This window comes from Salmo salar, chromosome ssa23 (genome assembly GCF_905237065.1).
Source record: "Salmo salar chromosome ssa23, Ssal_v3.1, whole genome shotgun sequence".
NCBI lineage: Eukaryota > Metazoa > Chordata > Actinopteri > Salmoniformes > Salmonidae > Salmo > Salmo salar.
In genome coordinates this window covers 22,102,486-22,171,888 of record NC_059464.1, presented here as the reverse complement: position 1 = coordinate 22,171,888, position 69,403 = coordinate 22,102,486, and the positions used below count along the sequence as shown (strand labels likewise).

Below are 69,403 nucleotides of genomic sequence, written 5' to 3'. Positions count from 1 at the left end.
TTTGGACCATATAGATTAATGAGCCAAATCTCTTTTTCGTCCACTTTCATATTCAAAAGGATCCAACTTCCTTGCGAATCATTCCTGACTATTTGCACATTCAGATCAACATTTTGGTTAATTAATATCATCACACCTTTTGAGTTCCTTTGCCCATGACAGAAAATTATTTCACCACCCCATTCCTTTTTCCACATAACTTCGTCTAAGGATGGAGAGTTAGTTTCCTGTTAACAGTATATGTTATATTCCTTTTCTTTTAGCCATGTAAAGACTGATCTTCTTTTCTTATAATCTGCGAAATTGTTACAATTATAACTGGTTATACTTATTTCACCCCTTGCCATAACTAGATACTATTCTCAGTCTAAATTGACCATAATTAGTACTTGTAAAGTTACTGCCATCAGAGGTATTATGACGGTCAAAATTAGAGCTTTCAAATATTTAGAATTCAAGAAATAGGTTCTGGCTATATTTGTTTTATTCCCTTGCCTGTTTGCCTGTGAGTCAATGCCACAGATGTTAGAAAATTGAGACAAGATATTATGTGTGTAGTAAATCTGAGTAGGTTGATGTGTATGATATTGGATGTGATTTAGTGAGAGTGTGTACGATGTCTGTATAAGAGTAAGACTCTAATGTGTGATGTCGAAATAAATAATAACTCCACCAATTTGCATGGTTGAGTGTCTATGTATGTAACCTGTAGTGCGTAGAGCCTTCATTTTCATGATGATAATTGTAATCCATGTCGTATCACCATCATAGTTGCATTCGATTTGATTAGTGTAGTGTTAGCTAGCTACATAGTTGTCTTTGCATCTAAGATAATTGTGTAGTTTAGAGTAATTATCGAGGTTAGCTAGCCAGCTATTTTCGTCCTCCGTGACGCCGTTCTCCAAAACTTAGTCAACACTGCTAGCTAGCAAACTTCTACCAACTAGCAGCACTGTAGAAACTAATACATTACAACGGAACGATTTGATTGGAGTAGTGTTAGCTAGCTAAATAGTTGTCTTTGCTGTCTTTGTATCTAAGATAATTGTGTAGTTTAGAGTAATTATCGAGGTTAGCTAGCCAGCTATTTTCGTCCTCCATGACGCCGTTCTCCAAAACTTAGTCAACACTGCTAGCTAGCCAACTTCTACCTACTAGCAGAACTGTAGAAACTAATACATTACAACGGAACAATTTGATTAGTGTAGTGTTAGCTAGCTACATGGTTGCCTTTGTACCATGATAAAGGTGTAGTACTGAAACTATCGAGGTTACCTAGCCAGCTACACTTTCAAACAAAGTCTGTTGGCATGTGGACTAATATGTTGTTGAGTTGTGTTGTTACACTGGTACAGTCATGCCCTATGAGAGATGTAGGACTGCACATGTGCGAAAATAAATAAAGTGCATTTTTCCCCCGTTCTGGTTAAAACACCAATGATGAACATGTGTGTTTATTCCTCCGTTAAGTAAACCGGTATTCCTGTCCTGAAGATGTCAGCACCAACAAAGTCAACAACGCAGCCACTGCTAGCTAGCCTACTTCACCAGCCAGCAGTACTGTATCATTTTAGTCATTTTAGTCTAAGGTTTTTGCAACGTAAGCTTAGCTTTCTGAACATTCGAGACGTGTAGTCCACTTGTCATTCCAATCTCCTTTGCATTAGCGTAGCCTCTTCTGTAGCCTGTCAACTATGTGTCTGTCTATCCCTGTTCTCTCCCCTCTGCACAGGCCATACAAACGCTTCACACCGCGTGGCCGCTGCCACTCTAACCTGGTGGTCCCAGCGCGCACGACCCACGTGGAGTTCCAAGGCAGAGTTGGTCTGCGGCCAACAAGGCAGAGTTCATCTCAGCCTATGCTACCCTCCAGTCCCTCGACTTCTTGGCGCTGACGGAAACATGGATTACCACAGATAACACTGCTACTCCTACTGCTCTCTCCTCGTCTGCCCACGTGTTCTCGCATACCCCGAGAGCATCTGGCCAGCGGGGTGGTGGCACTGGAATCCTCATCTCTCCCAAGTGGACTTTCTCTCTTTCTCCCCTGACCCATCTGTCTATCGCCTCCTTTGAATTCCATGCTGTCACAGTTACCAGCCCTTTCAAGCTTAACATCCTTATCATTTATCGCCCTCCAGGTTCCCTTGGAGAGTTCATCAATGAGCTTGACGCCTTGATAAGTTCCTTTCCTGAGGATGGCTCACCTCTCACAGTTCTGGGTGACTTCAACCTCCCCACGTCTACCTTTGACTCATTCCTCTCTGCCTCCTTCTTTCCACTCCTCTCCTCTTTTGACCTCACCCTCTCACCTTCCCCCCCTACTCACAAGGCAGGCAATACGCTTGACCTCATCTTTACTAGATGCTGTTCTTCCACTAATCTCATTGCAACTCCCCTCCATGTCTCCGACCACTACCTTGTATCCTTTTCCCTCTCGCTCTCCTCCAACACTTCTCACTCTGCCCCTACTCGGATGGTATTGCGCCGTCGCAACCTTCGCTCTCTCTCTCCCGCTACTCTCTCCTCTTCCATCCTATCATCTCTTCCCTCTGCTCAAACCTTCTCCAACCTATCTCCTGATTCTGCCTCCTCCTCCCTTTCTGCATCCTTTGAATCTCTATGTCCCATATCCTCCAGGCTGTCTCGGTCCTCCCCTCCTGCTCCGTGGCTCGACGACTCATTGCGAGCTCACAGAACAGGGCTCCGGGCAGCCGAGCGGAAATGGAGGAAAACTCGCCTCCCTGCGGACCTGGCATCCTTTCACTCCCTCCTCTCTACATGTTCCTCTTCTGTTTCTGCTGCTAAAACCACTTTCTACCACTCTAAATTCCAAGCATCTGCCTCTAACCCTAGGAAGCTCTTTGCCACCTTCTCCTCCCTCCTGAATCCTCCCCCCCCCTCCCTCTCTGCGGATGACTTCGTCAACCATTTTGAAAAGAAGGTCGACGACATCCGATCCTCGTTTGTTAAGTCAAACGACACCGCTGGTCCTGCTCACACTGCCCTACCCTGTGCTTTGACCTCTTTCTCCCCTCTCTCTCCAGATGAAATCTCGCGTCTTGTGACGGCCGGCCGCCCAACAACCTGCCCGCTTGACCCTATCCCCTCCTCTCTTCTCCAGACCATTTCCGGAGACCTTCTCCCTTACCTCACCTCGCTCATCAACTCATCCTTGACCGCTGGCTACGTCCCTTCCGTCTTCAAGAGAGCGAGAGTTGCACCCCTTCTGAAAAAACCTACACTCGATCCCTCCGATGTCAACAACTACAGACCAGTATCCCTTCTTTCTTTTCTCTCCAAAACTCTTGAACGTGCCGTCCTTGGCCAGCTCTCTTGCTATCTCTCTCAGAATGACCTTCTTGATCCAAATCAGTCAGGTTTCAAGACTGGTCACTCAACTGAGACTGCTCTTCTCTGTGTCACGGAGGCTCTCCGCACTGCTAAAGCTAACTCTCTCTCCTCTGCTCTCATCCTTCTAGACCTATCTGCTGCCTTTGATACTGTGAACCACCAGATCCTCCTCTCCACCCTCTCCGAGTTGGGCATCTCCGGCGCGGCCCACGCTTGGATTGCGTCCTACCTGACAGGTCGCTCCTACCAGGTGGCGTGGCGAGAATCTGTCTCCGCACCACGTGCTCTCACCACTGGTGTCCCCCAGGGCTCTGTTCTAGGCCCTCTCCTATTCTCGCTATACACCAAGTCACTTGGCTCTGTCATATCCTCACATGGTCTCTCCTATCATTGCTATGCAGACGACACACTATTAATCTTCTCCTTTCCCCCTTCTGATAACCAGGTGGTGAATCGCATCTCTGCATGTCTGGCAGACATATCAGTGTGGATGACGGATCACCACCTCAAGCTGAACCTCGGCAAGACAGAGCTGCTTTTCCTCCCGGGGAAGGACTGCCCGTTCCTTGATCTCGCCATCACGGTTGACAACTCCATTGTGTCCTCCTCCCAGAGTGCTAAGAACCTTGGCGTGACCCTGGACAACACCCTGTCGTTCTCCACTAACATCAAGGCGGTGACCCGATCGTGTAGGTTCATGCTCTACAACATTCGCAGAGTACGACCCTGCCTCACACAGGAAGCGGCGCAGGTCCTAATCCAGGCACTTGTCATCTCCCGTCTGGATTACTGCAACTCGCTGTTGGCTGGGCTCCCTGCCTGTGCCATTAAACCCCTACAACTCATCCAGAACGCCGCAGCCCGTCTGGTGTTCAACCTTCCCAAGTTCTCTCACGTCACCCCGCTCCTCCGCTCTCTCCACTGGCTTCCAGTTGAAGCTTGCATCCGCTACAAGACCATGGTGCTTGCCTACGGAGCCGTGAGGGGAACGGCACCTCCGTACCTTCAGGCTCTGATCAGTCCCTACACCCAAACGAGGGCACTGCGCTCATCCACCGCTGGCCTGCTGGCCCCCCTACCTCTGAGGAAGCACAGTTCCCGCTCAGCCCAGTCAAAACTGTTCGCTGCTCTGGCACCCCTATGGTGGAACAAGCTCCCTCATGATGCCAGGACAGCGGAATCAATCACCACCTTCCGGAGACACCTGAAACCCCACCTCTTTAAGGAATACCTAGGATAGGATAAAGTAATCCTTCTAATCCCCCCCCCCCCCCCCTAAAAGATTTAGATGCACTATTGTAAAGTGGGTGTTCCACTGGATATCATAAGGTGAATGCACCAATTTGTAAGTCGCTCTGGATAAGAGCGTCTGCTAAATGACTTAAATGTAAATGTAAATCATAATTACCTTTAACGTCATTGAAAAACACATCCCTGCATTTCCATAGCAATTGACGTTTCACATGATCATGAAAGAAACCTTGCATTACTCAAGAGACTGCTTCACTACAGTACAAATATATCCGTACAATATGTTATTATTCAGCAAATCCTCCAATTCTGCTATCTTTCCCTTGCTTGTTGTAAACATATATCAACTTGTAGACAAATACATAAAAAAGGTAAACAAACAATAAACATATTAAATTATAAAACAGTTCTCGACAATAGAGAGAGAGGGAGGAGAAGAGAAGAGAAAAGAGAGAAAGAGAGAGAGAGAGAGAGAGAGAGAGAGAAGAGAGCAAGAACAGGTGTGTGTGTGTGTGTGTGTTATGTATACGTCTGTATGTGTAAGCGAGCATGTAATTGAGTACGTGTGTGTTCATATCCACTTCCTAGTGTTCAGATATTTTTACAGTTCCCATACTTTCTTTTTTTCGTAACCTGAAGTCCCTGTAGAATTTAGTACAGCCATGGTGTTATGGAGCTGTCTCGGAATAGCTGTCCATCTATAAAGAGTTTGTCCAGAATGAGAAAGGCACGCTTACCCTCCTCCCTTTGTTGCCTTTGTACCGGATACAGTCTCTTATGACGTTCGTTTATCTCCCTTTGAAATTTGTAATTGAGGCCGAATTTGGTCCCTTTAAGCTCCCTTCCCTTGCTTTTGATCAGCTCCTTTTGTTGGTAGTGTTCAAATTTTGCGATGATCAGTCGGGGACCCTTGGTCTTGTCGCTCTGAGCTCCAAGTCTGTGTACTCGGTGGAAAGCCACCTTGTTTACAGTCTCTATAGGAAGTTTCAAGGCGGATTGCATGAATTCTCTGATTGCGCCCTCTGGATTATTGGATGCGTCCTCAGGAATCCCAGAAAAAAATATATTTTCACACATGCTACGACTTTGTATGTCTAGTAGCGACTCCTTCATCACCCTGTTTTCCCTGAGTAGACAATCCATGTTGGAATCGTGGATTTTTACTTTGGCTGTGAGTGCCTTGCTTCTTAACTCCCGCCTGCTTAACCCGGAAGCCAGCTGCACCAATGTGTCGGAGGAAACACCGTTCACCTGACGACTGAGGTCAGCCTGCAGGTGCCTGGCCTGCCATAAGGAGTCGCTAGAGTGCACTGAGACAAATAAAGCACCCCCAGCCAAACCCTCGCCCTACCTGGACGACGCTGGGCAGATTACGGCCGGTTGTTATACAGCTCAGGATCGAGCCTGGGTCTGTAGTGACGCCTCTAGCACTGCGATGTAGTGCCTTAGACAGCTGCGCCACTCGGGAGTCCCCCAAAGGTGAGCTCTGTTCTAATACTAGAACAGAGCTCTCCTTTGGGGGCCCCTCCTAAACATCTGTCTGTCCAAGGCCGATCATATGGACTGGCTTATGCTTGTTAATTTACAGTGGTGGAAAATGTACTCAATTGTCATACTTGAGTAAAAGTAAAAAGTAAATGCTATACATCAAATTCATTAAGCAAACCAGAAGGCACAATTTTTTTTAAATGATTATTTTATGGACAACCAGAGGCACACTTCAACACTCAAGACTTATTTTACAAATGCAGCATTTCTGTTTAGTGAGTCCACCAGATCAGAGACAGTAGAGATGACAACGTGTTATATTAATAGGTGCGTGAATTGGACCATATTGCTGTCCTGCCTGAGCATTCGAAATGTAACGAGTACTTGTATGGGAGTAAAAAGTACATATTTTCTTTAGGAATGTAGTGGAGTAAAAGTTGTCAGAAATATAAATAGTCAAGTAAAGTGCAGATACCCCCAAAATCTACATAAGTAGTGCTTCAAAGTATTTTTGCTTAGTTACTTTACAGCACTGTTAACTCACTAGAGATTTTGTCTGAGTAGCTGTCCAGAATCTTGCTTGATTTATTAGTAAGGGTTAGTATCAATCCTATCCATAACATTATCCAGAGTAAATATGATGGGTTAGCAACAGTATGAGTGTGTGTAGCACTCCTAAACTCATGCCCAAGGTTTACTGTAAGTTTCTCACAGTTCAATGTCTGTTCTCCGTGTACACTATATATACAAAAGTATGTGGACACCCCTTCAAATGAGTGGATTCGGCTATTTCAGCCACACCGGTTGCTGATAGGTGTAGAAAATCGAGCACACAGCTATGCAATATCCATAGACAAACATTGGCAGTAGAATGGCCTTACTGAAGAGCTCTGTGACTTTCAATGTGGCATCGTCATAGGATGCCACCTTTCCAACAAGTCAGTTTGTCAAATTTCTTCCCTGCTAGAGCTACCTCGGTAAACGTTAAGTGCTTTTATTGTGAAGTGGAAATGTCTTGGAGGCTCAGCCCCAGAAGATGGTACGTTACACAAGCTCACAGAACGGGACCGCCGAGTGCTGAAGCGCGTAGTGCGTAAAAATGGTCTGTTCTCGAATGCAACACTCATCACGAGTTCCAAATTACCTCTGGAAGCAACATCAGCACAATAACTATTCATCTGGAGCTTCATGAAATAGGTTTCCGTGGCTAAGCAGCCACACACAAGGCTAAGTATCGCAATGCCAAGCTTTGGCTGGAGTTGTGTTAAGCTCGCCGCAATTGGACTCTGGAGCAGTGGAAACGTGTTCTCTGGAGTGATGAATCACGCTTCACCATCTGGCAGTCCAACGCATGAATCTGGGTTTGGCAGATGCCAGGAGAACGCTACCTGCCACAATGTATAGTGTCAACTGTAAAGTTTGGTGGAGGAGGAATATTGGTCTGCAACTTCTTTTCATGGTTCGTGCTAGGCCCCTTAGTTCCAATGATGGGAAATCTTAGAGCTACAGCATACAATGACATACTAGACGATTTTGTGCTTCCAACTTTGTGGCTACAGTTTGGGGAAGGCCCTTTCCTGTTTCAGCATGACTATGCCCCTGTGCATAAAGCAAGGTCCATACAGAAATTGTTTGTCGAGATCGGTGTGGAAGAACTTGACTGGTCTGCGCAGATCCCTTACCTCAACCCTATTGAACACCTTTGGGATGAATTGAATTGGAACACCGACTGCGAGCCAGGCCTAATCGCCCAACATCAGTGATCGACTTCACTAATGCTCTTGCGGCTGTCCACGCAACAATGTTCCAACATCTAGTGGAAAGCCTTCCCAGAAAGGTGGAGGCTGTTATAGCAGCAAAGGGGGGACCAACTCCATATTAATTCCCATGATTTTGGAATGAGATTATCAAATAGCAGGTGTACACATACCTTTGGTCATGTAGTGTATGTGTGTCAATGAGGCAGATATGATTGTGTTCTGTGAAACAAACTAATGCCCCACCGTACTGTGATGAACATGTAGATACAGTACTTCACTGTTGCTGTCGTGTTATGGTGATGTTAGAGCTGGTACTATGTTGGGTAATTTATAGAACTAAACAGCAGTTTAATTTCTAGTATTTCTCCCCTCCCCCCAAAATGAAGATTGATATGACATTGAATCTTGGTACTTCATTGCCAACAAGCACTGTGACCAGAGTAATAAATGTGACATTTTGAATTGTTCTCAACCCTACACTTTGTAATAATATTTTGTTTAGTCAAACCCTCTTAATATTCCCACGGGCAACCATTGTAACCAGAGATTGAGTTGATGCGTGGTCTAAGCCATGCATTAAACCATAGTCTGTAAACTGCCCTTTAAAAAAAAAGAGAGTTCAATTAAATGTGATAGCCAAATTATTTCAAGATTATTGCTATTATTTGAAACAGCTGAGTATTTAACTCTTTATCCAATGTTATCACCAGTGCCAGAACTCTCAGAAATAAAAGTGTCAAAGAGCTCTATTCAGTCCCTATCAGTGTACAGCGTGATTGAAATTTAAAGGCAATGTTCCCACATTCGCGGAGACTGCATTCACGGTATACGCTGGATATATCCTCAATGGGAAATTACCTTTACATTTCTATCACACAATTTGTAACGCTTAAGCGATTGAATAAAGCCCCAAGTCTCTGTTATCAACTCATTAGATACAGTATCAGCTACCCATTATAACACATTTCCAATTCTGCAATGTGGTCTCAGAGCATTTCATATTATTCTGTAAGTAAATCCGAGACACTCCATTAAATATGATATGTTATGTTTCGTATGGTATGTATACATTTTTTGGTCTATGAGACCAGTATGGATTATTATGCATCAATATCTACCCCAAACTAGAAGGCAAAAGCCCACCTGACCTGTTTTTAGCGATAAACACATACAGTCTGAAATTATAGATTGAATTGGTAACGTGCAAATGGCATATTTGAGAAAACATAACAATGATAACCTTGTATTTGGTTTTGTAATCTGCTGCCATTTGTACCAATTGATTTAGTAGTTAACTATAAAGTGCTATCACCATGAGTTACTCATGAAGTGCACCTTGCCTTGAGCACCATAATCAGGACTGGTCTCCCAGGTGAAATATCTATGGGTCAAAGGATGCAGGGCAAAGTCCTGCCCAGGTGGCTACTGTCCAAAAGCACATCAGATACATTTCACATATTACTATCAGTAGTACAGTACCAGTCAAATGTTTGGACACACCTAATCATTCAGTGGTTTTTCTTTATTATGACTATTTTCTACATTGTAGAATAATAATGAAAACACCAAACTATGAAATAACACATATGGAATCATGTAGTAACTAAAAAAGTCTTAAAAGTAGCCTTCTTCAAAGTAGCCACCCTTTGCCTTGATGACAGCTTTGCACACTCTTGGCATTCTCTCAACCAGCTTCACCTGGAATACTTTTCCAACAGGCTTGAAGGAGTTCCCACATATGCTGAGCACTTGTTGGCTGCTTTTCTTTCACTTTGTGGTCCAACTCATCCCAAATCATCTCAATTGGGCTGATGTCAGGTGATTGTGGAGGACAGGTCATCTGATGCAGCACTCTGTTACTCTCCTTCTTGGTCAAATAGCCCTTACACAGCCTGGAGGTGTGTTGGGTCATTGTCCTGTTGAAAAACAAATGATAGTCCCATTAAGCGCAAACCTGATGGGATGGCGTATTGCTGCCGAATGCTGTGGTAGCCATGCTGGTTAAGTGTGCCTTGAATTCTAAATAAATCACTGACAGTGTCACCAGCAAAGCACCCCCACACCATCACACCTCTTCCCTCATGCTTCACGGTGGCAACCTCACATCAAAGTAAGTGAACAGAGATCATCTGTTCACTTACTCTGCGTCTCACAAAGAACCAAAAATCTCACATTTGGACTCATCAGACCAAAGGACAGATTTCCACTGGTCTAAGTCCATTGCTTGTGTTTTTTGGCCCAAGAAAGTCTCTTCTTCTTATTGGTGTCCTTTAGTAGTGGTTTCTTTGCAGCAATTAGACCATGAAGCCCTGATTCATGCAGTCTCCTCTGAACAATTGATGTTGAGATGTGTCTGTTGCTTGAACTCCATGGAGCATTTATTTGGGCTGCAATTTCCGAGGCTGGTAACTCTAATGAACTTATCCTCTGCAGCAGAGGTAACTCTGGATCTTCCTTTCCTGTGGCGGTCCTCACGAGAGCCAGTTTCATCACAGTGCTTGATGGTTTTTGCAAACGCACTTGAAGAAATGTTAAAAGTTCTTGAAATGTTCCTTATTGATTGACCTTCATGTCTCAAAGTAATCATGTCTTAAAGTATTAGGGCCATCTTCTGTACACCACCCCACCTTGTCACAACACAACCGATTGGCTCAAACACATTAAGAAGGAAATAAATTCCACAAAATAACTTTTAACAAGGTACACCTGTTAATTGAAATTCATTCCAGGTGACTACCTCATGAAGCTGGTTGAGAGAAGTGTGCAAAGCTGTCATCAAGGTAAAGGGTGGCTACTTTGAAGAATCTCAAATATAAAGTATATTTTGATTTGTTTAACGCTTTTTTGGTTACTATGTGAATCCATATTTGTTATTTAATAGTTTTGATGTCTTCATTATCATTGTACAATGTGGAAAATAGTAAAAATAAAGAAAAACCTTTGATTGAGTAGGTGTGTCCAAACGTTTGACTGGTACTGTATATATTTATACAACCTCCCATAAACTAGCTACAGCATTAGAGCACAACCCTCCAGGGGTGAGCAATCTACTGTACCCTTTAGCTTACATTTATGCGTTATCAATCCCAGGGAGGCAGGTAACCTAGTGGTTAAAAACATTGGGCCAGACACCGAAAGTTCTCTGGTTTGAATCCCCGAGCCAACTATAGAAACATCTGTTGATGTGCCCTTGAGTAAGGTACCTAACCGTAATTGCTCTTGTAAGTTGCTCTGGATAAGACCAGCTGCTAAACGTAATGACTAGGTATTGAGTTGCACCCACCCCTTTTGCCCTCGGAACAACCTCAATTTGTCGGGGCATGGACTCTACAAGATGTCGAAAGCGTTCCATAGGGATGCTGGCCCATGTTGACTCCAATGCTTCCCACAGTTGTGCCAAGTTTGCTGGGTGTTCTTTGGGTGGTGGACCATTCTTGATACCCACGGCAAACTGTTGAGTGTGACAAACACAGTAGCGTTGCAGTTCTTGACACAAACCGTTGTGCCTGGCACCTACTAGCATACCCCGTTCAAAGGCATTTGAATATTTTGTCTTTCCCATTCACCCTCTGAATGACACACATACACAATCCATGTCTCAATTGTCTCAAGGCTTCAAAATCCTTCTTTAACCTGTCGACCTCCCCTTCATCTACACTGATTCTAGTGGACTTAACAAGTGACATTAATAAGAGATCATAACTTTCACCTGGATTCACCTGGTCAGTCTATGTCATGAAGAGCATGGGGGTAGGGGGTGCAACTCAATATTAGGAAGGTGTTCCTGTTGTTTAGTATACTCAGTGTATATACAGTGGACACTCACTTTTTGGTGATGTTTTCCTACAAGATGTGCAGTTTCCCTGTTCAGGCTTACACCACATGATACAATATCACCGAAACAGAGACTGGTTAACTCCATAAAGCCAAAGCAAACTTGGAGAATTACAAACATGTTACAAATAGGTTATATGTGTCTTATAGATAAATATGTTAACTGTGTTAGAGCTGTGTAGCTTTCATAGTTTCCTTGGAGGTCTCTTGCGGCTCATCGTCTCTGGTTAGGACTGGGTTATCATATATCTCCAGACTCTTCTTCCTCTCCTGCAAACCCTTCTCTTCATCCTCAGAACTCTGGCAGCCCTTGCAGCAGCAGCAGCAGTGAGCGCCGCAGAAGGCCATGCCTGATGTCACCACATGGTCCCAGGGGGCCATGGAGTGCAGGGGGCGGGGCAGGAAGTCCCAGTCACGCAGCCCGCTGGGCAGGTACTGAGGACAACGTGCCTGCATCAGGTTAACAACGATGATGAAGATGGCGAGGACAACGATGGGTACGGCCACCCCAACCAGGGTTTGCCAGCCGGCCAGGGAGAGCCCCAGGATGGTCAGGGGCATGAGGAAGAAGCAGAGTAAGAGGTAGAGCGCTGCGAACCAACGGTACTTGGCTGTGTGGTTCCCCAGGGCTCTGGCCAAGCGGATGGGGATCCGAGTGAAGGGGATGGGGTACCACAGCAGAATCCCCGCTATGTTGAAGAAGAAATGGCACAGTGCAATCTGGAGAGGAGGAGATGCAAACAGGGTGAGTAAGACTTCAATAGCACTGATGCATACGGAGAGAGTGGACAGAGAGCAATATGAAACTGCCATGAAAATGAATGATTACTACAACAAACCTGCAGAGAGTTGGCCAGTGTTTCTCCAGGAGCAGCCATAGCAGCAAGAATAGCAGTGGTAGTTGTGCCGATATTTGAGCCCAATGTCAGGGGATAAGCTCTCTCAAGGCTAATAACACCAATACCTGTTGGGTAATTGAGAGAACGATTACATTATACTGAAATCATACTTGAGTATATGCTCTCTACATTAGTCAGTAGGTTTGGATGCAATTGGAGACAGCTAAAGGTAAGTGGATAGATAGAAGCTAAAAAACTACTCACCAACAAGGGGAGTGATTGCAGAGGTGAAGACAGAGCTGCTCTGGACAATGAAGGTCATTCCTGCTCCGACCATGATGGCAATGTAACCAGTGACCCAGCCAAAGGGGAAAGGGAAGTCTGAACAGACAAGACACAGCAGGTTAAGCATTTGCTTGGCGACCACAGTGAACGTTAGGATTACTTTCAACATCAACATCAAAGTGACTGTATGGATCACAGCATAGTTGTACCTGATCTTGGTCCAGAGCACCTGAGGTGACCTTCAAGCTGCAGCGTGGCTTTACCATTGTTGCTCATCAAACATCAAGATGTACCACTGCTGACTATCAAACAGGATGTATGTTCTACCAGCATTCTGAGTAGATTGAGAAGACTGAGTAGATTGAAATGTCTGCTCACCTGTGTTGAGCACCTTCTTGATGACCACAGCCACCTGTCCCTTAAGCATGGAGTTGAGCAGCTTGACAATGAGGATGAGGCAGGTACAGAGGATGAGAAGGGACAGGGCCAGCAGAATGATGCCCACAGCCAGGTCAGGCAGGTTAACATAAACAAAGATATGGTTGCCTGCATGGGAAGATGCCAAATATTATTGAAGATTTAAATGGGACAAAAGGGCGATAACAATGAAAGATTAGAGAGAAGGTAATTAAACTTTTGTGAGATTAGAAAGAAGGTAATAAATGTAGTGATCTTAGAGAGAAGGTAATACGATTAGTGAGAAGGTAATTTTTCAGTCCTGACATGACTTCCACAGATTTTATGGAATAGATAGAAAGAATGGTAATCACACTCCACACTGCCCTTTCTCACCTGGACAAAAGGAACACCTATGTGAGAATGCTGTTCATTGACTACAGCTCAGCGTTCAACACCATAGTGCCCTCGAAGCTCATCACTAAGCTAAGGACTCTGGGACTAAACACCTCCCTCTGCAACTGGATCCTGGACTTCCTGATGGGCCGCCCCCAGGTGCTAAGAGTAAACAACAACACATCTGCCACGCTGATCCTTAACACTGGGGCCCCTCAGGGGTGTGCACTTAGTCCCCTCCTGTACTCCCTGTTCACCCACGACTGCGTGGCCAAACACAACTCCAACACCATCATTAAGTTTGTTGACGACACAACAATGGTAGGCCTGATCACCGACAACGATGAGACAGCCTATAGGGAGGAGGACAGAGAACTGGAAGTGTGGTGTCATGGACAACAACCTCTCCCTCAATGTGAGCAAGACTAAGGAGCTGATCATGGACTACAGGAAAAGGTGGGCCGAACAGGCCCCCATTAACATCGACAGGGCTGTAGTGGAGCGGGTCGAGAGTTTCAAGTTCCTTTGTTTCCACATCACCAACAAACTATCATGGTCCAAACATACCAAGACATTCTTGAAGAGGGCACGACAAAAACTTTTCCCCCTCAGGAGAATGAAAAGATTTGGCATGGGTCCCCAGATCCTCAAAAGGTTCTACAGCTGCACCATCGAGAGCATCCTGACCGATTGCATCACCGCCTGGTATGGCAACTGCTCTGCATCTACAGAAGGTAGTGCAAACAGCCCAATACATCATGGGGGCCAAGGTTCCTGTCATCCAGAACCTATATAATAGGCAGTGTCAGAGGAAAGCCCATAAAATTGTCAGAGACTCCAGTCACCCAAGTTATAGACTTTTTCTCTGCTACCTCACGGCAGTGGTACCAGAGCGCCATGTCTAGGACCAAAAGGCTCCTCAACAGCTTCTACGCCCAAGCCATAAGACTGCTGAACAATTCATAAAATCGCCACTGGACAATTTACATTGACACCCCCGCCCCTCCTTTTTGTACACTGCTGCTACTCACTGTTTGGTTGTTACCTATGCATAGTCACTTCGCCTCCACCTACATGTACAGATTACCTCAACTAGCCTGTAACCCCGCACACTGACTCATTACCGGTGTCCACTGTATATAGCCTCGTTATTGTTATACTTATATTGTTACTTTTTATTATTATTTTTTATTTTAGTCTACTTGGTAAATATTTCTTCTTCTTGAACTGCACTGTTGGTTAAGGGCTTGTAAGTAAGCATTTCACGGTAAAGACTACAGTTGTTTTCGGCGCATGTGAAAAATAAAGTTTGATTTGATTTGATTAGTCGACATTGTTTTTTTTCCCCCATAGCTTCTACACTTAGCTCTGACGTGTGGTGACCCAATGTAGGGGGTTACATTACAACAGGATTTGATTTCAGATCCAAGCGTACAGGTATTCATTTTGATTGGCTGTGTCAGACTTGGGAGCACTGGCCCGTCATTTGGCCTTGGGCCACTCAGGTGCTTCAGCTGGTCAGGATGAATGGGCCTTTTGAGCAGGTGGAGAGGGTGGGGGAGGGTATTTGAGCAGGCAGAGGGGGTGAAATGAGGATATGTGCCGAGTCACTTTATAGACTGAATGGAAGTCATTGTCCTTGTATCATGTGGCCTTGTCTGGCAGTGGGGGGGGAGGGGGGGTTCTCAGGTTTCACAGAATTTTGGTTTAGCGTATCTGGCAATTCAAATTGCTCTGTAAAGACCTTTGTAGGGTCAAGGGCTGTTCAGTGATTGTGCTGTACTTACATCTCTCTAGATTGATTGTTTCAGTGACATTTATCTGGGTCAATGTCTTGTTGCCTTCCACCCAACAGAGGGCACCGGTCGTGCAATTGGCAGCTGAGGGAACTGTTATATTCACAAGAGTCTAAAACAGAAGAGAATAAAAACAAAGATGATCTATTATATTTACCAGATAGTCCAGTGACCGCTCTAACAATGAAAATACATCTCCTCAAAGAGGGAGGCAGGCAGGAGGAGGCGCGATCTTGTGAGAGACCATTCTAGCCTATGAGAGGGCAGATACGCATGTGAACAACAGGCACAACTCCGGTATAAAGTTGGTTTTTTCAAGGTTGCTGAAATGGTGCAGGTGTCCACTTATATCAGTGTATTCGTAACAACCTAACCATTACGAAACGTGTATTTGATCAAATAAGCCTCACGTAGCAAATTAGCAATGATTTTTTTCAACCCTCTCTCATTTATCTCCATACAAAAATTCCTTATTTTCATGGACAGATTTTGGACCGAGTAAACCCTCTCGCTTCGCCTCTTCCTCACTGATAAAACACAGGCCAATACAGATAAAAGGCACAGTAACTTTGGCTATCACTAAGTAATCAAAACCTATGGAAACAATGACCTTAATGACGTTATGACTAGTAAAGAAGCATCATTTTATTAAGAAAATACCACCTTCATGATGACATGATATAGTATCAGTAAGGCACTGGAACTTATAAGTAGAATCACTCTGGCCAAACTACAAGATCTATCAAACATTAACCCTGAGAAGAGAGCTTAAGAGATAGCACTCTCACAACGTTATCTTGTTTTTACTGTCGGAAAACTCGTAAATCATCAATCAAACATCAAACTTATAAAAATAGCTCATTGCTTGACTATCTGATTAGTAATTGCTGGTCATTGGAGGCTGCAGAGGGGAGGACGACTCATAATAATGGCTGGAACCGAGCTAATGGAATGGCATGTATTTGATACCATTCCACTCCAGCCATTACCACGAGCCCGTCCTCCCCAATTAAGGTGCCACCAACCTCCTGTGTAGCTGGTGTGACAGGCAGTGTTGGGGAGTAGTGAACTACGTGTAGTTCAACAAGTAATTTAATTACATTTTGCAGTAGCTTGGCGGTAGTTGAACTATATTCAAATCTAGGTAGTGTTTTCTGTAGTTAATTACTTTATTGCCATGTAACTGTGTAACTAGCTACTGGAACTACATACTACTTTTTTTGCTAAAAGAAAAGAAAATATGGGTGAAGTACGCAATCATTTCCTTTCTTGTTCAGCATCAGACCTCTCTAATTCTCTCATGAAGCATATCTTTGTGTTCAATAGGCTAAATTACACATTCTGTTATTATGACCCCAAAGTGATCTGTCTTGCAATTTGTAGAGATTTACATATAATAATTTGTCAATAAGTCATTTTCAAAGTACATTTAGCAAACTATATTTTTCTTAAGGGTAGCTTTAATGTAGCTTAACTTCTCCCAGTGTGAAGTAATTGGCAGCTTGGTAAACTATATTTTCAGAGTACCTTTCCCAACACTGGTGACAGGGTCATCGTTAATCTAAAAATCTTACCGTGATTTTCTCTGTTTTGCACCAGATTTTAATCAAACTCTTGTTTCTGGCTGCTGGGTCACCGGTGGCAATGTCACGGATTACATTTTTGTCCAGCTAGAGGAAAATAAAGGTTTCAGACTAGTTAAAGATGATTTAAAACCTACTAAACTTCTTCATCAACTCAAATGTAATATTAAGCAGATGTTTCATAAATGTTTCGGACATGTTTCAGGGTTGTATAGGTACTGTATCTTGCTAGCTATATAAATACATTCTAATAACTTTCACTTCTCATATTGCGTATTTTGCTTTATAAGGTGAATTAATCAAGCTAATGTGATCCACCTCACATTTCATATAGGGATTAATCAGATGAATTGCGATGGTAAAATGCTGATCCTACCTCTATGATGGCATCGGTGAGAGGGTCGGTGATGACGTTGAGCAGGTCAGGGGCGTTGTTTCCCCCCTGGATGTTGAAGGAGTCGATGACGATCTTGGTGAGTTTGTACAGGACACCAGTAGCTGCCTCCAGAGGCAGCAGGATTACCACAGACAGCCAGTTGAAGAAGTCATGCACTGTGGCACCAGCAAACGCCCTGGAAGAAATAACACACAGCTCACAATTTACCAAGCTTGATATTTTATTTCCCAGAAATGTTGCTCATTACCAATCAGCAAATTACAATGGCTTTTTTACAGTCCAAAATTGTGAAGTATACTTCTATCAATTGAGGCTGTTTAGAAACGTCTTGAGCTGACTGACAGCCGTTTTGCTATGGCTATATTCATCAATCGAGCAAGAAGGCAATATTTTGAACAATGTAGTCATGTCCATATACAAATTTGATGATATCATAGTGAATTGACCTTCTTTATTACTTTACCCAAAATATCATGACATTAGTGATAGTCAAAATGTGTAAAATTTGTGAATGTATAAATCAACATTTTGGCCATTTAAACAGCCTGTGTCCAATCTGCTGTGAAAATTGTGCTTTTTCTTGCTTCTCCTGACGTGCTTTGTGTCTGTATCTGACGTAAAAAAGTTTTTAACTTCCACACAAAATTGCTTTACTTCTTTCAGGTTTAAGTGTGTAGGTCACATTCTTTATCGTACAGCAATAAAAGGTATATATTTATAAACGCCTGCTCAATAAGAATCCAATTAAATAAGTCATTTAAATATATTATCAGTAACTACCAGTAAATATAATGCCTGAATTCGAGCACTGTAGTGTTATGAATCTTTAGAAAGTAATTCAGTTAGATGTACCTGCGGAACTCATTTCTGTCCCCTGCCTGCATCATGGCCACAATGGTGTTGGTGACTGAGGTTCCAATGTTGGCTCCCATAATGACTGGCACTGCAGACTGGACCTCCAGCACTATGATAAAGACACAGAGAGTGTGTGTGTGTGTGTGTGTGTGTGTGTGTGTGTGTGTGTGTGTGTGTGTGTGTGTGTGTGTGTGTGTGTGTGTGTGTGTGTGTGTGTGTGTGTGTGTGTGTGTGTGTGTGTGTGTGTGTGTGTGTGTGTGTGTGTGTGTATACTTACATCCAGAAGACACCATGCTGACCACAATAGAGGAGGACGTGCTGGAACTCTGGACTAACACTGTGACCAGCACTCCAATCACCAGGCCAGCCACAGGGTTGGACAGCACCGCATTGTCCTGGAAGATGTCCCCAGCTGCCTTACCTATGCAGACACAGCGTAAAGGTAAGGCCAAATTCATCATGAAAACGTTCCATAAACGCTTTCATATCCATAAACATCTCATATTTAGATATTTTTTTATGGAATGACAGGACAATTGTAATTGTGAATAATATTATGTAACGTCATCAACATGAGAGGATTAGACTATCATTAAATTAGTAGAGTTAAAACCTAAGAAGTGACAGATACAGTAGGTCCTTATCAGGACCTGGTTGACAACAAACATACATTTTTATACTTTGATTTGGACTCTATATTATATCATATGATTGGATTGGATTACGTGCATCAACAAAGATTCAGTAAGATATGAAACCATAATATTCATTTTGTCAACTCTGACAGAGAGAGAGAGGGCAGGGTTTAATGTTACCTCCAACTAGCTGGAAAGCAGAGCTCAGGACGTCTAGAGAGCAAACGAACATGTAGAGAAATCCAACCAGCAGAATGAACTTGACAATCGCAGTCAGAACCCGCATAACCTTCCCTTTGGTATCCAACTCTGTTTCCAAAGAGAGAGATGAGACTGGATGAGGAACCAGATTTTGGTTGGTGTAGTCACACAGGTTCTCACTTAAAACGCCTAAATGTTCACCTCAGTGGAAGGGGAAAGAAGTGCACTTTGTAAGGAATAGGGTGCCATTTGAGAAACAACCATAATCTATCTCACCTGACCACTTGAGTCCATTGTTCTGCAGTTCAGGGAGGTTCCAGGGGTCATCCTCATACTTGTCCTCTGTAGAATATGCTGGCAGGACGACTGAGTCTTTGGGTGCCGTATCTGCATCATCTGTGGGATTAGGAGAATTGTGAGATGATGTTGCCTCTGTGTGTGGTGCTGCCTGGTGGTGAGGTATGGATGTCATATATAGTAAGGAGTAGCCAACTGTACATACCAAGAGTGGGAGAAGAGGTATCTCTGACTTCTGGACGTGGAGCCATTGCCCTACGGCAAATATGATGTACTTTACTTTAAGGTAAAACCTGAAGAACATGTACTGTAGCAAGCCATCAAAGTAAATCGGAATAAGGCTAAACAGTTTTAACTAGAATGAATCAATTATTATTAAAAAATTATTATTATTCTCAGAGGAAACAAAAACACAGTCCTTTTATATTGACACCTCTATTAAAGAGTTCCTGAAATGTTTATTTGTTCATCCTCCAATGCATAGCCAAGCAATCTTGTGCCTGTCACAAGATGTTACAAAATATGAGAATTATTCCTTTCAATTATGGTAAATTATTCCATGGGAATAACTCATCGTGATGTTGCTTTTCACGTCCACATTGATAAAGTCCACAGAGACATACAAATATGACTGTCGGCTAGGGACCTACTATACTCAAGAAAACCATAAGAAAAGTGTAATCAGTAAAGCTCTCTAAGTTCTCTTTTCCAAGGATCAAATTGAGTTATCGCAAACAACAATAGGCAACAATAGTGGCAAAATAGGCATATTACTAGGCTAACTAATACAATGAATACCAATTATTCTAATAATAACAATTCTAGTTATTATCATCGTTATCTGGGCAACATTTGACAAAAAAAAAAGAAAGCAGGTAAAAACTGCAAAAAATAGCACCCTTGAGAACAGTCATTGGCACCAAACTGTGTGTGAAGCTGAGTGTCAACAGAAATAATAAGCATTGAGGCTATAAGCGCATACAGCTATAGGTAACAATTCCTAGCATATCTTTGTTTGTTGTGATTTTGTTTTGTTGCTATATTACTTGAATTTGTCTTGTTTCTAATGTGGAGTATCAAGGGTAGTAATACGCACCTGAAGTGGAGGAGTAGTCTTTTGCAGCAGTCCTAATGAAAAGGGGATTTCACCTGAGCTACCTGGCTACCTGGAGAGGTCCTGCATGCTACTTATATAGCGCTGGGGCGGGAAAACCCGCTTCAACCTGACTGTTCAAAGTCCGTGGCAAAAAGGGCTCTCTGACAATAAGTGACCTTACCTTAGCATCCACAGTGAATGTAGGCCAGGCAACATCAAATGATCAGTGTATGACGGAATATTACTGCTCTGGCATGGGTTTTTAAAATGTTGTTTTCACTAGGTAAAAAGTAGGCTAATGACTGTCATAAACTTTTTTTTTTTTTTTTTTTGCTGGATGAGAGTAGCCTCAGTCAATCTCAGAACAGGCCAAAAAGAAAAATAGTAAATTAACCAGGCTTAACCAAATCACCTTGATGATTTCAAAATGTTTTTTTTCTTCAAACATCTAAAAAAGGCCAGTCTATTAGAATATTTGCTGCCTTGCACTTTGATTGAGAATAGACTAGGGTTGGCCTATTCAAATAACGGAAATTATAGAAGTTTTCACAAATGTTTGCACCTTTAATTCAGGCCTTATACAGGTGTAGTCTATCCAGAATGTCTTTTGTAAAATCAGTTGAGTGGGTCAGTGTGCACATTTGTGCGTAATGTTCTCTATTTCTCTTCTGAATGGAGGAAAGCTGCTCTCTGGTGGTAGCTTGTGGAAAGTGTATAGGCTACCCAGTTCCCAGTAAGACGTTTCTGTGGGTTAAGCCAAATCATGAACAACTATTATAGAAAAGAACAACAGTATAACGTGTTGTGGGTTAATGTATTCCTAAGATCGACATAGGCCTACTTGATCATGTTTTCCACCACAGGACCATAGGCAATACACTTTAATATATCATAGATAGGCCTATCATCTGATTAATGTTTGATATGGCCTGGCTTGTTCATGACTATAAGATAGACACTACTATCATGGTGACACTTGTACTATGGCTCTGACAGTATGTGACAGTTGAATAACCTGAATAATACAGGAGTGAAGGGTTTTACTGTCATTATCACAAAAAAGGAACATCTAAAACATTATAGTCTTACAATACCTCTTTATGTACAAATATATTATGCCATAGACTATGAATAAAAATTGGCTAATCAAATCTCACTCACTAATTTTCATTGTTTTACCATCCTTGTGAGGACTTCTGGTCCCCACAAGGATAGTAAAACTAAAACATACACTCTCACACACACACACACACACACACACACACGTACGCATCCACGCTCACACTTCGACCAATCTACTGTATCTTTATGATACAGATAACACAGCATATTACTTTTGAATGTAAAGGAACAAATATTATTTTATGTCTTGGTAAATGATTATACAGATATCATAATTCTTTGTTATTCTTAGAGAGCAATAAAATGATGCCATAAAAAATTGTGTGCCAGCATGTAAACAGGTTCATTGGGTTTGTGGAAAGGGCACCAAACTATTATCTAAGTTTTTGCATTTTGATCAAGAAAACCACCCCCGTTGGACTTAAGACTAGGGATATGAAAAGAGAACTGTAGCTACATTTTCCTCCATGTTGTACAGTAAAAATAAATAAAAAATAAACAAACCCATATCAAATCAACATTCAATATTGGTTGATTTTTGATTGACTTGTTATTAAGTAGCAGCTGGTCCCTTGCGTCAATTGTTGATTTTTGATGAAATCTAAGTAAAAATTGGAAAAACATTTGTTTATTACTGCATGTTGCAGAGAGGAAGGCTATAATGTATTTAGGATAAGGTATCCATGTCCTTGTTTGTGCCATCATACACTTAGTATACAAAACATTAACACCTGCTCTTTCCATGACATTCCAGGTGAAAACTATGATCCCTTATTGATGTCACTTGTTAAATCCACTTCAATCAGTGTAGATGTGTAACGGCTGCCGTGAGAGAGAGTGGACCAAAACGCAGCGGAGTTAGTGTTCATCATATTTAATTAAGAAAGAACACTATACAAACAAAACAAGAAAAAACCGACAGCCAAACAGTCCTGTCAGGTGAAACACAATGACAGAAACAATTACCCACAAAACCCCAACGGAAAAACCTGCACTTATGTGTGACTCCCAATCAACAACAACGAACTTCAGCTGTGCCTGATTGGGAGCCACACACGGCCCAAAACAAAGAAATACAAAAACATAGAAACAGAACATAGAACGCCCACCCAATGTAACACCCTGGCCTAACCAAAATAAAGAACAAAAACCCCTCTCTATGGCCAGGGCGTTACAGTACCCCCCCAAGGTGCGGACTCCGGCCGCAAAACCTGACACTGAAGGGGAGGGTCCGGGTGGGCCTTCTTACGGCGGCGGCTCAGGTGCGGGATGTGGCCTCTGCCCCACCCTTGGCGTTGCCCTCTTAGGTGGCGCACCTGGCCGCGCCGAAGGTCTGGTGGGCGACCCTGACTTCGCCCGGCTGGCGGGCGACCCTTGTTGCGCCCGGCTGGCGGACGACCCTGGCTGCGCCCGGCTGGCGGGCGGCGATGGCTGCGCCCGGCTGGCGGGTGTCCCTTGCTGCGCCCGGCTGGCGGGCGACCCTTGCTGCGCCCGGCTGCCGGATGACCCTGGCTGCGCCCGGCTGGCGGGCGGCGATGGCAGATCCGGACAGGCGGGCCAGTCTGGCAGATCCGGACAGGCGGGCCACTCTGGCAGCTCCGGACAGGCGGGCCACTCTGGCAGCTCCGGACAGGCGGGCCACTCTGGCAGCTCCGGACAGGCGGGCCACTCTGGCAGCTCCGGACAGGCGGGCCACTCTGGCAGCTCCGGACAGGCGGGCCACTCTGGCAGCTCCGGACAGGCGGGCCACTCTGGCAGCTCCGAACAGGCGGGCCACTCTGGCAGCTCCGGACAGGCGGGCCACTCTGGCAGCTCCGGACAGGCGGGCCACTCTGGCAGCTCCGGACAGGCGGGCCACTCTGGCAGCTTCGTACAGGCGGGCCACTCTGGCAGCTCCTGACTGGCGGGCGGCTCCGGCTCCTGACTGGCGGGTGGCTCTGGCGGCTCCGGACTGGCGAGACCCACTGGAGGCCTAGTCCTGGGAGGTGGCACAGGATGGACCAGGATGGGGAGACCCACTGGAGGCCTGGTCTGTGGAGCAGGCACAGGACGGACCAGGATGGGGAGACCCACTGGAGGCCTGGTCCGTGGAGCAGGCACAGGACAGACCAGGATAGGGAGACCCACTGGAGGCCTAGTCCTGGGAGGTGGCACAGGACGGACCAGGATGGGGAGACCCACTGGTGGCCTGGTCCTAGGAGGAGGCACAGGACGGACCGGGTCCAGAAGACGCACTGGAGGTCTAGAGCGCACGGCCTGCACAACCCGTCCTGGCTCGATGCCCAACCTCCCCCGGCAGATGTTAGGAGCTGGGATGTACCGGGGACACCGTGCGCTTTATCGCATAACACGGTGTCTGACCAGTACTGCGCTGCCTCCTGTAAGCACGGGGAGCTGGCTCTGGTCTCCAACCTGACTCTGCCACACTCCCCGTGTGCCCCCCCAAATTATTTGGGGGGGGCTGCCTCTCGGGCTTCCTGCCCAGCCGTGTTCCCTCATACCTTTGGTCCTTTTCTCCTGCTGCCTCCACTCTTCTGAGTGCCTCTACCTGTTCCCATGGGAGGCGATCCCTTCCGACCAGGATCTCCTCCCAAGTGTAGGATCCCTTGCCTTCCAGGATGTCCTCCCATGTCCAGTCTTTTCTCTCCCTGGTCCAGGATTCTTGCTCCTCCTGGCGCTGCTCCTTCCTCCGCTGCTTGGTCCGTTGTTGGTGGGTAATTCTGTAACGGCTGCCGTGAGAGAGAGTGGACCAAAACGCAGCGGAGTTAGTGTTCATCATATTTAATTAAGAAAGAACACTATACAAACAAAACAAGAAAAAAACGACAGCCAAACAGTCCTGTCAGGTGAAACACAATGACAGAAACAATTACCCACAAAACCCCAATGGAAAAACCTGCACTTATGTGTGACTCCCAATCAACAACAACGAACTTCAGCTGTGCCTGATTGGGAGCCACACACACGGCCCAAAACAAAGAAATACAAAAACATAGAAACAGAACATAGAACGCCCACCCAATGTAACACCCTGGCCTAACCAAAATAAAGAGCAAAAACCCCTCTCTATGGCCAGGGCGTTACAAGATGAAGGGGAGGAGACAGGTTAAAGAAGGATTTTTAAGCCTTGAGACAATTGAGACATGGATTGTGTATGTGTGCCATTCAGAGTGTGAATGGGCAAGACAAAATATTTAAGTGCCTTTGAATGGGCTATGGTAGTAGGTCCCAGGCGCAGAAGTTTGTGTCAAGAACTGCAACGCTGCTGGGTTTTTATCGCTACACAGTTTCCCGTGTGTATCAAGAATGGTCCACTACCCAAAGGACATTCAGCCAACATGACACAAATGTGGGCCAGCATGGGCCAGCATCCTTGTGGAACGCTTTCTAAACTTTGTAGAGTCCATGCTTTGTAGAGTCCATGCTTTGTGGAGTCCATGCTTTGTAGAGTCCATGCTTTGTGGAGTCCATGCTTTGTAGAGACCATGCTTTGTGGAGTCCATGCTTTGTAGAGTCCATGCTTTGTGGAGTCCATGCTTTGTAGAGTCCATGCTTTGTGGAGTCCATGCTTTGTAGAGTCCATGCTTTGTGGAGTCCATGCTTTGTGGAGCCCATGCTTTGTGGAGTCCATGCTTTGTAGAGACCATGCTTTGTGGAGTCCATGCTTTGTGGAGTCCATGCTTTGTAGAGTCCATGCTTTGTGGAGTCCATGCTTTGTGGAGTCCATGCTTTGTAGAGACCATGCTTTGTAGAGTCCATACAAGTGTAGTTCAGTTCAAAGCTACATGCCACACAATTCATTGGTGACTGATTTGTGATTAATGGCTTTTGTAATTCCTAGCCACACAACCAACCAACTCCCAATCAATTGAAAATGCTCAATCAAGGTTATTCTCGGTTATTCCCAATATATTAGTTTTTTTTGTGCTTACGATTTTTTTTTTTGCTTTTGATAATGTTATTTTCTCTATATAGTATTAAATAGTAAAGACAATTGAAAATGTCTTAAATAATGGTATTAACAACTGTTTTGACTCTAATAACAAACATTTTTGGTTGGACAGCATACTGCTATCTGTTTTGATCTGACATGTGAAATTGAATTAGCAAAACACAAGGTCATCTGCTGAAGCTTTTGCTGATACTCTTGCCCCAAAATATTGCTCAGGCTTCATAAGTAACTTTAACATTTTAAAGCTTGACTGTACAGTATCATAAGCAACTGCAACATTTACCTCCAAATCCTTGATTTACGGGGACCAAGCACAACAACGATTGCCTCAATCTTTCTTATCTGTAGTCCGATGACATCATACAGTGGCTAGGACAGTAACTAATGTTCTTATCATCATGTCATGGTGATGCCCATTGCCCACTGATGAGAATGTCATAAAAAATACAGCTTATCACAATAGTTTAATCCCTATCTCACAGATTGTTACTATTACTACTGCAATGCCAATAATACAAACAGACACCCATTTAATTGCCCCTGGTAGGTGTTCACCTGCTATATTTGCTCCTATGTGGGGAATAATGACCAGATATGCCTAATGTAAGTGTGACAGTTACCTTTGAGCTTGATTCGAGTGAAGTTACAGTGTCTCAATCAGTAAGACTTTCACTTTGTCAGTATCTTTTTTAAATGTATCTTTTATGTTAAGGACTTGCACCGTCAGACTTATCCTATCCCAGATCCTGTTCTCTCAAAAACTATATGTGTTTGAACTTTATTGGTTAGAAATGTATTTTGGATTACATACTAGGTCAAGGATACGCCTCTTAGTTGGATTATGACACAATTAAAGCTTTAAAATCAAGTTGTAAGGACTGATGACAACGGAGACGAGAAGCAGGTAATGACAGCGGTGATTGAGTCCAGGTGTGTCCAATAATCGCTGATGCGCGTGACAGGGAAAGGCAGGTGTGTGTAATGATGATTGCAGGAGTGCGCAATGCTGGGGAGCCTGGCGCCCTCAAGCGCCAGGGGGGAAGTGCGGGAGCAGGCGTGACACAAGTGGCAAGTTGTATGCCTAAGGGAGTGATTCTTTTGAGGTGCCCTCTCAGTGTCAAGCCTCCAGGCAATGTACAGTATTCAAATGTTTGTAGACTGTCACACGATAAATGTCCTTGCACTCTTCTGAGTGCACACATTATTTCAATTTCAAGGACCACTTTAAAAAGAAAGTTACACACTACATATTATGAAATGTGAAGGGTGAAGGGAGGTTGAGTATCTGCTACCCTATAATACACATACTTTTACACAGGGTTTATGACAAACAGGTAACATCAAGTACTACAGTACCTTTTCATGTGAGTGGATTTTACAATTCATCCAGTCATTTATTAACCATGCATACTGAAGCAATTCGTTTTTTCCATATGACTTAAGGAGTCCCACATTCTATGGGAGGTACAGCTGAGCTGTGGCATAACCTTTACCCGTCATGGATTGGCCCTCCACCCACGCTCTAATAAAATATTTATTTGGTAGGATTAAAACTGAGATTACTATATGATCATTTACAATAAAGTGTGCTGAAACGTTACCATGCTCAACATTTTTGGTCTGTAATGATCTATTTTTCTGAGAGGTCTTATGAAATTATATATTCAAAATAGCATTTAATCTGAAATGGTTTTATTTAATTTCTCCGGTAATGTACTATTATGGAATGGTGGTTAATGATTGCCCAGAGGGCCTTTAAGTTGACACTGCGTAGTTATCTGCCTGCTGCACTGGCACTGTAGTCCAGGCAGGTTCAGAGAGTTTTCCTCCTTATCACCAGGGGCCACCAAGCCCTATAGTACTCCATTAGTTGTCTATAAAGCCATAAACACTCTCAGCTGATAGAACTCGTCTCAACTAGTTTACCCTAAGAGGCTGTGGAGAGAAAGGTGGTATCTGCAGTCAAGGTCACCATGAAGGCCTACCACACTGCCTTGGAGTGATGGAAAACAATTTAGCCGTATCAGCACGCACAGTCACTCTGTGAACTCGACAGAGTTTCTCCCTCTTCATTTACCTTTTCAGGTTTGGGATTAAAGGTCAACTGCCTCTTAGAACCAACTTCTCTGGTTTGAAACGGCCTATGTGGCATGGATTTGAGTCAGAAAATGTGTCAAATTTGACTACGAAGTGTAAATAGGATAATTTTGGTCAGTCTTGTCCAAAACAAAGTTTTGTAAGTGAGTTCGTCAAGACTTACTGGAGGGTTCGGTATGGATTAAGATGATGCCCACTTACTTGGACCATTGCCCACTAACACGAGAGAAGCAGCTGTGCTGATTTCACTCCATCAGCTGCGTGTGCACTATCCAATCATAGCAGCCAGAACCTCCAGACAGTGAGACAGACCTTCACATTATGCTGTGCCTTAGGCTTGTTTACTTAAGACAACATGTCGCCAATGTTATATTGAAATAATCCTTGGCTTTAAGCCCTTTATGGAGTGGCAACTTGCTGATGTGCTTGATAGTGTCAATCACTCGAGTCTGCCACTTTTTGGGGAAAATGGAGGATTGAGACGATCAGAGCACACTTGTATACACACTGCAACTTGTCAATATTCCAAACCCATTCACAAGCATCTTGTGTCCCCCCGCAACCTGTAAAAAATAAAACATCACCGAAGCACAAACGTTGCCACTCGCCAGAGAGTTAATGAGCTGATTGTGGCTTGGCTGCTCAATGTGCCTGCTAGCTACTACTTTCTAACTTCATTGACAAACACAGAGTTGGAACTTTGCTAGCTAGCAAGTGATTTTGTGCATAGTTTGGGATTTTAGGATAGTTTGACAGATTATTATTCTCAGAAATCAGTCCTGAACGCGCAGCCAGACTTTCCCGACTCGATAGACTGTATTCAGTGCACTGACTAGTTTTTAATCGACATGTTTTTACTTGAGAAATACTGCACCAAACACCTTAGCTAGATGTAAATTTGTGCGACTAAGACCTACTCAGCAAAAACATCTAAATTAATGACAGATTTCTTGATTTATCTTAGATTAATTCTGACTATTTTAAGGAAGTGACTATTTTGTTACTATGGTGACAGGAGGGACAAACAACATAACACTCCCACATCATACCACACCCCCAAGACAACTCTTGTTTGACTTCTGTCATGGCCACTAGCATTTCTTAATGAGCAATCTTCAAAACTTGTCCAAATCAGGAAGTGCATCCTCCCTTTAAGGTTTATGAAAAGCCTTCTGTACCATAATATCAAACCATATTAATATACTGCAGCGATCGGTGAGCTGCTCAGATAGCTGATGCTTAAAGTTAGTGAGGGAGATATAAGTCTCCAACTTCAGCGATTTTTGCAATTCGTTCCAGTCATTGAGTTGAGCTAACATTCATGTTGTTCATGCACTCATTCATGCACTCTATCAGATTGGCTGTGACAATTTCAAACTGTGGACTGACAGCATCATCCTAAACAGTAGGGAGTCCCCACACGGTGACTGTACTTGCCAGTCTCATACGGATAACAGTCCTTAACACTTTTTTGAATCAAAATATTCTGAGAGCAGTGGTGATTTTAGCATGTAAATCTTGGTGGGGCAAAGAAATTACAACAAGTGGGATGCCAGCAAAGCCACTACACAACACAACACTAAACAATACATTAATTGCACTATAACGGTGACAAACGGTGCCCAAAACCTCTTAGGGCCTACATAAAGCTGTCCCAACAGCAGTCCCAACACCTTACCCCTGCTACACCTGGCTATCAGCGGAGCCTTGTCTGGCAGCGAAACAGTTCATTCAGCCTCATTTACTGCCTTTAAAAAACATAGCTGATATGGCTGACTTACTGAAGCAAATGTGGTATCTAATGACAATTTAGATGTACAAACTATGGCGTAAGGGGACGACAAGCGGATAAGAGGCAATCTGTAATTTCGATTAAGATATTAAGGAGTGAGCTAGGACGTACGTAGTCAATATAACAATTTTTTTATTTTTTTATTTCACCTTTATTTTACCAGGTAGGCCGGTTGAGAACAAGTTCTCATTTACAACTGCGACCTGGCCAAGATAAAGCAAAGCAGTGCGACAAAAAAACAACAACACAGAGTTACACATGGGATAAACAAAACTACAGTCAATAACAATAGAAAAATCTATATAAAGTGTGTGCAAATGGAGTAAGAAGGTAAGGCCAGAAATACTGGTGTGCAAAAGAGCAAAAAAAGTAAATAAAAACGATAGGCCATAGTAGCGAAGTAATTACAATTTAGCAAATTAACACTGGAGTGATAGACGTGCAGATGATGTGCAAGTAGAAATACTGGTGTGCAAAAGAGCAAAAAATGTAAATAAAAACAATATGGCGATGAGGTAGGTAGTTGGGTGGGCTATTTACAGACGGGCTGTGTACAGCTGCAGCGATCGGTGAGCTTCTCAGATAGCTGATGCTTAAAGTTAGAGAGGGAGATATAAGTCTCCAACTTCAGCGATTTTTGCAATTCATTTCAGTCATTGGCAGCAGAAAACTGGAAGGAAAGGCGGCCAAAGGTGGTGTTGGCTTTGGGGATGACTAGTGAGATATACCTGCTGGAGCGCGTGCTTCGGATGGGTGTTGTTATTGTGTCCAGTGAGCTGAGATAAGGCGGAGCTTTACCTAGCAAAGACTTATAGATGACCTGGAGCCAGTGGGTCTGGCGACGAAAATGTAGCGAGGGCCAGCCGACAAGAGCATACAGGTCGCAGTGGTGGGTGGTATATGGGGCTTTGGTGACAAAACGGATGGCACTGTGATAGACTGCATCCAGTTTGCTGAGTAGAGTGTTGGAGGCTATTTAGTAAATGACATCGCCGAAGTCGAGGACCAGTAGGATAGTCAGTTTTACGAGGGTATGTTTGGCAGAGTGAGTGAAGAAGGCTTTGTTGCGAAATAGATTCTAGATTTAATTTTGGATTGGAGATGCTTAATATGAGTCTGGAAGGAGAGTTTAACAGTCTAGCCAGACACCTAGGTATTTGTAGTTGTTCACATATTCTAAGTCAGAACCGTCCAGAGTAGCGATGCTAGTCGGGCGGGCGGGTGCGGGCAGCGATCGGTTGAAGAGCATGCATTTAGTTTTACTAGCATTTAAGAGCAGTTGGAGGCCACGGAAGGAGTGTTGTATGGCATTGAAGTTCGTTTGGAGGTTTGTTAACACAGTGTCCAAAGAAGGGCCAGATGTATACAGAATGGTGTCACCTGCGTAGTGGTGAATCAAGGAATCAGCCACAGCAAGAGCGACATCGCTGATATATACAGAGAAAAGAGTCGGCCTGAGAATTGAACCCTGTGGCACCCCCATAGAGACTGCCAGAGGTCCGAACAACAGGCCCTCAGATTTGACACACTGAACTCTATTTGAGAAGTAGTTGGTGAACCAGGCGAGGCACTCATTTGAGAAACCAAGGCTTTTGAGTCTACCGATAAGAATATGGTGATTGACAGAGTCGATAGCTTTGGCCAGGTCGATGAAGACGGCTGCACAGTACTGTCTTTTATCGATGGCAGTTATGATATCGTTTAGTACCTTGAGCGTGGCTGAGGTGCACCCAATTTGAAAGTCGCTCTGGATAAGAGCGTCTGCTAAATGAGGTAAATGTAAATGTAACTGTTACGCCATGATGGCAGAACCATAGCTACAGTGAGGGAAAAAAGTATTTGATCCCCTGCTGATATTGTACATTTGCCCACTTTCAAAGAAATGATCAGTGTATAATTTTAGTGGTAGGTTTGTTTGAACAGTGAGAGACAGAATAACAACAAAAAAATCAAGAAAAACGCATGTCAAAAATTTTATAAAATGATCTCAGGAGGGATTTTGTCCCACTCCTCTTTGCAGATCTTCTCCAAATCATTATGGTTTCGAGGCTGACGTTTAGCAACTCGAACCTTCAGCTCCCTCCACAGATTTCTATGGGATTAAGTTCTGGAGACTGGCTAGGCCACTCCTTTGTTGCCTTGGCTGTGTGTTTTGGGTCATTGTCATGCTGGAATACCCATCCACGACCCATTTTCAATGCCCTGGCTGAGGGAAGGTGGTTCTCACCCAAGATTTGACAGCACATGGCCCCATCCATCGTCCCTTTGATGCGGGGAAGTTGTCCTGTCCCCTTAGCAGAAAAACACCCCCAAAGCATAATGTTTCCACCTCCATGTTTGACGGTGGGGATGATGTTCTTGGGGTCATAGGCAGCATTCCTCCTCCTCCAAACACGGCGAGTTGAGTTGATGCCAAAGAGCTCCATTTTGGTCTCATCTGACCACAACACCTTCACCCAGTTGTCCTCTGAATCATTCAGATGTTCATTGGCAAACTTCAGACGGGCATGTTTATGTTCTTTCTTGAGCAGGGGGACCTTGCGGGCGCTGCAGGATTTCAGTCCTTCACGGCGTAGTGTGTTACCAATTGTTTTCTTGGTGACTATGGTCCCAGCTGCCTTGAGATCATTGACAAGATCCTCCCGTGTAGTTCTGGGCTGATTCCTCACCGTTCTCATGATCATTGCAACTCCACGAGGTGAGATCTTGCATGGAGCCCCAGGCCGAGGGATATTGACAGTTATTTTGTGTTTCTTCCATTTGCGAATAATCGCACCAACTGTTGTCACCTTCTCAGCAAGCTGCTTGTCGATGGTCTTGTAGCCCATTCCAGCCTTGTGTAGGTCTACAATCTTGTCCCTGACATCCTTGGAGAGCTCTTTGGTCTTGGCCATGGTGGAGAGTTTGGAATCTGATTGATTGATTGCTTCTGTGGACAGGTGGCTTTTATACAGGTAACAAACAGATTAGGAGCACTCCCTTTAAGAGTGTGCTCCTTATCTCAGCTCGTTACCTGTATAAAAGACACCTGGGAGCCAAAAATCTTTCTGATTGAGAGGGGGTCAAATACTTATTTCCCTCATTAAAATGCAAATCAATTTATAACATTTTTGACATGCGTTTTTCTGGATTTTTCTGTTGTTATTCTGTCTCTCACTGTTCAAATAAATCTACCATTAAAATTATAGACTGATCATTTCTTTGTCAGTGGGCAAACGTACAAAATCAGCATGGGATCAAATACTTTTTTCCCTCACTGTACATATGACTCCTAGCAGGAGCTGGTGATCACCAGCAGAGGGTGATGAATGACCGGTAAAAACACAAATCAGACTCACTGCAAAACGTTAACATACTGTATATTCATATTTCCGAGATGTGGTACATCTGAGGTGACTTTACTTTCTCTCATAACAAAATAACATAATTTAGCCTAGCAAGAGCACAATGTAGCAGTTACAAGTTAGGACTAACATTTCTCCTTGTTTGTCCAGTTAAATCATAGTGTTCTGAGAACAGCCCTGGCATTGTGCAGCCTACCTCCTTTTGTCCCAGCAGCAGGCTGCATCCCCACGAGGTACAGTATCTGCCCCCCCAGCCCAAACTCATCCAGACATCTGCATACACACACAATCCGCAAGCATGGTTGAGGAGAGGCCATGAGAAACTCTAGTCATTGCTTCAACCAGCAGAAATTCACCTCAGATCAATCCCCATAGAGATCCTATTAATTCTATGTCAGTCCCGTTGTGTGTAGACTTATAGCCCAACCAGCTGTCACATGACACCTCAGGGCATGTTTAAATTTTCCGTCCAATGATAAAATGTTTTCCATGTGGATGTGGGCATACTGTACTGTATACTGTTGTAGTTATGTATGTAGCCTATACTGTGGAGTTTATCTCTGGGAAAGTAATGCTAAAGGGTAGTTAGGTTACCACAGAAAAAACAATATAGGCTAGCTACTAGGCATATAAATTACTGTATAGGCCATTGTCATCCCAAATAGAATCCTGCATGGAGCTATAGGATCAGGCCATGTAGCATAATAGTGCTGGGAGCACTGCAGGTTACACAGAGGCAAAGGTTTAATTAAAGTGACATCACCACACCGCGGTTAATGTTTGGTCCTGATCACAGGGTTCTGCCTGAGTAGAAAACTGCTGACTGGAAAACAGAAGGCCTTTTGACGGTAATCGTTTCACACATTTCACATAGGCCTGCTCAGCAACGCGTTAGAAAAATGTTATATAATGGCAGGGAAAAAAATAAACGGGAAGGGGTGGGGCCGAGGGGGTGTATATTTTCCACATCATCCCATGTTTGATCCAACCAGTGGCGAGTTGTAGCAATTTGAAGTCAAGGTTAGCCATCACCACCAATTTATCCACTTCCCCCCTCCCATACTCCCCGACTACACTCTTTTCCCGCCCACTCTATGGCAGGGTGCCGACGCTGCCACTTCTCTGGCCTCGGCGGTGATTTATCAGCAATGCTCTCTCGAAGGCGCTCTATATGGACGGCCACTTGTTTATCTCAGATCACGCAGAAAAAGAGGAATGAAGCCGTGACCCCGGAAGGGTGGCCAGTCAGTCACCACTTCCACTTTTTTATTTAACCTATTATTTATCCAAGCAAGTAGTTAAGAACAAATTCTTATTTACAATGATGGCCTACCTTGACCAAACCCTAACACAGATGACACTGGGACAATTGTGCGCCTCCCTATGGGACACCCAATCATGGCCAGTTGTGATACAGCCTGGAATCGAACCAGGGTCTGTAGTGACACCTGTAGCACTGAGATGCAGTGCCTTAGACCGCTGCGCCACTCAGGAGCCCACTCGGGTCACTTCTTCTCCAGGAATGCAAAAAAACACAAATAAAACTCACTCAGACAAAAGTAACGCTGACAGGTACAGTTTCTTGATACATTCACATTAAAAGTGTGATTGCAAATGTTCATGGAGTGTGAATATGTGCTAATCTCCAGTAAACCTACTGATGAACAGTGCCATAATTAAGCCTACATATGAGGACACCGAGGGCCGGACCTCAGTAATTGTGGGGTCTCAACTTACTGTTGAGAGTTAGAAGAGTAGAAAACACAAGGTGCAATTTTGAAACTTGGTTGTGCATCAGCAGTTTTCCTCTTGTTATGTCACTCACTGAAAGTCACTGAATTAGCCCATGTCAGTAAAACAATAATTTGATGGGTAAATAGTTAGTCTAGCCAGCTATCTAAACTTGTAGTAGCCAAATCATGGCCGAATTACCAACAGGGCATGCAGGGCATGTGCCCAGGGGCCCTGACCTCCAGGGGTCCCTCATTTGATTTTGTTAGTCACTCTCACTCAGATATCATATTAGCAAGGCAAAATGTGTAGAATTGCAGGACATTTGTATTTTAAACTGCAAAAATCTCTCCCTACCCAATGGCAAATAGAATTGCAGGAAATTCACTGTAAAACTTTTTTTTTAAATCTGCAAACTCATTTCTTTACTTTTTGATAATAAAATACTTTTTCTGCTAACAGATCCCTCTATACGCATTAAACTTTAGTTTTTAATCCCGGTGCCGTGTTAATGTGAGTTCATGTATAGCCACTAATTGTATAGCTAATAGTTTGTGTTTGTAGATTGACTGAGGTGAATGAAGCTACAGTAACCAATGTGATAATGCATTTTTTTAGAGTTGTATAGAAGTGCAGTAAATGGGCTTCAACTTCTTTAACATTTATTAGATGGACCTCAATAAAACTCAGACCCTGGTTACAGCCCTGCTGATGAAGGGTTTTGTGATAGGCTACACTCAAATATTGAGGAAGAAAACGTGCAATTTAGACTGCTATATCTAAAAGCCCAAGGTAGCAAAATATTAACTAACCCCAGCATGTGACCACAAGGTCATCATTATTTTCACATGACCTATTTCCCCCATCCAAAATATTCCTCACCACAGATATAGCCACTGAAGTCTGCTATTCCTCTCCAAACAGGCTCAGACTCCCGCCCCACTTTATAAAGAACACAGAAGGGGTACAGAATCTGAACCATGGGCATGTGATTTATTGGGCAAAATGTATTCAAGATGGCCATCTGCCAGCCTCCGAGATACAGTCGGATCCTTAATAGTAAAGCATTGTCTGAGGAGGAGACAAGAAAAACATGTTTTGTGTGTTACAAATCATGTGTAACTTTGTTGTGCGTTACACAGATCTGAGAACAGTGGGTGAGCATGTTATAGGTCAGAGGTGAGAGGGAACTGTATTGTTACATGACTTACATTGCTGAGCCAGTCAGTAAAGGCTGAGATGCGGGTGAAGACGGTTGGTTTCTTCACCTCGTTGCAGACGCGAGAGGACACAAAGCTGGTCACGCCCTGGACGTACCACTTACCATCAGCACCCTTACAGTTCAGAGGACCTCCAGAGTCCCCCTGCAGACAGAGATAAGGGCATGGGGGGGCATGGGGGCGGGGGGGGGATAAGGCGAGAGACAGAAAGTGTTTTACAAACGTTGGTTATTATGTCATACAGGTTATGGTGAAAGTAATATTACTGTATTATCGTAGGAATATGATCTCAAGATGTTTTGTTGCCTCACTCACGTTGCATCCTGACACTTCACCCCCTCCAGCACAGATCATGGTGTCCTTCACCACCATTCCCCACCAGTCACTCTGCCTACATACACTGTTCCCCACCACGGGCAGCAGAGCCTGCTGCAGCTTATCAGGCATGGGACCATGGGCTAGAACAGGACAGGGAGGGTTCAGTTAGACACTATACACTGGAACATAAACACAGGCCTCAGATGTAGGATCTTAACTTGATCACTGTTTTGTTGCTGAGAATTTTCCTGCACAGCAGAAAATCCAAACTTGTAGTGTATTCGAGGTTTAAAAAGGCTTCTAAAGTTTGTAAATTCCACTTTAAAATATCGGCCTTGATTTGCCCTAATGAAAAATGTATCAACCCCTACAAAAAAATGTCCAATCATTTTAATTCACATGATAATTCACATTTCCTGTTGCTGCAGGATTATTTTCCTGCTATAGCAAACTGGCCCAAATTATGATCCTACGTATATCTGTATACAGTACATTATGTCTATGTATCATATTCACTAACAGGCTTATATTGTATATGTCCACACCCCATATATCTTAAAGGGATAGTGTGAGATTTTGGCAACTAAACGCTTTTTCTACTTACTCAGTCAGATGAATTCATGGATATCTCTGCGTGCAGTTTGAAGGAAGTTGTAGGTAGTTTCGTGAGCCATGGCTAACTAGCGTCATGCTGTATGATATATAAAAACGGTATCCATAAATTCATCTGAATCTGGGTAAGTAGAAAAGGGGCTTGATTGCAAAAATCTTGCACTATCCTTTTAAAACTGTTGTGTGGCTTAACATAAACAGGCAAATATAGCCTTAAATTAAACTTCACATGTCACAAGCCCACAGTATCCACACAGCCAAACATATATAAAAAGCCATTTACCAGACCCTTTTATCCAAAGCAACTTTCATATATATATATATATTCATATATTTTTCATAGGGGTGGTCCCAGCAGCAATCAAACCCACGATCCTGGAATTGTGAGCACAATTCTCTCTCTCTCTCTCTCTCTCTCTCTCTCTCTCTCTCTCTCTCTCTCTCTCTCTATATATATATATATATATATATATATATATATATATATATATATATATATATATATATATATATATTGTAACACAGAGAAGAATGATGTATGTGATATCTTACTGTAGAGGTTTCCCCAGCCAGAGATGAAGCATGCGTCTCCATGAGCAGGGATCTCTCCTGCCTCGGGGAGGCAAGCCAGACCAACGTTCTCATTCATGATGGGAGCCTTGTCCAGTTTCAGCAGGGCGAGGTCATTTCTGTGAGAAAACAAAACAAGTTGTTGTAGTCATCCACATTCATGCTAGTTTGCATATTATGGTTACAGTGGCGATATCCTATGTTGTTCTTGAAGACATAATGTTGCTATTGGTGGTTGTGGTAATAGTGGCATTAGTTTTAGTTGTGGTAGTGATAGTAGTAGCTAGCTGTTGCTGTGTCCTCAGCATTGTTTTGGTCTATCAGATGGATACTCACCCAGCGGCGACCATGTTGATGTCCCAGTCGGGATGAACCAGGATACGCAGCACGTCTCTGATCTGCTCAGTTCCCTCCTGTACACTCTGGTCATGCTCTCCCATCACCACACGGTACACGTCTCCAGGCCTGCATGGGGAGGACACGCCAAACATCACAGAGAAACATGAAGTTCTCTTTAATGACATCTATACTTTCCCAATATTCTGCTTCACATTCGTGACCTCAATTACCTCTTTTTACTCACATTCTCTAGTAATACCTCACTCTTCCATTCTCTGGGCCAATACTGGCACTCACCATACGCAGTGTCCAGCAGTCAGGACCCAGCGAGAGCCAATCAGAGTGCCCCCACAGGTGTGATGCCAACGGCTGCCATGCTTCACCTGCATTGAAATCTAAGGATACAGATGCACAGACAGTAAAACAGTTAAAGACAAACATGATGAATGTATGGTTCAATGGACTTATACAGGGAAGTAATTCACTGTTTTCACCTGCCATGGCCAGCTATGGGCGCGGGCATCCTCTCCATTCACAATCCTGATGGTGTTGGGCTCGAAGGTGGGAGTACCACAACCGTATGCTGAGAAACATGCGGTCCACGGTTAGCAGCATGATATATTTGCACACAGATGTTTTTGTGACAAAATGTTTTTTGTGACTTTTATCCTACAGTGAAACAAACGTAAATGGACATAAATGGCCATGTCAGAAGTGATGATGATATGGTTGTATTAGCATCATGCTGTTCTTAGTGCTCAGAGGCAGGTGTGCTACTCACCGTAGGCTGCCAGCAGCAGCAGGAACACCAGTCTCTCCAGCATGGTGGCAGTCTGTCAGTAATGTGGAGCTCTGACCCACAGCAGTGAGCTCTTATAGTCCTGTCTGTTTGTCACTACCAGGCCCAGCCTCAGACGCTGTGACCAGCCCAGGCTGTCTGTGGAGCACTTATCGTGTCATGTTGCCAATATTAGCTGGGAAGAACCTCCTGTTCCCCAGGTGCTCACCTGGCGCTAACCTGTACTGTACTGTACTGGAGTTGCAAACGGAAAATGCTGGCAGGACAAAGGAGAACGGAAAAAGGGATTTAGGGGGACAGGTCATAGCAGAGAGAGGTTAATGTGAGGGGGACAAACTCTTATCAAAAAGTTTACACAGTTTACCAGAGGTGGGTAACAGGGATATATACACTGTAACCGTCATATACTGTAGATACCGAGTACCTTACTGTAGTTGACCAAGTTTAATACAAGAGAATCAATCGTGTGACAACCTTATCTTTCTTTAATAAAAAAAGTGGAGTATGTCTAAGTCGGGGCCGCGCTCCCGGTGAATCTGGAGCCACCTCTTTACACCTCTCCCAGACAGTATCTTTTCCTCCTCAGGGGAATTAGCAGTGTTCTCTAGAGGGGACAGCACACATCCATACATTTCCCCTTTAAAAGAAGCACAGCGAATCCATATTGGCCTGAACAGCTAAAAGGTTCTGTTTGTTTTCTCGCTGCGTTATAATAATTCTTCAAGGCAGATATTTTGTTCACTGATTTGTGGAGCAGACACATGATATAAGAAAGGTGTATTTTGTAATGTACATGTTCTGTTAATGTTAGGCACATTAGGCAGGTATAGACAATAGGGAAACATTTGACAGACTTATGATTGATGATAGCTCCGTTCTGCCTCTCTCTCTCTCTTTCTCTCTCCCTCTCTCTCTCCCTCTGTGTCTGTGTGTGACATGTTACCTGTCTATTCTCCATATATTAGACTGTACATTTGCGCAAGAGTTCCATCTGACTTTCATCAGAAAGTAACAATTCCTCTCCAGTGCTGAAACGACTTGTCTATCCATAACCTTCAGATTTTTTTCCTCTATTAGGGCGACCTTCAGAAATACTTCGTAAATCAAAGCGTCCTAGGAGAGAAACAGCTAGCCAGCTAGCCACAGTAGCTTGTCTGATCGATGTCCACTCGTAACTTAAGACAGAGATAAATGATCTGCCTTCAACCTTCACAGTGTAAGGCCAACTGACCAAGTATATCTGCTAAGTTTCTCAGATATGACAGGAATATGCAGTTAGGTGCCCAGAGACTGCAGGGGAAATCATTTCGAATGGACAGCTTTGATCCATAAATCAGATAAACTGGTGAATATCCTGTTTCCTGTTATTTACATGAGGGATATCAGCCATTATTGTAAGGCTAGAACATGGTATAGGGAATAAACCAGCTACTCATTAATTAATGTGTAAAACAACAGACGTTTGCCCAGAGAGGAAAGGGGTGAAACATCAAATTCTTGTTTAAGAAGGATTGGGAATTATATTTGGCAACAGGGACAAATACAACCATGGTTATGTGTTTAAGATACATTTTACAGGATTTGGGCCCATATCTTCTAATCATGCCTCATAGGCATGAATTCATGTTTATAACTGAATCCTTGGTATCCTTGATGTCCTGTTCCAGGTATGCTGTAATGTACACAAATATATTTCAACATGATGGATGACTCAATTAAAATAAAGTGGCGAATTCAACCTTTTCCATTTAACATCTTCTCCTCCTTACATCAATCCATCACCGTCCATCTTCAGGAATGCCCTAGCTTACTGCAGATATTTCAGATATAAACACAATCAGCCCCATTTCCCATGAAGTGTTTCATCCTGTCTTTTTTATAGAAACAAATTGATTCATTTGTAGCTTTGCCACCATCCCCTCCATTTGTCTGTGTCTATATCTGTGTATGTGTACAGTAGCTCTCTGATGAGTACCACCAGGCTAAGGGTCTGTGTGGATGGAAAAGCAGAGTAAGATGGCAGCACCATCATGACGGCTCCAGTCAGAGTGTGTTATGTCTAGTTGAGGCTCTGTGAATCACATCTGTCAGGCTTGCCAACAGTTTCCGATCACATTTTTTTTTTACATTTAACCCCGCCCCCCCCTTCTCGCTGTAATTTCGCTCCCTCTCTCCCCCCTCCTGTTTCTCTCCCTCTCTCCCCCTCCTGTTCCTGGTTATTGAGAGCTCAGAGTTTTGGAAAGTCTGAGTTGATCCCTCAGGTTTGGTTTTGTGCAACCTGAGCCCACTCCAGCCCTTGCTCCTCTTCTCTTAGCCCACTACACTACATTTGCCAAACATGGAACTTATTATTTCTAATTACTACCACCAATGTTGGCTTGAGTTTATCAATGAGTGGATCTGAAATACACTCTTAGAAAAAAAGGTGTTATCTAGAACCTAAAAAGGTTATTCGGCTGTCCCCATAGAAGAACCCTTTGAAGAACCCTTTTTGGTTCAAGGTAGAATCCTGTTGGGTTCCATGAAGTGCCCTTTCTACAGAGGGTTCTACATGAAACCCAAAATGGTTCTACCTGGAACCTAAAAGGGTTCTCCTATGGGGACAGCCAAAGAACCCTTTTGGAACCCTTTTTTCTAAGAGTGTACTTCAGGACATCCCAACTCAATTGTGCTTGACTGACCCTACAAATGAACAATTTAAAGTGTTTTAAAGAGGGAATGATCAAGTGTGCTAATGCCATGCATTGGAACTGTGCTGTAGGGGGATTATAATAAATGCTGTCTTTTTGGCAATCTGCCTAGTTTGTCACAGTGAGTAAAATTCAGTAATATCACATTTTCTTATCCTATTGAGTATAAACCGTAACCCAATTAGCCATCATTTCAGAAACACCTGGAGAGCTATCCACACTAGAGCTAAAACAAACACAGGTTAATTGCCTTATCTTGCCTCAATGCCTTCTTTCCCCTAAAATGTATTTTGTTATCTTATGTCTTGTTCTGATTGCAGCTCTGTGGTGAGGTCATTGGGAGGCAGGCAGAAAAGACTACAAAGAAAGTGGGGAAATGTTGTCTGTCATGGGCTTTCAAGCCAAGTAAACAAGAAATTGAAGAAAATAACAAACCCATCATGCCCTCGTCTGATAATTGGCACGGATACATGAAGGAAAGGAAACACAGACCCAAATAAACACACCCTCCCTCTGGGCCTACAAGTGGGAGCTTCACCTCTACAGTTCGGCTTTCTCTACACCTCTCTCAATTCAATTGAATTTACATTCAAAGTGCTCTCTCTCTCGCTCTCTTTTCTTTTGTTCCCCCCTGTGTCTGACAACACAACCACTCCACCCTGTACCTTTCCCAGTTATTGTCCCCCACTGGGCTGGTCTGAAATGGGTGTTTTCACTCATAACTGGCTCCATTTGGGAATCTCGAGGCTCCTGTGGCGACACTTTTCAACTTGATTAATTGCCCTCCAACTCTCCCCCCTCTCCTCTTTCCTCTCTCCCCTATCTTCGGTGGAGCCTTAACTAAAACCTTGTTGGACAAATTAAAAAACGGTTTAGTCTGGGTCTCTGGCTTGCAAAATTAACCCATAAATACAAAGTGCTTTGGTCATTTAAGACAGAGGCCCTGTGATTATCTCTGCTCTTTTAACTGGGTTTAGCCCAGGTTTGATGTCAGGGGGTGTCTGAGATGTCAGAGGGTGTCAGATCTACCTACCGGGAGAGAGAGAGTGGAAGGAAGAAATCCCCTCATATACAAACCAGACACAATCTAACCAAGATGACAGAGTCCTTTGTATAAAGACCAAGCAGTTGCAAGTTAGTGACAAACACATCAGTATTTGGTTCGATTCTGCTAAAAGTTGAGAGAGAAGTGTAGTTAACAGCGCAGGTTACTGTTTTTTTGTCATGAATCTTGTTCTGGAAGCAGATCTGCAGAGTGGTCATAAGAAATCTGCCTTCAGAAAAAAGCTTCTCCCAAGTGGGTGTGACACCTACTCCCGTTGCCTGCTGCACTGCTGCTTGGATTCCACCTGACGATTTTGTTCACTTCCTGCCCTGGCCTGTCTCCCCCTGTCTGGTACAGGTACCACTGCCACACTCCCCCCTCTCTCCCGATCTTTCGCTCGCCTCCAGCACACGCGCACTGTTGAGGCGAGTGACTCTGAACTTACAATGGCTAGCCCCAAGTCGTTATATTTTTTTCTTGTGCTTTATGTTATTTGCCTCATGACTCCTGCATGCTTTGTTGACTATAAACTTTCTTGTTCACCTACCTGTGGGACAGACTATGTTTGTAACCACACTCGGGACTCTGACTCTCTACTGGTTACACAGACTCTTGGCCTCTTGGCCATCCTATTCTAACCACCCATCGCTGGCTTTGTATTCATGTTATCTGATGAAATTGCTGTACAACATGATCTTGTTGCCATCTAATGCACATTCAAATGTCATACATTATCACTGCAAAGCTCTCCCTGTCCTCTGCCGTGCTCTTATTATATTACTGCTAATGATATCTGGAAACGTGCATGTACACCCTGGCCCATCTACTGTTGCTAGCCCCAATTCTGACTTGTGCTCTGATATCTGCTTCACTGATTTCTGCTCTCGTAAAAGCCTGGGTTTTCTGCACGTTAATACTGGAAGCTTATTACCTAAAAGGGATCAATTGAAAGTGTGGGTTCACAGCTCCAATCCAGATGTGTTGGTCATTACTGAGACGTGGTTAAGAAAGAGTGTTTTGAATACTGATTCGGCAAGACAGATCTTCCAAAGGCGGTGGAGGGGCAATCTTTACCAAAGATCACCTTCAGTGCTCAGTTGTCTCCACCAAGTCTGTCCCCAAACAATTAGATTTTCTGGTTTTAAGCATTAAACTTTCAAATAGATCTTTGTTGACTGTTGCTGGGTGTTATCGTCCTCCATCAGCACCGGCCTGTACCCTACCTGCCCTAAGCTCTCTCCTGGCCCCTTACACTAAGTCTGAATTTGTCCTGCTAGGTGACCTAAACTGGGACATACTTAAACCACCTGACCAAGTCCTAAAGCAATGGGACTCCCTAAATCTTTCTCAGATTATTACCAATCCCACAAGGTATGACTCCAAACACCCAGAAAAGGCTACTCTCTTTGATGTTATCCTTGCAAATAATCCTGATAGGTATCAATCTGGTGTTTTCTGTAATGACCTTAGTGATCACTGTTTTACAACATTTGTTCGTAATGGCTGCTCCGTGAAACGACCTGTCCTGATTCATCATAGACGCTTGCTAAAAAACTTTAATGAGCAAGCCTTCCTTCATGACCAGGCCTCTGTAAATTGGTATAGAATCAGCTTGATCCCCTCTGTCGAAGACACTTGGACCTTCTATTTAGATATTTTAGGTGGTATTGTTAAAACACTCCCCATAAAGAATATGAGAATTAAAATCAGATTCAGCCCCTGGTTCGACCGTGATCTTGCAGAGTTACTCCACCTAAGAAATTCCATTTGGCGAAAGGCTCAGCAAATGCATACTCAGGCTGACTGGCTCTCGTTCAGGCAAATTAGAAATAAGTGCACTCAGGCTATCCGGAAGGCCAAATTTAGTTACTTTTTGGAGCAGTCCTCTCTCTGTGGGTCTAATCCCAAGAAGTTCTGGAAAATGGTTAAAGACCTGGAAAATAAACTCTCTCCTCACAGCTGCCCATGTCCCTTAATGTTGATGATGTGGTTGTTACTGACAAGAAGCCATGCCTCCTTGCCCGTCCAACGTTTCCTCATCTCCCACCCCTTCTAAAGCAAATAGCCCCAATGCTCCTCCCTCTTTTCCCCCTGCCCCGCTACAAAGTTTCTCCCTGCAGGCGGTCACTGAGTCCGAGGTGCTAAAGGAGCTCCTTAAACTCAATGTCACCATTGCCCTTGATTCTAAGCAATATTGTGCTGATATTTTTATTGACTTGGCCAAAGCTGTTAATACGGTAGACCATTCCATTATTGTGGGCCAGATAAGGAGTAAGGGTGTCTGAGGGGTCTTTGGCCTGGTTTGCTAACTACCTCTCTCAAAGAGTGCAGTGTATAAAGTCAGAACATCTGCTGTCCCAGCCACTGTCTGTCACCAAGGGAGTACCCCAAGGTTCGATCCTAGACCCCACACTCTTCTCAATTTACATCAACAACATAGCTCAGGCAGTAGGAAGCTCTCTCATCCATTTATATGCAGATGATACAGTCTTATACTCAGCTGGCCCCTCCCCGGATTTTGTGTTAAACGCTCTACAACAAAGCTTTCTTAGTGTCCCACAAGCTTTCTCTGCCCTTAACCTTGTTCTAAACACCTCCAAAACTAAGGTCATGTGGTTTGGTAAGAAGAATGCCCCTCTCCCCACGAGTGTGATTACTACCTCTGAGGGTTTAGAGCTTGATATAGTCACCTCATACAAGTACTTGGGAGTATGGCTAGACGGTACACTGTCCTTCTCTCAGCACATATCAAAGCTGCAGGCTAAAGATACATCTAGACTTGGTTTCCACTATCGTAATTGCTCCTCTTTCACCCCAGCTGCCAAAATAACCCTGATTCAGATGACCATCCTACCCATGCTAGATTACAGAAATGTAATTTATAGATCGGTAGGTAAGGGTGCTCTCGAGCGGCTAGATGTTCTTTACCATTCAGCCATCAGATTTGCCACCAATGCTCCTTATATGACACATCACTGCACTCTATTGTCACGATTCTCTAAGACAGAACCCAGAAGCAGACCAGGACAAGGTGAGTAAAATGAAGGTGAGTATTTATTGGTTGTCTTGATGTGTAATTTGAGTGATCCAGGAGACGGAGCGGCAGCGGAGGTGAGTTGATGAGAGTAAATGGGTTGATCCAATGAAGTCACTGTATCCACCAACGGCCAGGCAAGGGAGTTGAATGTTCCAGGAGAATGACTGTAGACAGAGTAAGCGGGAGTGAGTAACCAGTAACAAGCACAAAACACCACAACTAGCTCAGGAAACATGAGGCTGATACGCTGGCACAACATACTTTTCGTTGCTAACGATCCGGCAGGGAATGGATGTCAGCTCAGGGTTTAAGAAGAGGTGAAGATCAGGACCAGGTGTGCAGAAGGTTGATGAGATGCAGGTGCGGGTAATAAATAGATCTCCCGCCTAAACTCGTTGCCTGGCAACCAGACAGGTGCGTTCAGGAACCTAACACAACACTCAAACAAAAACAGTCATCTCAGGCAGAAACAGACTCAGGAAGCGGGATTCCTGACATCTATACACCTCTGTAAACTGGTCATCTATGTATACCCGCCACAAGACCCACTGGTTGATGCTTAATTATAAAACCCTCTTAGGGGGGAAGAGAGGCCTATCTGAGATATCTACTGCAGCCCTCATCCTCCACATACAACACCCGTTCTGTCAGTCACATTCTGTTAAAGGTCCCCAAAGCACACATATCCCTGGGTCGCTCCTCTTTTCAGTTCACTGCAGCAAGCAGCTGGAATGAGCTACAACAAACACTCAAACTAGACAGTTCTCTCAATCTCTTCATTCAAAGACTCAATCATGGACACTCTTACTGACAGTTGTGGCTGCTTTGTGTGATGTATTGTTGTCTCTACCTTCTTGCCCTTTGTGCTGTTGTCTGTGCCCAATAATGTTTGTACCATGGTTTGTGCTGCTGCAATGTTGTGTTGCTACCATGCTGTGTTGTCATGTCTTGCTGCCATGCTAAGTTGTTGTCTAAGGTCTCTCTTTATGTGGTGTCTCTTGTTGTGATATGTGTTTTGTCCTATATTTTAATTTTACAAAGGTTTTTAAATCTCAGCCCCCGTCCCTGCAGGAGGCCTTTTGGTAGGCCGTCATTGTAAATAAGAATTTGTTCTTAACTCTTGCCTAGTTAAATAAAGGTTGAATAAAATTAAAAAATGCCCAAGAGTGTGCAAAGCTGTCATGAAAGCAAAGGGTGGCTACTCTGAAGAATATATATTTTGATTTGTTTAACAATTTTGGGGTTACTACATGATTCCATACGTTCTGTCATAGTTTATGTCGTCACTATTATTCTACAATGTAGAAAATTGCAAAAATAAAGAAAAACCCTTGAATGAGTAGAAGTGTCCAAACTTTGGACTGGTATTGTATACATGTACATAATGGTGTGTATAGATTGGTCCTAGCAGATCTGTGATTCAGGGTCTCAGTCTTCAAATTTAAATCAACTTAATAAGAGTAACGGTCATCGAATGGAGTAGACCAAGGCACAGTGGGTTGAGTGCTCATAATTAACTTTATTACGAACACTAAACAAAACAAGAAAAACACAACAGCCAAACAGTACTGTCAGGTACACAAAACACTGAACAAAAGATAACCAATGAGAAAAAACCAATGAGAAAAAAACCCTACTTAAATATAGTCTCTAATCAGAGGTGACGAGATACAGCTGCCTCCAATTAGAGACCAATCCCAAACACTTACCTTGACAGACAACCTAGAATAAAATAGAAATAGACTAACATAGAACATAACCCAAAAACCCCGAAACACACAAACCAAACACCCCCTGACCAAACTACAATAACAAATAACCCCTTTTACTGGTCAGGACGTGACAGTACCCCCCCCCCCAAAAGGTGCAGACCCCGAATGCACCTAAACACAAAAAACCCACAAAAATAACCCCAAACTTAAAGGGAGGGAAGGGAGGGTGGCCACCGTCAACTACGGCTTCCGTGCTACACCCCCCCCCCCACCTAATCCTCCAACTACGGAGGTGGCTCTGGCTCCAGGCTTAGTCCCCATTCTAACCTGCCCTCCCCCGTTGAAGGCTCATGGCTGTAGACCACTGCTGAAGGCTCAGGTGCGTCGCTGGAGACCTCGGGCTGAGGTGCGTCTCTGCAGGCTCCGGACTGTGGGGGACGACTCTGCAGGCTCCGGACTGTGGGGGACGACTCTGCAGGCTCCGGACTGTGGGGGACGACTCTGCAGGCTCCGGACTGTGGGGGACGACTCTGCAGGCTCCGGACTGTGGGGGACGACTCTGCAGGCTCCGGACTGTGGGGGACGACTCTGCAGGCTCCGGACGGGGCACTGTCGCCGGAAGCTCTGGACGGGGCACTGTCGCCGGAAGCTCTGGACGGGGCACTGTCGCCGGAAGCTCTGGACGGGGCACTGTCGCCGGAAGCTCTGGACGGGGCACTGTCGCCGGAAGCTCTGGACGGGGCACTGTCGCCGGAAGCTCTGGACGGGGACTGCGCACTGAAGGCCTGATGCATGGGGCTGGCTTTGGAGGCGCCAGACTAGTGACACGCACCTCAGGGCTAGTGCGAGGAGCAGGAACAGGACATACTGGACTGGGCAGGCGCACTATAGGCCTGATGCGTGGGGCTGGTTTTGGAGGCACAGCCTAGTAACACGCACCTCAAGGCTAGTGCGAGGAGCAGGAACAGGACGTACTGGACTGGGCAGGCGCACTAGAGGAAGAGTACGAGGAGCAGGAACAGGATACACTGGGCCATGAACCCTCACCGGCGGTCTGATGCTTGCAACTTACATCACCGGTCCTGGCTTGATGCTGGCTCTAACATGACACCTGTGAGGAGCTTTCACCAAGCGCACCGGGCTGTGTACGCGTATTGGCGATACCGTGCGTATCTCCGCATAACATGATGCTTGCTTGATCCTTCGCTCCCCATAGTAAACACAGGTGCCCCTTCGTGCCCTTTCCGCCAGTACCTCTCTCCGGAATCTTGCGTCAAGCTCCTCGCTTGATTCCTTGACTGGCTCCCCATAATAAACACGGGGAGTTGGCTTAGGGCTCACCCCTGGCCCAGCCAAACTACCTGTGTGCCCCCCCCATTTTTTGGGGGCTGCCTCCTCTCCTCCTGAAATGGAGGATATAATGCCTCATACCTCCGTCGTTCTGCCTTAGCTGCCTCCAGCTCCTCCTTCGGGCGCTTTTACTCCCCAGCCTGGTGCCATGGTCCCTTTCCATCCAATATCTCCTCCCATGTCCACGACTCTAAGTAGCTGTCCTGCTGCTCCTTCCACCGCTGCTTGGTCCTCCTTTGGTGGGTGGTTCTGTAACGGCCAACGAATGGAGTAGACCAAGGCGCAGCGGGTTGAGTGCTCATAGTTAACTTTATTACGAACACTAAACAAAACAAGAAAAACACAACAGCCAAACAGTACTGTCAGGTACACGAAACACTGAACAGAAAATAACCACCCACAAACACAATGAGAAAAAAAACCCTACTTAAATATAGTCTCTAATCAGAGGTAACGAGATAAAGCTGCCTCCAATTAGAGACCACTCCCAAACACTTACAACCTAGACATAGACAACCTAGAATAAACATAGAAATAGACTAACATAGAACATAACCCAAAAACCCCGAAACACACAAACCAAACACCCCCTGCCACGCCCTGACCAAACTACAATAACTATAACCCCTTTTACTGGTCAGGACGTGACAATAAGTTCTAAACGGTAGTAACTTTCTGATGGCTAATGATCCTCCTATTGACTGGCAGGTCCCATTAAAGAGCTGAATGCTTAACACTAACCTAGCAGAGATTAAATATAGGGGATGAAAATACTGCTGAGCTTTTCTTTGAAATGAATACTATAACAGAGACGAGAGAGAGAGAGAGAGAGAGAGAGAGAGAGAGAGAGAGAGAGTTGTATAGACGCCAAGTCTGCAGAAATTATAGGGGAAACCAGGCTGAGGAAATTAAGAGACATGAGATACATGATACATGTGCTTTAAGCATATTTTGCTGCATTTAACTGTGTTTCTCCCAACAAGAATTTCACACGCAGGGAAGAAATATGTGACATGTTGAAGTTGATGGTGGGGATGTTGAGCATCGATCTTTTTCTAGGTGACAGTGTATCAGTGTGTGGCCTTGATGGTCCTACAGTGTGACACCAAACCAGAGCAGTAGAGGTGCTGTGTGATCCATGATTGATATGATTCACAGACGGTGTGGTCTGGTGGCTGATGACCGGCTGGTAATATATGACTCTTCTCACATGTTTACCACGACAGACCCATGTAGAAGCTGCATATTGTATAGGTGATGGACAGTCTCAGAGCAGCAAAGTTGCCTGCTCCATCCCTCCATCGGTCTCTCCATCCATCCTTCCTTTTACTCTGAAACTCCAGTTCTCTCCATCCTATGGAGGACAGAAGTCCTTGAATGGGACAGTGGATATAACAATGAAGCAGTCCAAAAGCATGCCTCTCCTTCCTCTCTGTTTTTCTCCTTACCTTTATCATGCGCTCTTTTGCACTATATCTCTGTTTGACTGTATACACATTGGTCAAGAGGAAGAGAAGGACTTAGACATGCTTATTTAACCTCTGTGAATTCGGTTTTATTTAGCCAAATTCCAGTGTGTCAAGTGTCTTGAAACCTCACCGCGCAGCACAGCTCAGCTCCGCCTGTGTTTCTTGTCATAATCCCCTCTGTGCTTCTAGCCAAAGCTAACTGTAAATATTTGGGGAATACTGTAAAAGCAGCATGGATGTCTGAAACATGTTTCCAGAATTACTCCTCAAACAAAATGGCTGATTATCGTTCTTTCCTAAATGACAGCTGCCTAAACAATATTAATACTCCAGCTGTGACTTTGTTGCTCCATCTGTGTATGTGTGTGAGTACATGCCTGTGTGTGTATATGCGCGTGGGTGCTTCGTGACTGTGCCTGTGTGTATGCAGGACAATAATGTATTTGTGGAAAGATTCTCCCAGTATGTACGTTACCGGTACGTGCTTTTGTGTTGTAGTATATAAAAAGAGCCCGATTTAAATTTTTCAGTCTCTTATGCAGCAGTTAACCTAACATAGCAGGCGTAAAAGAAACACCTGAAACTATATCCCTTACATACTGGTCTTGACGAGAATAAAAAAACCTGTCGGGGGAGGATCTCTTCTGCACTGTTCAACCAATCCAGTAAATATGGAGTTAAGATGGAATGTCGTCTTGTTAACGTCCAAAAGCGGAAGTTCTCTTTCCATTTCCCCTGAAAACCGGAACATCCGGTTTGTCGGGGACTCGGCCGAGGCTATGCAGCGGTTAGCGTGCCGTGTGAACGTGTGTTTTTTTTATTTGTATTTATTTAAAAAAAACATTTTTATTGAATATCCGAAACATACAATATACTTGCAGTGAAGTCGCTCAACATCTACATCATACCAGTCATCCAACAGACTCCCATTCAGAGCGACACACAGAAGCATCCAGGGCCAATGCTCTGCTCAAGGGCATGTTGACAAATCTACCACCAGGCCAAAAAACATGAACCCGAACCCTCCAAGATCCCCCCCACAGTTCCCCAATAGCTGTCCCTCAACCATTCAAGACCCCTCCCACAGTCCCCCCCCAAGAATACAAATAAAAATACAATTAGAATGAACTAAAGAGTAAAAAGAAAGACAGAAGAAAACAGCAAACAACAATGCAAAAAAATATATTTAAAAAATAAACAAAAACAAAATAAAATAAAAATAAAGGACATCAAGGACAACTAAAATCATAACAGCAATGCCAATTGTATATGTTTGTGTGCATGTCTGGCACTATTATATGTATGTGTGAGTTCTTGTTGCGTTTATTTGAATAAGAGTGTGTGTACTGTATATGCATGTTGTAACGGCTGTCTACGGAAGAAGTGGACCAAAATGCGGCGGAGTTAGGGTTCGTCATTTTTAATGTTACGAACACTATGCAATTAACAAAACAACAAAACTGACAGCCAACACAGTCCTGTCAGGTGCAACAACAGTGACAAGCACAATTACCCACACCACACAACGGAAACGTAGGCAACTTATGTGTGACTCCCAATCAACCACAACCCTCTACAGCTGTGCTTGATTGGAAGTCACACGGCCAAAATTAAATGAAACAATAAAACACTCACTCCCTTCTGCCACGTCCTGACCCAACTACACCCTCTACTGGTCAGGACGTGACAGTACCCCCCCCCTCAAGGTGCAGACCCCGGGATGCACCTAAAAAAAGGAAAACACACACACAAAAAAAATCCCCAACAAAAAGGAACACCTAAACAATAAGGGAGGGAAGGGAGGGTGGCTGCTTTCACCGACGGCACTGTGCTACAGCCTCCCTCCCCAACCCACCTATCCTGGAGGTGGCTCAGGTGCAGGACGTGGACCTCGCTCCACCTTCGGCGTCGCCCACTCTGTCGCCCACTCAGTCCGGCCGCTCCGGCAGTTCAGGGCAGTCCGGCCGCTCCGGCAGTTCAGGGCAGTCCGGCCGCTCCGGCAGTTCAGGGCAGTCGGGCAGCTCCGGCAGTTCAGGGCAGTCGGGCAGCTCCGACGACTGTTGACTGGCGGGCAGCTCCGACGACTGTTGACTGGCGGGCAGCTCCGACGACTGTTGACTGGCGGGCAGCTCCGACGACTGTTGACTGGCGGGCAGCTCCGACGACTGTTGACTGGCGGGCAGCTCCGACGACTGTTGACTGGCGGGCAGCTCCGACTCAGGATTCACCAGGCTGGGGAGACATAACGGAGGCCTGGCTCTGGGCGCAGGCCCTGGACTCACCAGTCTGGGAAGGCCCGCTGGAGGCCTGGTTTGAGGAGGTGGCACTGGAGAGACCCACTGGAGGACCGGTCCGTGGAGGAGACACGGGCTTGACCAGGATAGGGAGATCCACTGGAGGACTGGTCCGTGGAGGAGACACGGGCTTGACCCGGATAGGGAGACCCACTGGAGTACTGGTCCGTGGAGGAGACACGGGCTTGACCCGGATAGGGAGACCCACTGGAGTACTGGTCCGTGGAGGAGACACGGGCTTGACCCGGATAGGGAGACCCACTGGAGTACTGGTCCGTGGAGGAGGCACGGGCTTGATCAGGATGGGAAGACATGCAGGAGGCTTGGTTCTGGGCGTAGGTACAGGATGTGCAGGGCTGGGAAGACATGCAGGAGGCCTGTTTCTGGGCGCAGGCACAGTCTTTACCAGACAACCAGCACGCACCTCAGGACGAGTATGGAGAGCTGCCTCAGGTGACATCATACCCACGACACGCTCATTAGGGCGAATGCCGTACTTTATGCACCACACTAGCAGCTCTCTCATCTCTCTCTCTCTCCTAATTTTCCCATTAACCCCGTCACAGTCTCTGTCTCATATCCCTCGCTCACCTCCAATGTCATCCCGACTGGCTCTGGTTCCGACCTCAGCTCCACCGACTGTCCCGTGTGCCCCCCCCAAAAAAAATATTGGGGCTTCCTCTCGCGCTCGTTGCGCTCTCTCTCCTCGTAGTATCGCCTCTCCGCTCTCGCCGCTTCAATCTCCCACTGCGGGAGGCGATAATCCCCAGCCTGAGTCCATGGTCCCTCTCCGTCCAGGATCTGTTCCCACGTCCATTTGTTCATAACGCAGTAGTCCTGCTGCTCCTTCCTCTTCCGCCGCTTGGTCCTGGTTTGGTGGGTAATTCTGTAACGGCTGTCTACGGAAGAAGTGGACCAAAATGCGGCGGAGTTAGGGTTCGTCATTTTTAATGTTACGAACACTATGCAATTAACAAAACAACAAAACTGACAGCCAACACAGTCCTGTCAGGTGCAACAACAGTGACAAGCACAATTACCCACACCACACAACGGAAATGTAGGCAACTTATGTGTGACTCCCAATTAACCACAACCCTCTACAGCTGTGCTTGATTTGAAGTCACACGGCCAAATTTAAATGAAACAATAAAAAACTCACTCCCTTCTGCCACTTCCTGACCCAACTACACCCTCTACTGGTCAGGACGTGACACATGTGTACAAACACCTACACGGCATCAGCCTCAGGCAAACCGCCGTTAGTTGTAAAAACACTGCCCCTCAGTGTCATTCAAACATACTTTTTATTATGTTTTATTTTGACATTTTTTTTACTTTTGTCTTTGACCATCATTCTATCTCCCGCACAGCAACTCCACACCCACTTGTCTCCAACGTGTGTGTTTGTGTGTTAGTGAACTGAACAGATGCGTTTGAGTTCTGGAGAGAGCGAGCGAGAGAGAGGCTCTTTTTCAGCAGGATATTTGTGCTTCTCCAGTGCATGTGTTAGGTTCATAATGGGGCCATTGAACTGCTCCGGCTTACCTCACACTCTCCCAGTGACACCTGCAACACCCCAGAAAATTGGCAGGCTGCGCCGCTTTAATATGCTGTGCTGTGAAGAGTCCGTAAATCAGCCACAACTGAGCTAATACCACAGCATTAAGACCAGGAAGGGAGAAGCCATTCAGGTCAGGCTGAGGAACACTGCTGTGCTGCTCCAAGGGTGATTCATTTAAATGCTTTAGCACAGTGTCACCACAAAGCTTAAAGGAAAACTCCACCCAAAAATGATATTTTGGTATTAGTTTCATTAGTCCATTGTTGATATAGTCCCAAAATGTTTTGCATGTCAGCAATCAAGTTTTCAAGCTATACAGAATAACTTTACAAATATAGAAATACAGCCGGTATGATGCATTTTGCATCATATGATGCTGCGTTTGGCATCACATATCCTACCAGCTGTATTTCTGTATTTTTAAAGTTATATATCTTGAAAACGTGATTGCTGATATGAAAAACATTTTCTCACTATATCAACAATGGACCAATGAAACCAAAATAGTTTTGGGGATGTAATTTTCCTTTAACCGTCAACACTAATTACCAGTACGTGTACTCAAAGGACGTGCACTCAAAGCATGCGCGGACCAGCTGGCAAGTGTCTTCACTGACATTTTCAACTTGTCCCTGACCGAGTCTGTAATACCAACATGTTTCAAACGGACCACCATAGTCCCTGTGCCCAAGTACACTAAGGTAACCAGCCTAAATGACTACCGCACTGTAGCACTCACGTCGGTAGCCATGAAGTGCTTTGAAAGGCTGGTCATGGCTCACATCAACACCATCATGCCAGAAACCCTAGACCCACTCCAATTCGCATACAGCCCAACAGATCCACGGATGATGCAATCTCAATCACACTCCACACTGCCCTTTCCCACCTGGACAAAAGGAACACCTATGTGAGAATGATGTTCATTGACTACAGCTCAGCGTTCAACACCATAGTGCCCTCCAAGCTCATCACTAAAGTAAGGACCCTGGGACTAAACACCTCCCTTTGCAACTAGATCCTGGACTTCCTGACGGACCGCCCCCCAGGTGGTAAGGGTAGGCAGCAACACACCTGCCATGCTGATCCTCAACATGGGGGCCCCTCAGGTGTGTGCTGTTATTCCCCTCCTGTACTGCCTGTATACCCACGACTATGTGGCCAAGCACGACTCCAACACCATCATTAAGTTTACTGATGACACAACAGTGGTAGGCCTGATCAACGACAACGATAAAACAGCCTATAGGGAGGAGGTCAGAGACCTGGAAGTGTGGTGCCAGGACAACAACCGCTCCCTCAACGTGAGCAAGACAAAGGAGACGATTGTGGACTATAGGAAAAGGAGGGCCGAACAGGTCCCCATTAACATTGACAGGACTGAAGTGGAGAGGGTCGAGACATTCAAGTTCCTTGGTGTCCACATCACCCAAAAAATATCATGGTCCAAACACACCTAGACAGTTGTGAAGAGGGCACGACAAAGCCTATTCCCTCTCAGGAGACTGAAAAGATTTGGCATGGGTCTCCAGATCCTCAAAAAGTTCTACAGCTGCACCATTGAGATTATCCTGACCTGTTGCGTCACCACCTGGTATGGCAACTCTTTCGGCATCTGAACGTAAGGTAATACAGAGGGTAGTGCGTACGGCCCAGTACATCACTGGGACCAAGTTTCCTGACATCCAGGACCTACAGTACCGGTCCCATTTTGGACACACCTACACATTCCAGGGTTTTTCCATATTTTTACTATTTTCTACATTGTAGAATGATAGTGAAGACTATGAAATAACACATATGGAGTCATGTAGTAACCAAAAAAGTGTCAAACAAATAAAAATATATTTTATACCACCCTTTGCCTTGATGACAGTTTTGCACATTCTTGGCATTCTGTCAACCAGCTTCACCTGGAATGCTTTTCCAACAGTCTTGGGGTAGTTCCCACATATGCTGAACACTTGTTGGTTGCTTTTCCTTCACTCACTTTTCCTTCACTCTTAACTCTATTTCTTGAACATCATTGTTGGTTAAGAGCTTGTATGTAAGCATTTCACGATAAGGTCTACACGTGTTGCATTCGGCGAATGTGACAAATTCAATTTAATTTGATTTAACTACAGAGAGAGCAGACCATCCTGGTAATGAGATCCTTTAGGAGGGAAAAATCCCTAATTTCCATCACTGTGGAATGACAGGGGGGAAACGTGTGTTGAATGTGAAATGAAAACAGTTTGTTAACCGCAATGTAGAAGTCTGAAACTCTAGCTGAAGTTGCAGTCAGTCACATGGCCATCACGTCCAATGTGTTAATGAAAGCAGCACGTACTCAGCTCAACCTGAAACCTGAACCTTAAACAAACACATACAAATCACTACTCCGATGTGTCCAACACCGTTTTCACAGAGCCCACTCTCACAGTATACACAGGGAAAGGTCATTCTCCTGTCTCAGCAGGTAAATACACCTGCATATTTATAGTTTTATGTAAATGTTATATAAACGTTGTCACAAATATGTTGACATAAAGTTGGAGCACGCTGAGTGCTGGTCCCTCCTGAAGTTTAGACGAATACATAAAGAGCCTACTGTGCACACACACACACACACACAAACACTACGTTCAAATCCCAACACACACACACACACACACAAACACTACGTTCAAATCCCAACACACACACACACACACACAAACACTACGTTCAAATCCCAACACACACACACACACACACACACACACACACACACACACACACACACACACACACACACACACACACACACACACACTGAAAATTAAGCATGATACAAAGCACACATACATACATACATATTACATACACAAACTCAGCGAAAAAAGAAACATCCTCTCACTGTCAACTGCGTTTATTTTCAGCAAACTTAACATGTGTAAATATTTGTATAAACATAACAAGATTCAACAACTGAGACATAAACTGAACAAGTTCCACAGACATGTGACTAACAGAAATTGAATAATGAGCTCCTGAACAAAGGGGGGGAGGTCAAAAGTAACAGTGAGTATCTGTTGTGGCCACCAGCTGCATTAAGTACTGCAGTGCATCTCCTCCTCATGGACTGCACCAGATTTGCCAGTTCTTGCTGTGAGCTGTTACCCCACTCTTCCATCAAGGCACCTGCAAGTTCCCGGACAATTCTGGGGGGAATGGCCCTAGCCGTCACCCTCCGATCCAACAGGTCCCAGACGTGCTCAATGGGATTGAGATCCGGGCTCTTCGCTGGCCATGGCAGAACACTGACATTCCTGTCTTGCAGGAAATCACACACAGAACGAGCAGTATGGCTGGTGGCATTGTCATGCTGAAGGGTCATGTCAAGATGAGCCTGTAGGAAGGGTACCACATGAGGGAGGAGGATGTCTCCCTGTAACGCACAGCGTTGAGATTGCCTGTAATGACAACAAGCTCAGTCCGATGATGCTGTGACACACCGCCCCAGACCATAACGGACCCTCCACCTCCAAATCAATCCCGCTCCAGAGTACAGGCCTCAGTGTAATGCTCATTCCTTCGACGATAAACGCCAATCCGACCATCACCCCTGGTGAGACAAAACCGCGACTCGTAAGTGAAGAGCACTTTTGCGTACCTGTGCAGGTGTTGTTACACGTGGTCTGCCACTGCGAGGACGATCAGCTGTTCGTCCTGTCTCCCTGTAGTGCTGTCTTAGGCGTCTCACAGTACGGACATTGCAATTTATTTCCCTGGCCACATCTGCAGTCCTCATGCCTCCTTGCAGCATGCATAAGGCACATTCACACAGATGAGCAGGGACCCTGGGCATCTTTCTTTTGGTGTTTTCAGAGTCAGTAGAAAGGCCTCTTTAGTGTCCTAAGTTTTCATAACTGTGACCTTAATTGCCTACCGTCTGTAAGCTGTTAGTGTCTTAATGATCGTTCCACAGGTGCATGTTCATTAATTGTTTATGGTTCATTGAACAAGCATGGGAAACAGTGTTTAAACCCTTTACAATGAAGATCTGTGTAGTTATTTGAATTTTTACGAATTATCTTTGAAAGACAGTGTCCAGAAAAAGGGACGTTTCTCTTTTTACTGAGTTTACATGCGTTCATACAGGTCCATATACTGTATTTGTATGGGCATATACAGTACATACATCTATTGGAATACACTGGCTCTTAGTTCCTATATCTTTATTGCCTCTCCCCTACTACTCCAAAGGTCTGGATCTCTCCTGATACCATCTCATGTTTCCTAGGTGGATTTATTTATATTCTTTAGGAGCATTCGGATCTGTGCATCAGCGGTCAGGAGTGTGGAGCATGCCGATTGTCTAAACACAGTAGAAGGTGTGTGTTAGGAACCATGTGCTAGTGATTTTACCCCTCTCCTATGTGTGCTGCACCGGGATGACAGGTTCAGATGTTTGGATTGCCTGGTGCTGGCACCGCTCATGTCGGACAGGGACTCAGAGACGTGATTGGTTGTGATGCATGTTGATGAAAAGACGTCATGCTGGTCGCTGATTGGCTGCTGTCCCCCTACCCTTCCCTCAGACAGAGGGAAGGTTATCTGGAGGACAGCCCCATGGGCCCCCATCCAGGGGAGTAAGCATAGCCAAGTGGAGTTTATATATTTTATAATAATCTGAAAATACAATGTGCATTGATATACATACCTTATTCTGAGAGCTGCAATATGAAGACTTAAAACTGAGCGTATCGTCCTGGGTAAACGTAATGGACTCCATGGTTCATTGTTGCAATGGATTATTATCAGCCATACTTTATCGGCAATGTTTTTCTCATACTGGTGCATGTTTATTTTATAGGCCTTAGTTGAGGTAATGGTCAACCTATGAGACGTGGTTGTCAGGCTTGAGACTGGTCAGAGCAGGTGCAGATTCCCAGTAGTGAGGACCCCTGGTTCAGGGTGTGTCTGGATGTGTCTGGCCCCTTTCTTCCAGACGGGGATGAAGGTTTCACACAGGACCTTCTGTCCATGGCCATCACTCTGCTAATCTCTATGAAACCAACCTCTCCGGACAGACAGACATTCCACTGGGATTTCGTCATTGTGGTGGAGTGAGGGAGTAGTGTTAGGCAGTTCCTTAATATCTTCTAATCCCTGTGGAGGTTCCTAAGGGTGTTTGATTAGGGAATGTTACCGTGTAGTTGTGTATTGTAATATGGGAATGATATGACTGAAGTGGATCAACGTTCTCCTGGCGACACGCAGATGTTCCGCGTTGGGTTATGAGCCGCATCAATCACCGCTCAATGAGTCGAGGAGAAAAGGTGTGAACAGCACGCTCTCCGCTAGCACGGCTTACGTAGCACTATAACTATTCATCCTCGTACCCTACTGCACACCACCAACCTTACACTGAAAACAACAACACCTCCACCCTCCATACACCACACACCATCAGTCTCATACCCTCGGCACCGTTACACGCCACAAACCTTCATCATCCTCTCATAACACAAACCTGCCATACTACAGTATGCTAACCATCCGTACACTTCATGCATCATCAGCAGCCTACACCTCAACACAAGCCTGTGCTAGAAATCAGTATTAGGTTACTGTAAGGTGTCACCCTGCTTCATGGTCCCTATGTAGTTCCAGAAGGTGGAGCTGTCTCAAAAAGCATTAGGGTTGTTCCATTAGTTCCACATGTCGCTGCATCACAAACTGCTTTGGTGAGAAAATAATTAGACCCAAAAAGTAATTAAAAAGTAACAGTATTGACATGAATGTCTTGTAACTTGTGATTTTGTACTTGTATTTCAACTGTACTCTGATTTATGTTCCCAAAGTTTGCGTGGCCGAAGTCTAAACAATTGCCTGGTCTTTGTTGTGGCAGTAGATTTGTCCTTTTAACTCAGCACCTGAGGAATAATGGATTTGCACATGTAATAATATGATGTTCATTTAAACCTTGTGTTATTTACTCCATGTTCCGACAGTACTACACACCATCCAAATCGTAGTAACATAAGGTGCAAGAGGTTAAATTATACTATTTGTAGGCAGAACATAGCTAATGGCCTGAACGTTTCCAATGACAGTTTAGACTGAGGTCCAAACAGTAAACTGGTGAGATTTTATTTCTCTTTATGGGTCTCTGACTGGTCCACAGTGTCTGGATGAGTGGCCATAAAACCATCTCTCAATAAGAGAAGCCCCAGAGGTTCATGCTCATTAAATCTCCTTCAGAAAGAAGTCACTTCGAGAGGGTATTTGTTTAAAACCTACTTGCTGGTGCTACAAGCATTGAGGCCTGATTTGTCGGCCGGGACATTTCGGCGATGAATCATTTAGAGATTATTTATGAGACCAGAGCTCAGAGTTTCAGTATTTCTGTTTTATGGCACCTGCAACCGGAGAAGGCCCAGTGTGCAGCCGTCTGCCCTGATCTCCCTGGAGCTAGTGACTACTGTAGATATATCCTTCTGGGTTGGGTTTGTAGACCAACAGTACTCTGGCCCAGTGTGCAGCCGTCTGCCCTGATCTCCCTGGAGCTAGTGACTACTGTAGATATATCCTTCTGGGTTGGGTTTGTAGACCAACAGTACTCTGGCCCAGTGTGCAGCCGTCTGCCCTGATCTCCCTGGAGCTAGTGACTACTGTAGATATATCCTTCTGGGTTGGGTTTGTAGACCAACAGTACTCTGGCACCAGTGGTGTGAGCTTATAAGGATGAGAATAACTCTCTTGAACATGTGTTGAACATAATTGGGTTCGATGTGAACAGCTCTCTATTGCTATCAAGGTCCAAAGCATTGTTTAGAGTTATATAGCATTACATGAAGGTGAGAAAGCAGAGGTTTGTAGGACCTGTGAAATGTTTCTGTAACCACCTGCAGATGGCAGTAGTAGGTAACTCACCAGGAGTACATACAGTGGTAATGTGCTGTAGTATTAGACTACATTAGAGGATAACTGGACTTCTTCATATTTTTCTAAGGGGTTACGACAATTACAGATTTCCTGTTCATACCAAGAGGTTACGTGTGTTCAGCAATGGTAGTCTAACAAGGTGAGTCAAACTAGCAAGGTGTGCTGTTTGTGACACTTTAGTGTTGTTCCACAGTATTTTATTATTAGAGATGAGGTGATGACACGCCAAACATTGGGTCTATATCAAAAGTAGTGCACTGTATACAGGTGTAGGATCTTAATTTGAGCCAGTTTGCTACAGCAGGAAAATACTTCTGCAGGAACAGGAAATGTGAATTATTTTGTAGATTATAAATAATGGACTTTCTTTTTCGGGGTTGATAGATATTCTCTTAGGGCAAATCAAGACTGACATTTTAAAGTGGAAATTACAAACTTTAGATGCCTTTTTCAACCTTTAGTACACTACAAGTTTGCATTTTGAGTGGCAGGGTAACCTAGTGGTTAGAGCGTTGGACTAGTAACTGAAAGGTTGCAAAATCAAATCCCCGAGCTGACAAGGTAAAAATCTGTCGTTCTGCCCCTGAACAAGGCAGCTAACCCACTGTTCCTAGGCTGTCATTGAATTATAAGAACTTGTTCTAAACTGACTTGCCTAGTTAAATAAAAGTAAAATACATTTTTTTAATTTAAAAATCCTGCTCTGCAGGAAAATTCTCAGCAACAAAAGAGTAATCAAATTAAAATCCTACACCTGAATGCAATAGGGTGCCATTTGGGACTCAGCACAAGGATGGAGGTCTGCTTCCAAAGGAGAATATGTAACATATCATAGAGATAAGCATGGTAAAATGGCCGACATTGTCTTCAGACAATAGTGACTGCAGGACACCTGAGGCACAATATTCCTGAACTGTCTGAAGGACCTTATATTGTGGAGATACATCTCTCTTTCAATAACTGCAGGAAACTAGAAAGAATCAATGGGAAACCTAGCCCAGTGAAACTGTAAACCACGCAATATGTGGCTGTGACAGGGGAACAACCCTTACTCAAACACTAGACAAGCAAGATGCTTAGAAGCTGAGGAAAGGAGGATAAGAGAAGAAAAAAATGGGCTAACTGATCCATACTCACCGAATGTGTTCTAGTTAAGCTACAAACACATCATCACTTGTGGTGTCTGTTTAAATTAATCAAATCCACAGGGAAAGGTTCTCTTAAGCTTGTTTTTGAGATGTGTAACCTTGTAATTTTACCATTCTGTCATAAAAGAGCACCTGTTCAACTTAACAAAAAAACTGTTTTCCCCTCTCAAGAGGTTAAATTAAAAAAATGACCATAGTAAGTGTCTACTAAGTGCCAAAAAAAGAACCAGGGTTGACGATTTCATCTTAAATCAGCCTTAAATCCCCTTGTGACAGGGGGAAGGGAAGCTTGTTGTGTGTAACATGGGGGGGGGGGGCAATTAAATGCAAGCTTCACAAAAATTGGTTTTATTGTTCAAACATTTCGAGCATGTCTATCTATTTTTTTGTACCTTTATTTAACTAGGCAAGTCAGTTAAGAACAAATTCTTATTTACAATGACGGCCTACTCCGGCCAAACCCTAACAACACTGGGCCAATTGTGCGCCGCCCTATGGTACTCCCGTTCACGGCAGGTTGATACAGCCTGGAATTGAACCAGTGTCTGTAATGATGCCTTTAGTACTGAAATTATTTCAATATTGACCACATGGATAATTCAATAAATCTGACTTTTAATATGAGTAAAGACTTGCTAAAGTGTCAAAATTCAATGCACCCTCTGTGACTTCCTGAAAGATTTTCAACCACTTGATCTCCAAATGTCTCCAAGTTTCACCATCATTTTAAGGTTAGGAGTCATGTTTGTTCAATCTTCTTCAAACGCTCAGAAAACCCAACTGATACTTTCCCCAAATAAGATAAAAGGGTTATGGACTGAGTGGGGGGGGGGGATCTGGTAAAAGTTTAACGCTGATAAAGTTTACTGATTATACCTGCTGCATGCCAACAGATGTTGATGTAGGGATTTATCAAATACATCTCTAGCTCTTCTGATGGGAAAGCAGTCTGTGAAATGTTTTTACAATATGAACATACAAAAATATGGTCGTACCTGTTGAGTTACTTTCAGATTTCATTGACGGTAAGTTCAGAGTAGCCTCCATTTGCTATGACATCACTAAGCAGATCAGTAAATGTCCATCCAAGTGAACATACTCAACTCAAGGTATTGTACCAGACTACCCATTCTGATGACATGATAAATGTGGAGTGCAAAATAGGATACAGTATACAGTTGCAGTCTAGTCTGTTGGAACAGAGAGTATACTCCCCCTCATCCCCAGTGTGTGTGCCTGTGCATGTGTGTACCCGCGTGTGTGTAACCCATAGCTAAATGACACAGAGGATTGTTTCCAGGAGGTCGTAATGAAACACAGATAGTTTCATCGCAGCGTAAATCTAATAAAGCGAGACAAACAACGTCTCACGAACATAATCAAACCTGACGACAAGTGACAGGCGAGCATTAGCTGCATTTCACAAAATGTAACTCCTGAGCAGGGCTAAAAGTCACATTTGAAAGGCCCGGGAGTCCTTCATGGAAGCGATTATCCTGTGTGGCCGTTGCGCTGCAGGACCCTGACAGAGACACAAGGTCAGAGGTCAACCAGACCATTAGCAGCTTCATTACAGGGCTTCACTTCACATGTCCATGCCACAGACAGAACAGCACCGTTACCGTGGTAGCAGAAACAGGTACAGCCATATAGGAGGCTCTATAGCGATGCAATAGAAGCACCACTGTAGCCTTATAGAACTGCACTGTCTGCATGTGTGTGTGTGAGTGTGTGCTTGTGCTTGTGTGTGTATATATGTGTGTGTTTTTGTGTGCGTTTGCATGTGTTCCTACAGAGCCTTAGCTGCTAAGAAGTCTTTCTCACAGCTAAACATACTCCTGACTGAAAGTGTTCATAATCTTCTAAAAGTGATCATAATCTACGAAAAGTGATCATAATCTAATAAAAGTGATCATTATCTGCTAAAAGTGATCATAATATTTTAAAAGTGATCATAATATTTTAAAAGTGATCATAATCTATTAAAAGTGATCATAATCTATTGATCATAATCTATTAAAAGTGATCATAATCTACTGAAAGTGATCATAATCTATTAAAAATGATCATAATCTAATAAAAATAGATCATAATCTATTAAAAGTGACCATAATCTAATAAAAGTGATCATAATCTACAAAAAATATCATAATCTAATAAAAGTAGATCATAATCTACTGGAAGTGATCCTAATCTATTAAAAGTGATCATAATCTACAAAAAATTATCATAATCTAATAAAAGTAGATCATAATCTACTAAAAGTGATCATAATCTATTAAAAGTGATCATAATCTACAAAAAGTAATCATAACCTACTAAAAGTGATCATAATCTACTAAAAGTGATCATAATCCATTAAAAGTGATCATAACCTACTAAAAGTGATCATAATCTACTAAAAGTGATCACAATCTAGTAAAAGTAGATCATAATCTATTGTGAGTGATCATAATCTAATAAAAGTGCTCATAATCTAATAAAAGTAATCATAATCTACTAAAAGTGATCATAATCTATTCTCAGATTTTTGCTCTTTATCCCTTTAGAGAAAGGTCTTTGATTATTTGAGTACCCGAGTTGATTAATATTCATGGGCCGATGGGGATTGTTCGGATTGTTGCCGTCCATTGTTGTTAGGGTATTATCACCACAGTTTCGATCAACAGCTTTACACGCTAACACACACACACAATACACATATAATGGACACACACATGCACATACACATGCTGCACCCTGGTAGATGGTGGGGGGTGGCTTGTGACGCTAATAGCCCTTCCTTTGGGGGCTCTTTTAATCGTTGGGTCATCGTCTCCATGGCCAGTGTGTCACAGTCAATAAAGGCACATTAGAGAAGACAGGAGGTGAGAGGTGAGGGGGCCAACACAGGGGGTTAGGACCTCAGTGTGGAGACAATGTAAACCACCCGGCACACCCTTTCTAGAGAGGCAGTCTTCTTCTATCTGGGCTCTGTGGAAGACTGGCTGTCACTGTGGGCCATTGTGTGTCAGGGGAATGACTCATTCTCTTACTCAACCAACAACTTAAAAGGATCCCAGGGAATCAACAGACTGGGGAAAAACCACTTGGGTCTGCTCAAGTGTGTGTGTGTGTGTGTGTGTGTGTGTGTGTGTGTGTGTGTGTGTGTGTGTGTGTGTGTGTGTGTGTGTGTGTGTGTGTGTGTGTGTGTGTGTGTGCGCATTGTGGCAAAGTAGGCCCTATGTGCAGTAGATTAAGATGTGGCAATTGAATAATGAAATTGCTCATACCCTTAATTCCAATAACCCTGTGCAAACACTAGGTAATTCTTCATCAGATATCATTTACCTTTGCATGTAATTTCTCTAATGCTTATAGTTAAAAAAAAATAACAAGAGCTGAGTTAGTAAAGCAGAAAACAAGCCAAGCGGAGATTTAATTTGGCTCATATTTTAGAGTGCATGATTACACATGTTTATTTGATAGAACTTGTTTAAAACATGCTGTCAATTATAGCCATAACATCCTCAGTAACCCAGGGTCTCTCAGGGTTGCGATCAAGCCTTGATAACCCTGTTCTGGTCTGTGATTGGTCCTCTCCTCTCCACTCCTGACAGTCAGCCCTAGTGTCTGTAATGTAGACCACCAGGAGAGACCTGATGCCCTCACAGTGACCCCCTCCACTCCGCTGCAATGACATCCAGTCACCCACCACATGGACTGTCCGTCTGTCTGCCTGTCCCGTCAAGCTCGCTACATATCTAACAATAATCATCTAATGCTCAGCTAGCTATCTTATAAAAGGTCATGTTCATTTTAACCCAAAACACTGATCCCTGTAGTAGGCTGTGGTGAGATGCTCCTCCCTCTGTATGTGGATACTGGTCTCTGATGAACACACATAACTCCGATTTGGGCTTTGACCTGATCCTCTCTTTATATAAATCATGTTGGTTTTATGGGCCCATAGCTGAGCACGGCTTACCCATTTGCCAAGACAGACCAATCATGTCTCTCTCTGAGGTTAAACCTGGATCTTGTCTTTCCCCAGGTCTACATATTATTTACAAAAAAATGCACATTTCCCACCCAAAAGTTAATTCCTCTTATGTTTACTTTCTAAATACAGTGTTCCTATTACGGTGGTACAGTATATTATGATTCCTGTTCTAAGCTTATCAACAAGTCTGACTGGGCCTGACCATGCAGCTAGAGAATCACCAAGTGTAGTCAGCACAGGAGGTTGGTGTTACCTTAATTGGGGAGGATGGGCTCCTGGTAATGGCTGGAGCGGAATAGGTGGAATGGTATCAAATACAGCAAACATGGTTTCCTTGTGTTTGATGCCATTCCATTTGCTCCGTTCCAGCCATTATTATGACCTATCCTACCCTCAGCAGCCTCCACTGGTAGCCAGTATATCACCAGCTTGGGTGCAGCTGACGCATCTAACATTGGGCCTCACTGTAAAGCTAGTCTCACCAGACTGGGCCTCACAGCAAAGCTAGGCTCACCAGACTGGGCCTCACTGTGAAGCTAGTCTCACCAGACTGGGCCTCACTGTGAAGCTAGTCTCACCAGACTGGGCCTCACTGTGCAGCTAGTCTCACCAGACTGGGCCTCACTGTGCAGCTAGTCTCACCAGACTGGGCCTCACTGTGCAACTAGTCTCACCAGACTGGGCCTCACTGTGCAGCTAGCCTCACCAGACTGGGCCTCACTGTGCAGCTAGCCTCACCAGACTGGGCCTCACTGTGACGCTAGTCTCACCAGACTGGGCCTCACTGTGCCGCTAGCCTCACCAGACTGGGCCTCACTGTGCAGCTAGCCTCACCAGACTGGGCCTCACTGTGAAGCTAGTCTCACCAGACTGGGCCTCACTGTGCAGCTAGCCTCACCAGACTGGGCCTCACTGTGAAGCTAGTCTCACCAGACTGGGCCTCACAGTGCAGCTATTGAGTTGGCCAATTAGTGCCGAGAGTGAATACGGGGAGCCACAATCTCAGGTTAAGTCCTTACCCTTGCTTGGCCCCCGGTTTTAGAACCAAACTGCCAAAGTAATTTATGATCGTGTTAAGAGAAACATTGCCCAGGAGCTCTAGGACCAAGTTCCTGGTCCCAACGCTGGTGCAATATTTCACGATTATCAAGGGTATTCCAGATGGTGTTTTAAAACACCTCATATTACCGAGTGTTCTTTCTCTCCCTTTCTTTGCCTCTTTCTTTTTCACTTTCTCTCTGCGGTGGGTCACAATGTGACTCATGTTGAATAGATGGTATTTTCTTCCAAAAACCTAACTGGCGTGTAAGGTCCATAAATGCACAGTGAATTGCCATAAGGATGTAGGATGTAACGCTCCTTAAGTCAAAGAGTTGGCCCAAACTGCAGGAACTGAGGCTCTTAGAGGCACAGTGAAGGGACATAGCCACAGTGTATGGGGCCCCTATACGCACAGCAAGAGGCCTGAGGAGTAAAAGACCATAAAGACACAATGAAGGACGGTATAGTCCCTACTGTCTGTGAGAAAGACCAGTCACCATCCTTATTTACCAAGGACCATGATTTTAAATATCAAATCAACAGAGTTCTTTATACATCTATAAGTTATGATGTTTATACTTCTCTGCACTCTGAGTGAGATGCATGTGGAGAAGAAAGTGGTGCCAATACAAGGTTGATTTTATTTTTCAAAACGATGTTGGGAGGAAAAAAGTCACAAATGGAAAACCCAAAACAGTGTTTCTCAGAGAAGTGTTTTATTGGCCAGTCTTCGTCGCAGCGTGTAATTCTGCTGTTGACTTTAGCTGGCTCTAGAGGAGATGCAGTAAGCCCCAGTCAATGGCACTGTTCAGACCCTCTACATCACTCTGTCTCAGGAGAGCTGTGACTACCTCTTAAAACCGCTCATAAACTGCCACAAACAGAGACTGCTCTGCCATGCCCCAATATACAGCACCTCAATGCACAGAACAATACATATAACACCAGCAATGCTTTTTACCCGAATACATTACATTTCACTCTGTGAAACAGGGTGAGATTTGTATCTTGAGCAGACAGATTTAAGATACATCTGAATATCTCCAGTATTGCCAAAGTAGTCCAGTAAGTTAGCCCTTAAAAGTAATCTTTAGACCAGTTTCCAGATTACTGACTATCTCCCTGCAAAGTGGAAAGTTTAGAAGTTAAAAATATATAATGGAGTTTTGAAGTGAAATTATACAAAACCCCAGAAATGTGAGATATTAGCATGATTTAGAATAAGAGGAGATTGACATCTTGCATATAGCTACACTGTAATGAGCTGAGGTCATAGGGGCTGAGCTAAAGAGTTAGACTTAACAGTGTGAAACGAGCAGAGTTTAATCCTGAACTATTATCTACAATAAGAACGTTCAGCTATACAGGCCCCAGTCACCAGTCAGTCATCTGGTTGGCATGGAATCTGTTTTGGTGTTTTTGAAAACAGGTTTTAATTGTAACAATCTGAGTGGGGGGTGATCAGAAAGCCTGAGATCTATTAAGCAGATGGATTCCCATCGGAACTCTACAGCAACGGGGCTTTTAGGCCTTGATTCCCACCGGAATGCCATAGAAATCCAGAACAAATTCGGGGGAGAAACATCCCTCGTTTGCCTTCAAAATTTGTTCAATTAAGAAATGCCCTGGTGGAAAAGAGATCCCAATCAAATGGACTACCAGCCCACCAGACAAAAGGGGTCAAAGGTTTTTGTTTTAGGGTGTGAATGGATGGTGGGTGACGGAGGGACGGAGACAGAGCAGCATTTAAGGTCCCACAAAGCTGGTGCTTTTAAATAAACAGGGTTACGTCCTTCTCCTTTGGGCCCAATGTAGTCCATCAAAGAACATGGTAATGCCCAGCTCAATGGACGCAAGGACTCCCAAACTCCCACCTTTTCACTTTGTGTGAAAGAATGTGACATAAAAACACAACCTCCCCCCATGAAAAACAGACATAAATTGAGCTTTAAATATTTTCTGCGCTGGTTACAGCTTTTAGTCATCAAGGCGGTTGCCAAGTGGACCGTTTTGCAGCATGCAGCAGATGTCAATATCTATGTTTGTGTTTGGAGTTAATTTCCCCTAAGATGACACAAACATTTTAATAATGAAAGCAATCAATATGAAATGGGAAGGTGCTAAAGAAGGTCAAACAACATGAAAACATGTCCCACTGTCTAGAGCCCGATCATACAGCAAGGTCAGATGTCTACCATGCTTCTGGAATCGTTTTATACTGTATTATCTCTATCTAACACACACAGGCATTGGTTAATGTTAACTGTACACCCATTTGTCTTACTATAAACTGTCAAGCAGTTGGATGTGCATTGAGCATGCATTCTTCATCACATGGAATAGCATGGGAAAGTAATTTTCAGGTCTCATGTATTGTCTATGTAGTCTTGTCGAAGCTTTTATATGTTTCCTTTGGCTTGGTGGCAGAAGTGAAATGCTACAGTGGTTACTGTTTGTGTTTAAAGGGTGGCTGAAGTTTCCGATTTAGCCTAGGTTTCAATTCTCCTCATCAGGAAATGCGACTGAGAACGAGATTTGGGTCTTGGAGGCGTGCTTTGATATGGGTGTCTCTTGTGTTCGAATGTGGGAAGCTTTTGTACTTTCACTCTGCCAAAACAATACACAGTTACATTCACACACCTTTCTAGATAACTTCAAACAGTCTAACCAGTTCTGGGGTCTGGAAGTAGCCTAGACTAGCTAGCACGCAAGCCAACTTCTTTCAGCAATTAACTTCAGCCAGCTGGTGTGCTATCTTGGCAAAGTTTGTTTGACTTTGGATAGGCTATCTCTGTGG

General features: G+C 44.2%; 2 protein-coding genes across 2 annotated transcripts; both read right to left on the bottom strand.

Moving 5' to 3' along the window:
* Positions 1 to 11,483: 11,483 nt before the first annotated feature.
* LOC106584216 (sodium-dependent phosphate transport protein 2B) lies at positions 11,484 to 20,616 on the bottom strand. Its single transcript, XM_014169253.2, has 13 exons — positions 20,464 to 20,616; positions 19,573 to 19,622; positions 19,347 to 19,466; positions 19,050 to 19,178; positions 18,512 to 18,655; positions 18,232 to 18,343; positions 17,359 to 17,554; positions 16,974 to 17,069; positions 15,391 to 15,511; positions 13,190 to 13,357; positions 12,791 to 12,907; positions 12,527 to 12,651; positions 11,484 to 12,407 (listed from the first exon to the last, which is right to left on the bottom strand). The coding sequence occupies exons 2-13, from the start codon at positions 19,616 to 19,618 to the stop codon at positions 11,856 to 11,858; spliced, it is 1,926 nt and encodes a 641-aa protein (XP_014024728.1). The 5' UTR covers positions 19,619 to 19,622; positions 20,464 to 20,616; the 3' UTR covers positions 11,484 to 11,855.
* Positions 20,617 to 35,476: 14,860 nt separating this feature from the next.
* cac3 (Proproteinase E) lies at positions 35,477 to 38,391 on the bottom strand. Its single transcript, NM_001141364.1, has 8 exons — positions 38,342 to 38,391; positions 38,055 to 38,143; positions 37,858 to 37,955; positions 37,558 to 37,686; positions 37,204 to 37,340; positions 36,037 to 36,179; positions 35,713 to 35,865; positions 35,477 to 35,572 (listed from the first exon to the last, which is right to left on the bottom strand). Exons 1-8 carry the CDS (start codon positions 38,382 to 38,384, stop codon positions 35,555 to 35,557), a joined length of 810 nt encoding a protein of 269 aa, NP_001134836.1. The 5' UTR covers positions 38,385 to 38,391; the 3' UTR covers positions 35,477 to 35,554.
* Between the last annotated feature and the right edge of the window lie 31,012 nt (positions 38,392 to 69,403).

Excerpts from the sequence above, each read along its gene's own strand:
- LOC106584216 (XM_014169253.2), bottom strand. The coding sequence starts at position 19,618 with ATGGCTCCACGTCCAGAAGTCAGAGATACCTCTTCTCCCACTCTTG. Across the intron at positions 19,467-19,572 it reads TACCTCTTCTCCCACTCTTG|ATGATGCAGATACGGCACCC; the intron begins GTATGTACAGTT and ends CTAATCCCACAG. Across the intron at positions 17,555-18,231 it reads GACAGAAATGAGTTCCGCAG|GGCGTTTGCTGGTGCCACAG; the intron begins GTACATCTAACT and ends TATTTCTTCCAG.
- cac3 (NM_001141364.1), bottom strand. The coding sequence starts at position 38,384 with ATGCTGGAGAGACTGGTGTTCCTGCTGCTGCTGGCAGCCTACG. Across the intron at positions 38,144-38,341 it reads GCTGCTGCTGGCAGCCTACG|CATACGGTTGTGGTACTCCC; the intron begins GTGAGTAGCACA and ends CATGTTTCTCAG. Across the intron at positions 37,687-37,857 it reads ACTGCTGGACACTGCGTATG|GCCTGGAGACGTGTACCGTG; the intron begins GTGAGTGCCAGT and ends CTCCCCATGCAG.